General features: G+C 39.3%; 1 long non-coding RNA gene across 1 annotated transcript; it reads right to left on the bottom strand.

Moving 5' to 3' along the window:
* Positions 1-36,513: 36,513 nt before the first annotated feature.
* On the bottom strand, positions 36,514-62,315 carry LOC139031286 (uncharacterized). Its single transcript, XR_011483769.1, has 4 exons — positions 62,178-62,315; positions 45,518-45,628; positions 43,756-43,824; positions 36,514-36,890 (listed from the first exon to the last, which is right to left on the bottom strand). It is a non-coding gene; the product is annotated as an uncharacterized lncRNA (long non-coding RNA).
* Positions 62,316-72,089: the final 9,774 nt, after the last annotated feature.

Raw genomic sequence — 72,089 nt, 5'->3', positions numbered from 1 at the left:
ACCCTTTTATCCACTAACTCTTGAAGGGGATCAGAAGGGAATCTATGAAGTGTGATTTACCTCCTTGAACTTGGAAGACTCAGGGAAAAGTGATGTAGAGACTGAGGTTCCTTATCCCTCAACTATGGAAACAGGCAAACAAGATTCTCCCACCAGTCAGGCTGCAGTGGCTGGTATGTGCTATGCGCTTAGCCAGGTGCACTTGAGAAGTTCAAACACAACCGTGATGATTAACACACACACACTACTGTACATAAAAGAGGTAATCAACAAGGACCTACTGAGCAGCACAGGGAACTATGCTCAATATCCTGTAATAAACTAAATAGGAAAAGAATCTGAAAAAGAATGGATACACAGGTATATATAACTAAATCAAGTTGCTGTACACTTAAACTAAGACAGCATTGTAAATCAACCCTGCACGCCTGCGTGCTGAGTCACTGCAGTCATATTCGAGTCCACGCAGCCATAAGGACTGCAGCCTGGCAGGCTCTTCCGTCCATTGGGTCTCCAGGCAAGAACACTGGAGTGGGTTGCCCGTGCCCTCCTCCAGGGGATCTTCATGACACAGGGATTGAACTCTTGTCTCTTACACCTCACCTGCATTGGCAGGAGGGTCCTTTACCACCAGCATCACCTGGGAGGCCCCCAAATCAATGCTAGCATGTCCAAATTCCTTCTGCTGGACTTCCTGGTTCTCAGAAGTCCCCAGAGCAGGTGGAAGTGACCATTTGATGGGGTGTATCCTGCAGTCCTTTCCTCTTCCTCATGTCAAACTTCACGTGCACACTCTTCTTGCGCTCTTCCCCACATTCATGTGTTTACCCATATATGCATTTAGGCAACATTTGTTTCTTTCTTTTTAAAACTCTTATTGGAGCACAGTAGGTTTGCAATGTTGTGTTAGCTTCAGGTGTACCACAAAGTGATTCTATTACATGTGCATATGTGTTAATTCTTTTCAGATTCTTTGCGCAAATAGGGTATCTCATATCAGTTTCGCAGGTAGAATATTGAGTAGAGCTCCCTGTTGGCTACGTATCTTGTACGTAATAGTATGTGTATGTTCATCTCAAGCTCCTCTTCCTTCCTCCCATTCCCTGGTAACCATAAGTTTTTCTACATCTGTAACTCTACTTCTGTGTTGTAAAGAGATTCATTTGTACCCTTTTTTAAGATTTCATGTATAAGTGGTTTCATATGATATTTGTCTTTCTCTGACTTACCTTGATAATTTCTATGTCTATGACAATCTCTAGGTCCATGATAATCTCCAGGTTCATTCATGTTGCTGCAAATGGCATCATTTTGTTCTTTTATATGACTGAGTAATATTCCATTGTATATATGTACCACATTTTCTTTATTCCTCTGTCAACAGACATTTAGGTTGCTTCCAAGTCTTTACAAACTACTTTTTAAGCACCTACCAGACACTGAGTATGATAGTAAACAATATAGAAATGAAATCTGCCTTCACAGAGGGAAAAGATGTCAAGTAGAGAGAAAGGACTCAGAAACGTTAAAAATAAATGCATGTATTTTCTATTTTCCATATTTCTTTTTTGCAATTAACCTTTTGGAAACACCTAAGCCTCCCCATAGTGAGGGAACTTTCCCTGAGAAGAAGATGAGGTCACCATTCTGTTCTCTGTCACACTCACACCTTCCTGAAATAGTCTTTCTCGACTCCAGCCTTAACAAGATCGGAAATAATCTTACGTTGTACGTGGGCTCTTTCTGAACCCCGCAGTCCACTTTTGGCAAGTTGTGCTCATAGCCGAGAAGCAGTTGTTGGATTGCTTGTTAGCTCCAGCAATTAAATAACCATTGCTTAAAAAAGAGTATATGGATCAGTTGGAAGCAGTAGGTGCTACATGCTGGATATAAAGTTGCCTGAACTTGCTGTGTCTGTGTTGATAAGGTAGCAGATGGTCTAATAGACTCCACCCTTGAGCAGCTAAATTGGTAGGTCTTGGTTTAATAATCTTGTGTTCTAATGATTTAGGCAACTGATGAAAAGCAGTGCAATTACTCACTTGTAATGATGCCCAGTTGGCCTGGATGGAAGGGCACTCACTCCTCATGGTGGGATGTAATTAACTCCTGGTCCCCAGAAGCAGGACTCTTTGTAGAGAGACCACCTTGATCAGACACATTTTACCTTTGTGTTAAAACTTAACAGCATTTTCCAAGTAAAAATGGCTCTTTGTTATTTATTTAAATCACAAGAGAACATTTTCTAACCAAATGTGGTTGTAATGTCTCTGTGTTTCCAAACCATGGCCATGAACATAATTTCACTGGATTCTAAAATATGTTGCTGGGGAAAGGTTATGAAATGGTTCCTGTGTTATGAACCATTTGTCATTGGAAGCATTGTCTGAGCCACAGAAAAACTCTGGAGGGCAATTAGAACCCAGGTATCTGAAATTTCCACCCTGATGTGCTCTCCAGTCTCTTCTACCAAATAGTTTCTCCCTGTCTCTGCACAACTTCTCATCTGTTCTTCAAGTGTGCTGTGTGACCTGTGGACTTAACTTATATCTTCCCCTATTTTTCACTGCTTAAACTTCTGCTATGGATAAATTGTGGTTTGTATACAGTCAAAATATAGGCAGTCATTAATTACACTTTAATATCCCCCATGGTTCGGTGTGACTTACACACGGTACTAACAAACATTTGTTAAATGAAATTGTTTCTTAAAATACTGATGTGTAAGATCAACACACAAAAATCAATTGCATTTTTACTAACCACAAACATGTAGAATGCAAAATTTAAAACAGTATCATTTGTAACTACTTCAAAGGAAATTAAACACTTAGATACAAACTTGATAAAACATGTTTAGAATCTGTATGAAGGAAACTACAAAATTCTGACAAAAGAAATTTGTGAGAAACCTAAAATAGCTGGAGAACACACCCTGTTCATGAATTGAAAGACCCAACATACTAAAGATGTCAGTTCCCCAAACTGACATACAGATTTAACATAATTCCTATGAGAATTCCAACAAGACTTTTCTATAGATATAGACAAACTTGCCCTAAAATTTACATGGAAACATGCACATAATTTAGCTAGACAGTAGCTAAAACATTTTGACATAGAAAAATAAACTGGTAGGAATCCATCTATATCCAATGTTAAGACTTACTGTGTAGCTATAGTAATCAAGACTCTTGGTCTTGGCAGTAGAATATATAGGTAGACCAAGAGAAGACAGTAAACAACCCATCAATAGAACAGAATTCATGCAAATATGCCAAACTGGACTTTTTATAGGTGCAAGAGCATTTTAATGGATGAAGTTTATTTAGCCTTTTCAACAAGTGGAGCAAACAAACAAAAGAACTAACTTTACCTAAGCCTTACATGTTATAAAAAGTTATCTCAAAATTCATAATGGACTTAAAAGTGAATCAGGAAAACTTTTAGATATAAACAGGAGATAATCTTTCGGATCTAGGAGCAGGTAAAATCATTATCCAAAAAGGAAAATTTGTAAGTTTGACCTAATCAAAGTTAAAAGTGAACCCTGTTAAAAGAATGAAAATAAAAGCTACAATTTGAGAGACTACATTTGCAAACCACATCTCTGACAAAGGCTAGCATCTCAAATATATGAACTGCTCTCAATTTAAAACAGTAAAGCAAACAATCCAATTAGAACCTGGGAAAAAGACATGAGGGGACATTTCACCAAAGATATACAGATGGCAAATAAGCACATGAAAAGATGTTCAACATTATTAGTCATGAGGGAAATGCAAATTAAAACCACAATGAAGTATCACTACACACCTATCAGAATGATTAAAATAAAAAATAATGAAAATGCCAAAATGCTGGCAGGATGTGGAGAAACCAGATGATTCATACGTTGCTGATGAGGGTATGAAATTGTTCAGCCACTCTGGAAAACAATTTAGTGGTTTCTTTAAAAAAAATCAAATTATCATACAACTCTGCTATTGTCCACCTGGCCATTTATCCAGAGAAATGAAGACTTGTGTTCACATATAAATCTGTACAAGAGTATATATAGCAGTTTTGTTCATAGTAACTGTAAACTGGAAACAACTCAGATGTCCTTCAACTGATAAATGGTTAAACAAACCATGAAACATATGTATCATGGAATAGTACTCAGCAGTAAATAGGGATGAAGTATTAATTCAGCCAGTGGTCTGGATGTAATCCAGAGAATTGTGTTGAAAAGCCAGTCACAAGAAGCTATTACAAATGTTTCCATTTGACAACATTTTGAAATAACCAAATCACAGAAATGGAGAACTGTTGATCTGTTGTCAGGGGTTAAGGAGGGAATGGACGCAGGCAGGAGGAAAGGGGATGTGATGGCAGAAGGGTACCACGAAGCATCTCTGAGGTGAGGCGGCTGTTCCTGTCTGTACTGTGTTTTTTTAAGTGTAAGAACATTTTCAACTATAGCCTCCTTTAACTCAACTGGAAAATATTCAAAGAAAAGAAATACGTGATTTCAAAATGTGGTATCTTTGTCAGTATTCTGGTAAGAAATATCCATTACCTAGAAGTTGGCTATTAGTCAAATTAATTAGCCTTTTTGTCCTTCAGTTTTCTCACCTGTAACTTAGAGTCATGAATTAAAGATAGTTGTAAAGACTCTTTATATTTTAAAGTTATCTACATCACCATCTGATAGTTTGCAGTAATTTATTCAGAAGATTTGGCAGCAGATTTTGAAATTTACAGCCAAACTTGATTAAAAAAATTTTTTTATTTGAGTATAGCTGCTTTCAAATGCTGTGTTAGTTCCTATTCTACTGCAAAGTGAATCAGCTGTGCACATACATATATCCCCTCTTTTGGGGATTCCCTTTCTAGTCGGGTAACCACAGAGCATTGAGCAGAATTCCCTGTGCTATACAGTAGGTTCTCGTTAGTTATCCATTTTATACGTATTATCAATAGTGTAGATATGTCAATCCCAATCTCCAAATTTTCCCTCCTCTCCCCGCCTTGGTATTCATGTTTGTTCTCTACATCTGAATTTCTCAGAACCGAATTCCTAACCATCTGAGGCATCACTGGGGACAAGCTGACTGCTGTCTGCCTGGGACCTCTTTCCAGTTGGATGGATCACAGCATGCATCGCATGGTGTGGGTCTAGACGGTCAGACAGATGTAGGCTCATGTTTCCTGCCAAGCATTGACATGTACTTAAGCAGATGTTAGGGATGAGTTTTTTCGCTGTTGTTGTTTTGTTTGATTTTAGCTCTTGGCTTCCAGTTCCTGTGATGCATTTATTTCTTTGGCGATATGCTGCATGATTTTTCAAACTGGGAAAAACCCTTCTGGCAACAGCTATTTTTTTAAGCGTAAGAACATTTTCAACTCTAGCCTCCTTTAACCCAGCCGAAAAATATTCAAAGAAAAGAAACATGTGGTTTCAAGTGGAAGAAAAATGGAATCAAGGACCCCCTTGCAGATTCAATGGTGATTTCATTCTGTCTTCACCCTACACAGTAAGAAAATAAACACTGGGATATCTGTAAAGCTTTAGCACTTCAGGACAGTTCTGAGGAACCAAAAGGCACTGGGGGAGCATTGGAAGAGGGGATTTATTTTTTTGATTGCTAAGGAAATTTTGCAGACTTAGTTTCATTTGCTTCTTGAAAATTCCACATCGGACACTTGGGTTTGCCTAACATGGCAGCTGGCCTACAGGGTCTGAGATTGTGTACTTTCTGTGTTTACTTATCAAGTAATGGCATTTTAGTGATGGTGCTAATCTGAACTGACACCCAGGTGAAAAATTTCTGGGACTTCCCTAGTGTCCAGTGGTTAAGACTTCATCTTCCAATGCAGAGGTTGCGGGTTCAATTCCTGGTCAGGGGCTAAGATTCCACATGCCTCACAGCCAAAACACCAAAACAGAAAACAGAAGCAGTATCATAACAAGCTCAATAAAGACATTTAAAATGATCCACATCAAAAAAGTCTTTCAAAAAAAGTCTCTTAAGCACTGGGGAAATATTGAATTGTGTGTTTTGGGGTGAGAAGGAGGTTCTGGGAGAGTTAGTGGGGGAAAAGTTGCAAACAATATTATAATACTGTCAAAGGTGAGCATTCCTGAGGATCTATCTGGAAAACGCTCTCTGAAGACAGACAGGAGATAGTTGCACTCATCCTCAGTAACAAATCCTGTGTATCCACCTCATTTCTTGGGTCTCTAGTTAACATGCCTGGTACACAGAGTCTGACACAAATGCTTCATGGTGAGCATTTAACGTGCTTATTATACGACAGCAAGAGATGAGTGGGTGAATGAATAAATGAGAATGAATGAGAGATTCTACTTCCTACTCCCAGGCCAATTACTAGAATGAAAAATCTACAGTCAGTGTGTGGTGGATGGATTCTGATTCTAGAATAGGAAAGACATAGATCTGAAGCCTTGCTGTATTACTTACTAGGAGTGTATATTCTGCAAGTTTGTTAACTTCTCTATATCTAATGATGAGAAGAATAAGAGCACAAATTTCATAATGCTGCAGTAAGGACTTACATATTCTTATAAATTTCATAATGCCTGGAATGTAATAAGCTATAATATAGATTGGCTACTCTCATCTTCACCATTATTTATAGAGCAAATTGAAGTAGTCAATAAACTTCCCACAGAGAAGACTCAGGCCAAATTACTTCACCGATGAATTCTAACATGTAAAGATGAAATAACATCATTTATACACAAATTATTCCAGAAATTACAAGAGGAAAAAACGCTTCCATTATTCTGACTCCAAATCAAAGATGCTCTAAGATAAGAAAATTATAGTCTATAGTTAGACTGTCCTGAATGCACCTGACCTCAGCAGTTAAGCAGGGTTGGGCTTGGTTAGTAGTATTTCGATGGGTGAAAAGAAAATCACAGACCAATATCCCACGTGAGCATAGAAGGAAATTATCTTTAACAAAAGATAGCAAATTAAATTCGACATTATATAAAAAGGATAATTCAAGATAGTTGTTCCTGGGGCATGTTATTTTAAAATCTAAAAATCAATGGAACCATAATAACAGATAAAAAATCCATATGATTATTCCACAGGTGCAGAAAAAGTTTTTGATAAAATCAAACATACATTCATAGTAAAAACTTAAGCAATCTAGAAATAGAAGGGAAAGGATACAAAATAAACCAAAAGAAAATAGAAGGAAATAATTAACTTAAAAGCTAAGATTAATAAAGAAAACAAAAATTAAGAAAAATTGATAAATGAGATTAAAATAAGCTTATTCAAATACCTGAGTATAATGGATAAATACTTTATATGCTAAAGTAAGATCATAAATGAGGAAAATAAACAAAAAATACTGCATTAGGAATGAAATAGGAAAGAATTACTACAATTATGAAATAGGTTCCAATAATGTTAAGTAACATTTTGCATCCCTTTCGTAAAAAATTTGAAAATCAAGTTTGAGTTAAGGACTATACAACCAAAATAAAATGGGAAAAGTGCTCAAGAAAAAGAAAAGTCAAGTAGACTGAAATCCAAAGAGGAAAATGAAACTTTGTCAAAGATCTACCATTTGAAAGGGTGCCAGGCTCAGAGTATATCTAATAGGTAATTTCCATGTTATTGAGACCATAAGGTGAACAAATTTCTTACATCAAAACTAGAAGTGATAGCACTAAAAGAAAGCTGCTACTGAGTTATTAATTACTCACATACATACTAAAAATTCTAAACAAAACATCAGTAAATCCAATGCTAAAAAATTAAAAGAATAACACAATTTTCAAAACTGAATCAGCACTTCAAAAAAATCTGTGATACATTTAGTTTCTTAATGTATGTAATGAAAAATGTTATTGTAGAAAGTGATACCCAAAAGGGCAATAAAAATATTAGAATATCTAAGAAACTCTAAAATTGTATTGAAAGACATGAAATAGTATCTGAATAAAGAGATATGCCATACTGCCAAGTGGAAACACTAAATATATAAATTTAAGATGATTCAATATAAATCCCAATCATTTCATATGTGTGTTTGATTTTTCACTTGACAAATTAATTTTAGAGTCCTTTTGAGAGAATAAATGAGTGAAAATAGCCAAGATAGTTTGGAAAGTGAGAAATAATGAGAAGATTAACACTGTCAGGTGAACCAGTTATAGGAGCAAAACCTCAAGACATTCAAGAATGAGTAGAAAGTTAATATATACTAAAGATAATATTTTAAATTCTAGGGAGAAAATGGATTGAAGTAAATTGTGTTAAAGCAATCAGGAATCCATATATAAGGAAAATAGGTGCTACCTTATATACAAAAATTAATTTCATCTTGATTAGAGATATAAAGGTAAGACCAAAATTTGAAATGTAAGAGAAAATATTTGGGCATTATTTTTCTAAGTTTTGGGTTGGGAAAGCTTTAAAATTCAAAATTCCAAAGCCAAAACCTAATAAATATAGCTGTGTAAGTATCAAATGCTTTATTAAAGCAAAGAATACATAAATAAAAATAAAAGTGGCAGACTAGGATAAAACATTTGCAAAACATTGGAAATAAAGGATTAACAATCAAAATATAAAATGGGTTTATATAAATGAATACGAAAAAGTCAATCTAATAGAAAACTGTGTGATCCAATAGGCAATTCACACAAAAATAAACACAAAGGAAAAAGAGGGTAAACCTGGACAATAACTATGGAAATGCAACTTTGAAAACAGTAAGAAGAAATTTTGTTTATCAGCAAAAATTTAAAAGGTTAAGAGCTAATATAGGCAAAAGTTCTAGGAAAGAAGCATTCCCAGTTATTAAAAGACTTACAAGTATAACATTTTGAGGAAAAAGTTGGCAGCAACAAATCTAACTTAAGGAACCTCTCCTAAAGTAATAGTGTCACAAGTACATAAAGATAAATGTACAAACATATGCACTGTAGCAGCAGGTTACAGTGGAAACTGTTCAAATGCCATCAATAACAGAATGTCTACACAAATTATGCTACAATAACATGATGGAAAATGCCCATACAAAAGAATGAGATAGATCCATATTTGCAGACATGGAAACAGGGCCAGGATGTGATTTTTAAAAGTTTCAGGACCGTATGTCTGGCATTGACACAGGCTGGGACCTGGGATCTGGATCATTTTGCTGCAGTGCTTGCATCTGGACAAACATCTCCTCTCAGCAACAAAATACAAAGAAACTAGAAGGAACTAAACCAGGTGGCTCAGATGGTAAAGAATCTGCCTGCAATGCAGGAGACCCAGGTTCAATCCCCGGGCTGGGAAGATCCTCCGGAGAAGGGCATGACAAACCACTCCAGTATTCTTGCCTGGAGAATCCCATGGACAGAGGAGCCTGGAGGGCTATGGTCCATGGGGGTCACAAAAAAGTCAGATATGACTTACCAACTAACTAAACAACAACAAACGACAAATGCACAACAAGATATGAAAAGACCAAAAAGACCAACTGCCACTTTTGAGAAGCTGGGGGCAAAAGCAGGGTACTGCACTCAATACCACCAAATGGATGAGCAGACCGCCTGAGTCACCCCTTCAGCCCAACCCTTGGACACACCCCTACCCTCACCCCATCAAAGGAACAATCTCACCCCACCTCAGTGAGGAAGCAAGGGAACCTGTTTACTGATCTCACTGCCCCCTGCTGCAGCAGGAGCCCCCAGCAGAGCCTTGCCTGAATTTCTTGTCTGGCCTCTTATCAAGTTCTATTGATTAAGGAGGCCAAGAACCTGGGTCCATAACAGTGTGAGTCCACTGTTGCATAAAAGTTACAATAGATGGTGTTGTGGTGATCTTTATGCGCATCTGGTTATCTTTATGCTCATCTCGTTATCTTTAACTCTTCATTCTGGCTTCTCAAACTTTTCCTCCACTCTTCAACTTCTTCTCCAAATCTTCTTTAAGCTCTTGTAATCCTGAGCAAGTAGAAACTCAATCCACCCTTATCTGCAACTACTTAGAACCAGCAAGAAATTCCTAGGATTCTCACTTTCAAGAAGGGAACACCTGGGTACTTTAAAAATATATAAAAATATACAAAATTGCGTGTGTGTGTGTGTGTGTGTGTGTGTGTGTGTGTAGTTTAACTGATATTGCAGTTAGAGAAAAAAATTAAAAACATTTCTCAAGTTGAATAGGAATTCTAAATCTGGTTGTTGGTATATAGAAGATACATGATTCAACCCTTATTCATGTATTCATTGAACATTCAGTCAACAGATCCTCACTGAGTGCTTACTGTATGCCTTGAACTAGTCTAACTGCCGGGAATACAGCAGCAAGGTGAAGTACCTACCTTGATTTTGTTGTTCAGCCGCCCAGTCACGTCCAGCTCTTTGCAATCCCATGGACTGCAGCACGCCAGCCTTCCTTGTCCTTCACTACTTCCTGGAGTTGACTCAAAGTAATGTCCACTGAGTCTGTGATGCCATCCAACCATCTCATCCTCTGGCAGTCCAGTGGTTAAGACTCCATGCTTCCAAGGCAGGGTCAATGGGTTTGATCCCTCGTGGGGGAATTAGACATGGAATAGTGGACTGGTTCAAAATTGGGAAAGGAGTACATCAAGGCTGTATATTGTCACTCTGCTTATTCAACTTATATGCAGAGTACATAATGCAAAATGCAGAGCTGGAAGAAGCACAAGTTGGAATCAAGATTGAACAGAGAAATATCAGCAACCTTAGATATGCAGATGACACAACCATTATGGCAGAAAGCGAAGAGGAACCCCTTGATGAAGGTGAAAGAGGAGAGTGAAAAAACTGGCTTAAAACTCAACATTCAGAAAACTAGATCATGACATCTGGCCCCATCACTTCATGGCAAATAGATGGGGAAACAGTGGAAACAGTGAGAGACTTTATTTTTGGGGGCTCCCAAATCACTGCAAATGGTGACTGTAGCCATGAAATTAAAAGACTTGCTCCTTGGAAGAAAAGCTATGACAAACCTGGACAGTGTACTAAAAAGCAGAGACATCACTTTGCGAACAAAGTTCGTATCATCAAAGCTATAGTTTTTCCAGTAGTCATGTATGGATGTGAGATTTGGACCATAAAGAAGGCTGACTGCCAAAGAAGTGATGCTTTTGAAATGTGGTGCTGGGGAATACTCTTGAGAGTCCCTTGGATGGCAAGGAGATCAAACCAGTCCATCCTAAAGGTAATCACTGCTGAATATTTTTTGGAAGGACTGATACTGAAGCTGAAGCTCTGGACTGCCCCTATTTATTGAGCATAGTTCATGTGCCAGGCACTTTCCAGGCACTAGGAATAGAATAATGAACAAAATGGACACAGATCATACCCTCATGGACCTCACATGAAGAGAGTAAATATGCAAATAAATCAGGAAACTGGTAGTCATAAAGTCTCCACTTTAAGTAACATTTCAGTGGAGATTTGAAGGAAACCTCAGGGCAAGCTCTTGTTGATGTATCTGAGGGTTGTGTACATTAGACAAAGAGAATAGGCAGTGCAAAGGCCCTGAGGCAGGAGGGTGTTTGACATGCTTGGAGGACCCATGTGGCTGGAACAGAAAGGCTTGAGATGGGACAGCCATGTAGGGAGAGCCCTGAGAGTGGGGACCCTCTGTTCAGTTCAGTTCAGTCGCTCAGTCGCATCCAACTCTTTGCGACCCCATGGACTGCAGCTTGCCAGGCTTCCTTGTCCATCACCAACTCCTGGATTTACTCAAACTCATGTCCACTGAATCGGTGATGCCATCCAACCATCTCATCCTCTGTCATACCCTTCTCCTCCTGCCTTCAATCTTTCCCAGCATCAGGGTCTTTTCAAATGAGCCAGCTCTTCATATCAGGTGGCCAAAGTATTGGAGTTTCAGTTTCAGCATCAGTCCTTCCAATGAATACTTAGGACTGATTTCCTTTAGGATGGACTGGTTGGATCTCCTTGCAGTCCAAGGGACTCTCAAGAGTCTTCTCCAACACCATATTTCAAAAGCATCAATTCTTCAGTGCTCAGCTTTCTTTATGGTCCAACTCTCACATCCATACATGACTACTGGAAAAACCATAGCTCTGACTAGACTGACCTTTGTTGGCAAAGTAATGTCTCTGCTTTTAATATGCTGTCTAGGTTGGTCATAACTCTTCTTCCAAGGAGCAAGCGTCTTTTAATTTCATGGCTGCAGTCACCATCTGCAGTGATTTTGGAGACCAAAAAAATAGTCTGTCACTGTTTCCACTGTTTCCCCATCTATTTTCCATGAAGTGATGGGACTGGATGCCATGATCTTAATTTTCTGAATGTTGAGTTTTAAGTCAAATTTTTTACTCTCGTCTTTCACTTTCATCAGGAGGCTGTCTAGGGGACCCTAGGACATGACATTTCCACTGAGTCAGATGGGACAGCACTGGTGAGATTTAAGAACAGTGTCATGAGCCAACATGATTTACAGCCATCACTCTGTCCTTGATATAGTCTAGACTATGGGAAGACCCAGGGGTTCTGGGGCCAGTTAGGAAGCTGTTGCAATGACCCAGGTAAAAGATGATGGTGGCTCATGAATCACATGCTGTATCTATTTTGAAGAAGACAGGCTGATGTAATTTGCCAATGGTTGTGCTGATAGGAGGGTCAATGGTAAAGAATCCAGCTGCCAATGCAGGAGATTCGGGAGATGAGAGTTTGATCCCTGGGTTGGAAAGATCCTGGAGAAGGAAATGGCAACCTGCTCCAGCATTCTTGCCCGGGAAATCCCATGGACGGAGGAGCCTGGGGGGGCTACGGGGGTCACAAAAAATTGAACATGACTGAGGGAGAGTACACCCACACACACGTGCTGATGGCTGAGTATGACAAAAATGATTAAAAGGGCTACTGGAATGGAAAGCCTGTAGGTTCTGCCTTTCACAATGCTTGGCACACCTTAAATGTTCGACAAATAATTGCCAAATGCATATATTTTAACCGTTTAAGAGGGCTACTCTCAGAATTTTTCTCACTCTACCAGACATCCACCATAAATGATGAAACAAATTTAGGGAAAAACCCAAATTCTAGTAGCATACAACAAGACCGTGTTTCCTGTGACTTTTTGTCAGTGACACTACTTCTGGAAACTTAAGGAAGAAAATATACTGCAAGGACATTTGTTTGTGACATTATTAATAGAACTTTCAAGAAGAAACCAAGTACAAAAATCTCCCATCCAACCATGATGGAATTTACCTGCTGTGTAAGTGGCTGTTCAGACCAAGTCATTTTCACACTTTTGTGTGGGAATCACACGAGGGCATATTAGGTGAGAAAAAACAATTGCGGTGGTAGCTGTGTGTAGGAGATGGAAAAAGGAAGAGAAGAAAGAATTTTTAAAAAGATTTCTCCAAACTAGCAAGCAGTAAAAATCATGAAGGAAAGACTGTCATCATGGACTCAAGTTCAAGATGCTCAAGGCCATCTGCCAGATGAAGAGCTGTAATGTGGAGATAAGTAACTCTTTCTAGCCATTTTTTTCTCAAAAAATAACCCTGGACTTTCATTCTTTGAGTGTCTCTGGACTTATGGGTTGGTACAACATAAAATTAAAATGTTAGAAATGAGTTCAGTGATATTGGGTTGGCTAAAATATTCATTTGGTTTCTCCAATAAGATGTTAAGGGAAAACCCAAATGAATTTTTTGCCAACCCAATACTTTAGGGTCTAGTCCAGTTGTTAAATGATTTTGTGTTCAATGAAAGCCCTCAGAAAACAAGAAGATGGCTCTAAACCCCAGTTCTCCTGACACCAAGGATGGGGTCTTTCATTCATTCCCATCTCCCTAACCACGAATGCTTATTTCTCTACCACCACCGCCCACCCTTGGAGATTAAATTGATGATCTCACTAATGTGAGACTACTCATCTCACCCAGCTTGAAACTCTTTCTCCATAGGCCCTTGAATCTGAAACTCCATTAGACGCAAGTGAGATTCTCAGACAAATGTTAGGTAGGCAAATTCAGTGGCACTTCAGAGAAGGCAATGGCACCCCACTCCAGTACTGTTGCCTGGAGAATCCCAGGGACGGGGGAGCCTGGTGGGCTGCCGTCTATAGGGTCGCACAGAGTCGGACACGACTGAGGCAACTTAACAGCAGCATCAGTGACACTTGGGCCTTGGAAAGCTAGAGTAGGTTCAAGCACTGAGGTTTCAAGCGTCCCATCCAAGCCAGCGGGCAACCTTCCCTTTCAAAGGCAGAAGGAGCAGAAGCGCAGCACAGAACAGTCTGCGATGAGCTAGCACTCTCAACTCATCTCTTTCCTGTGGCTCCAGCAGGGAGAAGATTTCATTAACGAAAGCCAAGCCACGTCAGACCCTGCCGAAGTTATTGTCTTCTCGGAGGGCCCACGTGCTCCAGCCCCCTCTTGGTTCCCATCAATATTGTCCTTCCAAGTCCAAGATGATTTTCTGGCTCTTGATGCCTTTATTCTTTCTATTAACTTACTTCTCTTAAGGAAAAATTTAGAGAAAAAGAAATCACCAACATAAGGAAAAGTTAAAAGCAAGAATGACCAACAACCAGCGCTAAGGAAAGATAAAAGATTGCAGAGTGGTGATTTTTTTAATGTTACAATGATTAGTTTTAAAATCTAGCTTCTTCTCTGAAGTTTGGAGAAAAGCTACCAACAACACCATTTCATGGGGAGATAGACTGAGCTGGATCTTGCTCAGGCCTCATTGAATCTTTAGTCATTAGATGATGTGTGTTACTTTTAGACCTGCTGAGCTTTATTTTAGACAGTGAGGTCTGATAGGATGATCTCCTTGTGTTGACTGCAAAGAGCATCCATGTCTAGGAGGCTGGAAAGAAAGAGGTGATTATGCTCCAGTCACAGAATTTCTCTTTGCAGCCAGCATACATGAGAAATGCAAAAACTAGAGAAAAGCCTGGCACTTTAGCCATTTTCCTTGGGAATAGCACTGGTTTCCTCAAATGCTCTTCCTTGCACTCTGCCCATCTCCTCTGTTTTCTGACTTTCTACCATCTAGACCAGCTTTCTCTGTTTGCAGTCTGGGCTGAAATACCCTTTTTCTTGCCTGGAGGGACAGGACTAGAACTGATATTTCTGATATTTCAAAGCTCAGGTGAGCCTGAGCCTAATGGGATCCTATGTTGCATCTCTTTAAAAAATAATTTTTAAAACCACCATGCAGGAGGAGAAGGGTTGTAATAGAAAAGTTGGTGGCAGTAGAGTCAACTAGTCAAGGCTTTGGTTTTTCCAGTGGTCACGTACGGATGTGAGAGGTGGACCATAAAGAGAGCTGAGCCCCAAAGAATTGATGCTTTTGAACTGTGCTGTTGGAGAAGACTCTTGAGAGTTCCTTGGACTGCAAGGAGATCCAACCAGTCCATCCTAACAGTCCTGAATATTCATTGGAAGGACTGGTGCTGAAGCTGAAACTCCAACACTTTGGCCACCTGATGTGAAGAACTGACTCACTGGAAAAGACCCTGATGCTGGGAAAGATTGGGGGCAGGAGGAGAAGGGGATGACAGAGGACGAGATGGTTGGATGGCATCACTGACTCAGTGGACATGAGTTTGAGTAAGCTCCAGGAGTTGGTGATGGACAGGGAGGCCTGGCGTGCTGCAGTCCATGGGGTTGCAAAGAGTTGGACATGACCGAGCGGCTGAATTGAACTGAATGTGATCAATAGAAATACACACAGCTCGTGGCAGGCAGTCATGGAAGAAGCCAACCTCCATTATCTGAGGATCCCCAATTTTTTGAGAAAATTGAATAGGTGCTGTGGGGTGTGATGGCAGAGATGTCAACAGAATGAATATAGAGAACAGGCATCCCTTTTCTCCCAAGCTTTTTTTTCTGCAAATAAAAGGAAAGCTAGAGATGTTGCCCTGGGCACTGGACTGCGGATTTTAGCCACCCCATTACTTCCCTGAAGAGAACTGGGGGGATTTGTAAAGAGTTGGGGGATTTTGTAAAGAGAACTGGGGGATCTGAAAAGAGTTGTGCCAAAGTGTACAGTCACTCTGCCCAGAGGAGTATTTTTGCTAAAGGGAGTGTTGGAAAGGGAGGTGGGGGAAGAACCCTATACATTGTTTTGCTCAAATGCAGAATTGAAAAACATCTAGCTGTAAAACTCGATTTCTTTAGTTTCTGTACTTTGCTAAGCTAGTAAGTTATAAAGAACCACAGATGAAAAAAAAAATTTGTTTTTCTTTAAGGAATTCACAGTTTTGTGTTTATACATTCTCGTTCATGTTCTTTTCCATTATGGTTTATCACAGGATATTAAATATAGTTCCTGCATCTCACCATTCTTGAGTAAACCATGATGACTGGATTTTCTGTCAGAAAGAAAAAGACAAATATCATATGATATTGCTTATATGTGGAATCTTAAAAAAACGATATGAATAAACTTATTTACAAAACCAAAATAGACTCACAGACTTGGTAAACAAATTGATGGTTATCAAAGGGGAAGGTGGAAGGATAGATTGGGAGTTTAGAATTGACTTTTAATTACACACAACTATATTTAAAGTAGATAATTAACAAGGACCGACTGTATAGCGCAGGGAACTCTGCTCGGTGCTCTGTAATAATCTAAATGGGAAAATAATTTGAAAAAGCATAGATACATGTATGTGTATAATTGAACCACTCTCTGCTGTACATCTGAAACTAACACAACATTGTAAATCAACTATAGTCCAATATAAAATAAAAAATTTAAAAAATAAGTATATTCACACATACATCCTTTTTAAAAAAAAATGTAGGGTATGTTTTTGCACAAATGTGAGTAAATTTGTAGAATACATTTGAAAAGTGAAAATGTGCTGTGCTGTGCCATCATGTCTGACTCTTTGCCACCCTATGGACTGTAGCCTGCAAGGCTCCTCTGTCCATGTGGATTCTCTAGGCAAGAATACTGGAGTGGGTTGCCATGCCCTCCTCCAGGGGATCTTCCCAGCCCAGGAATTGAACCAGTGTCTCCTGCATTGCAGGCATATTCTTTACCAGCTGAGCTACCATGGAAGCCCAGAAGTGAGAATACTGGGCTCTAAATTATAGGCCTTTACAGTTTTAATAGATAGGACCAGATCCTCACTTTCAGAGTTGTTTTAATGAGCATTCTAATCACTGATCCATGGGAGATTTGCATACTATGTCCTATCATGTGTCACAGAATCTTCAGAGCTTTGCCAAATGCATTGGTAAAGCATGCTGTCTTGTCCTTTCAATTTGTATTTCATTAAGCTAACAGCATTCTTCCCCAACTGGCTATTGATTTGTATTTCTTTAAATTAATAATAAAGCTCTAAATTTTTCTTTTTTTCTTGATGAGTCTGGCTAAAGGTTTATCAATTTTGTTTGTCTTGTCAAACAACCAAATTTTAGTCTAAGCGATCTTTCATTGTCTTTGTCTCTATTTCATTTATTTCTGCTCTGATCTTTATGATTTCTTTCCTTCTACTAACTTTTAGTTTTGCTTGTCCTTCTTTCTCTAGCTGCTTTAGGTTCTAAATTTCCTTTTAACGACTCTCTGCTCTACTTTCTTTTCTTATTCTTTTGAGTAGCGCAAATTCTACTCAAGGTGTTGTCCTCAAACCAGCAGCTTTGACATTACCTGGGAGCTTGTTAGAAGGGCAGAATCCCAAGCCCTACCCCAGGCCTGTCTGAACCAGAATCTGCATTTTACAAGACCTTCAGCTAATCTGTAGGCACACTACATTTTGAGAAGCACCATTACAGATGGTCTCCCCTGGCCATAATCTAGAACTGTACCCAACTTGTGCCTGTCATTAACAATACTGTATTGTGTATGTCCATGTTAAAGACTTTCAAAGCATTCACCTTGTTCATGTGACTCAATTCTGTGGTGCTTGGCTGTGAAATGGTTACTGTCATCACCATGGTTTGGCTTATCTCAGCCTCCTCCCTTCCTCCCCACCCCTACCCCTAGGGCCTAGACAGTCTATTTATAACTTGTACCCCTGTCACCTCTCCACATGTCACTCCTTTATTAATGGGGTCTATGCAGCTGATGATCTAAGGAAAGTGTGTGTAACCAGGCCATGTAAATACACAAAACTACCACCAATTGGTTAATGCATTCTCTATTCATCACATGCACTTAATCAGGGTTTAAACATCCTGGGCTCAGAAAGTTGACTTATAGATATGAATCTAGAGCTCAACAAAGAAAGAGCAATATCCTAATTCTGTAAAACAGACTGATATCATGGCCTCTGTGCATGCAGCTTGGTAAAGAATCTCCTTAAAAAACAGATTTACAGCAATAAGAAGGATCCTTTTGTATTAGTTTGCTAGGGTTGCTGGAACATGCACTGGGGAGCTGAAACAATACACATGTATTTTCTCATCGTTCAGGAGCTAAGAAGTACAAGTTCAAGGTGTCAGTAGAATTGATTTCTTCTGAGGCTTCTCTTCTTAGTATAGAGATGGCCATCTTTTGTTGTTATTTCATATTTAAAACACTTTTCTAGTTGTGGTAAAAACACTTAACATATGATCTACCCTCTTAATTTCTAAGTACACAATACAGTATTGTTAATGACAGGCACAAGTTTGTGTACAGACCTCTAGAACTTCTTCACTTTCCAAAACTGAAATGATGCACTCACTGAATAGCTACTCACCAATTCCTTTTCCACATTCCTCTTGGCAATCACATTTCTTCTTGGCTTCTAAGGTCTGACTATTTTAGATACCTCATGTTAAGTGGAATCATACAGTATTTGTCCTTCCGTGATTGGCTTATTTCACTTAGTTGAATGTCCTCCAGATTCAGCTGTGTGGTCAAATTTAGCAAGATTTCCTTTTAAAGGCTGCATAATATTCCATTACATATTTATCCCACAGCTTCTTTGTTCATTCATCCTTTGGCGGACATTTAGGTTATTTCCATATTTTGACTAATGTGAATAATGCTGCAATGATCATGGGACTGAAAATATCTCTTCTAGAAACTGATTTCAATTCTTTTATACACACACCCAGGAGTGGAATTGCTAGATAATTTGGTAATTTCATTTTAAAATGTTTTAAGGAACGTCTGTAGTTTTCCATAGCATCTGCACCATTTTACATTCCTACCAACAGTGTATAAGAACTTCAATTTTTCCACATTCTCACCAATACTTGTTTTCTTTTGACTTTTTGATAATAACCGTCCTCATAGGTGTGAGGTGACATCATGTTATGGTTTTGATTTATATTCCCCTGAAGACTAGTGTCGTGTTGAGCGTCTTTTTATATATTATACTATACAGATACTTAATGCTTAATGCTATTCTTCATGTTTGTTGGCTATTTTAAATCTTTTTGGAAAATGTTTTTTCAAGTGTTTTTGCCTATTTTTAATCAGTTTATTTGCTTTATTGCTATTGAGTTGTAAGAATTTATCTTTTGGATATTAACCCTTTATCATATAAACTGCTTTCAAATATTTTCTCCCATTATGTAAGTTGACTTTTCACTCAGTTGATTGCTTCCTTTGCTGTGTAAAACCTTTTTAACTTGATGTAGTTCAACTTGTGTATTCCTGCCTTTGTTGTTTATGATTTTGAGGTCATATCCAAGAAATCACTGCCAAGATGAATGTCATGAAGCTTTCCCCCTAATTTTTCTTCTAGGATTTTTATAGTTTCAGGCCTTATGTTTAAGTCTTTAAAGAGTTGATTTTTGTGTCTTATGTAAGATGAGAGTCAAATTTCATTATTTTGCATGTGAATTAGATGGTCATTTTCTCCCTGTGTTTTCACAGGAGTCTTCCCTCTGAACCAATCTGTCTTCAATATCCTCTTCTTATAAGGATACAAGTCATATTAAATTAGAGCCCATTATAATAACTTCATTTTAATTTAATTACCTCTTTAAAAACTGTGTCTCCAAAACCAGTCACATTAGGTTGGGACACAACTCAACACCTTCCAAATAAAATGTCTTGATTTCAAGACTAAGGATGTAATGACTGGCTTCCTTCTGTGATTTTAGTGAATATAAGTGCTATTAAAGTATTCTAGAGCAAACATACAATGGAAAGCAAGACATTATATGATTTTGGGTAAAAAGTTTACCTCAGTTCTTCATGTTCCATTTTTTCTGTGTATAATCCAGGAAACAAATGTATTCCCTATTCTCTCTGAACTTTTCCAAGAGAACACAAAATTTCAGTCTTTACCAATGATTTTTGTTAATATCAAAATCTTGTGTTTATTCTCTTCTCTGTGGTCTTCATTGCAGTGTAGCCATTTCCTACTTGTGTTCAGTGATCACAAGTTCGCAGCAGCCCCAGGGTCTGGGTGAGTGAGCAAGTGCTCTGCCACCATTTTGCTGATAAGGAAATCAAGAAGGCTAAGGAAACTTATATTTCCAAAGTCACGGGTAATAAATTGTTGCTTTAAAAACAATCAACTTAATTGTTACATCAAAAAGAATGAAATACCTAGGAATAGACCTACCAAAGGAGGGAGAAGACCTATACTCTGAAAACTATAAGATGCTGATGAAAGAAATTAAAGACAACACAAACAGATGAAAAGATTAGATTAAAAGAATGCTTGGATGAGATTAGAAGAATGCTTGGATTAGAAGAATCAACATTGTTAAAATGGCCATACTATCCAAGGGAATCTACAAATTCATTGCAATCCCTATTGAATTACCAATGGCATTTTTCACAGACCGAGAAAAAAAAAATTTTTAATTTGTATGGAAATACAAAAAACTCTGAATAGCAAAAATAATCTTGAGAAAGCAGAACAGAGCTGGAGGATTCAGGCTCCCTGACTTCAGACTATACTACAAAGCTATAGTATTCAAAACAGTATGGTACTGGCACAAAAACAAACACACAGGTCAGTGGAACAACATAGAAAGTCCAGAGATAAACTCACACATGTATGGTCAATTAATCTTTGACAAAGAAGACCTGAATACACAGTGAAGAAAAGACATCTCCTCAATAAGTGGTGCTGGAGAAACTATACAGCTACATGTAAAATAATGAAGTTAGAATATTCTCTTAACACCATACACACACACACACAAATTCAAAATGGATTAAAGACTTACGTGTAAAACTAGACACTATAAAATCTCAGGGGAAAACAGGCAGAACACTCTTTAATATGAATTACAGCAATATTTTTTTTTAATCTGTCTCCTAGAGCAACAGAAATACAACAAAATAAACAAATGGGACCTAATTAAACCTTAAAGCTTTTGTAAAGGAAAGGAAACCATAAACAAAATGAAAAGACCTTGCAGACTGGGAGAAAATATTTGCAAATAATGGTACCACAAGGGATTAATTTTCAAAATATACAAATAGTTCATACAGTTTAATATTTTTAAAAAATGCAATCAAAAAATGGGCAGAAGACCTAGATAGACATTTGTCCAAATAAGACATACAGCTGGCCAACAGGCATGTGAAAAGATGCTCAATATCACTAATTATTATTGTTTTCAGCCACAAAGTCATATCCAACTCTTTTGCGACCCCATGAACTATAGTCTGCCAGGGTCCTCTGCCATGAGGTTTTGTAGGCAAGAGTACTAGAGTGGGTTGCCATTTCCTTCACTAGGGGATCTTCCTGACCCAGGGATCAAACCCATGTCTCCTTCATTGGCAGATAGATTCTTTACCACCTAGCCACCAGGGAAGCCCCATCACTAATTATTAGAGAAATGTAAACCAAAACTACAGTGAGGTACCTACCACCTAATACCAGTCAGAAAGGTCATCATCAAAAAGTCTACAAAGAGTTTGTACTGGGGAGGGTGTGTATGTAGAGAAAGGAACATTTCTACACTCTGGATGGGAATATAAATTGGCTTAGCCACTATGAAGAACAACATGGAGGTTCCTTAAAAAAATAAAAATAGAATTACTATGCAGTGCAGTAAACCCATTCCTGGGCATATATCTGGAAAAAACTAATTCAATAGCCAAGACATGGAAGCAAACTAAATGTCCATTGACAGAGGAATGAATGAAGATGTGGTATATATGTGTATGTATGTATGTATGTATATGAGTAGTGGGATATACTCAGCCATGAGAAAGAATGAAACGATGCCATTTTCAGCAACATGGGTGGACCTAAAGATGATCATACTAGATGAAGTAGGTCAGAAAAAGACAACATCATCTGATATCACTTATATGTGGAATCTTAAAAAAAAGAGATACAAATGAACTAATTTACAAAACAAACACAGAATCACAAACATAGAAAACAAACTATGGTTACCAACGGGGAGAGAGAAGAAGGTAGAGGGCAGATAAATTAGGAGTCTGGGATTCACAGATATACACTACAATATATGAAATAGGTAGACAACAAGGTCCCATAAAATAGGTAAAAAACAAGAGAATTACATGCAATACCTTGTTAACAAACTATAATGGAAAAGAATCTGAAAATGTACATATATATATATAAATATAAAATGTAGATATGTATATGTGCATCTATATATATGGTGAAGGTGATAGTTACTCAGTCGTGTCTGACTCTTTGCGACCTCATGGGCTACGGCCGACCAGTCTTCTCTGCCCATGGAATTCTCCACGACAGAACACTGGAGTGGGTAGCCATTCCCTTCTCCAGGAGATCTTCCCTTCAATAACAATGTTCTTAAATGGAATCGATTTTTTTCTGGCCTATTCTCTAGCGGTATTTTAACTACACTCTTAACATATCACAATTTTGAGCAACAGTTTTTGATGTTCTGAGACTAAATAGCTGGAAGCACTAAGAATCTTCGCACTTTTCTCTAGAACTGGCTTCCATTTCCCTAAGGGCAACTAGAGTGGGGCATCTTATTAATAGCATGGCTTCCATGAGAGTAGAAATATTGGCATCACTTATGTATCTTTAGTACCTTTCCAGGCACTGTGTTTATAGACTGATGGTGACTCCCTCCCACAAATGAGTCATGTTCTGTGATTTAGATAGGTTTCCTCAGCTGATAATCATGAACTGATTATCATTATGGCTTTTTCCTGGGCTGGTTTCAATGCTGAATTTGGTTTAAAGAGTGTGCTCACACATCCGTTATCTTATAATATCCTTTGATGACTTCATATTTATTGGGTTGTTGGGCTTTCACGTATTAAGTCTCTTAGGTAGTACTGGTATTTACCCTGGTGTATTAAATGGATTGTAAATATTTTTATGGAATATTTGCCACATGAAAGTAAGTTTTTGTTTTACTTTTCATAGTAAAAATCTGTTGAATTTTATCTTGTTTCTGAATTTAATGACTTTCTTGCCAAGATTATATAATAATTATTTACATTTTGGCCTAATAGTTTACAGTTTTTAAGAACACATTTCATTTTTAAATTTACCTGGAATTTTTTGTATTTGTGAAGGAAGAAAGGATATAACTTAATTTTTTTCTTTGAGTGTCTAATCAATTATCTCAGCAATAATTTTTATTAAATTATTAAAATTCTTATTTTCTGCATTTATATCATATATTTAATTCCCATTTTACACGAGCTAGTGCTGATTTCTCTATTCATCCTTATTAATTCTTTGGTCTATTTTTATACCACTATCACACTATTTAATTGCTGCACATTTCTATCATGTTTTGATGTCTATTGGGAAATTTCTGTATTTTCAATTATCTCGATACTTCTAGCACAGGTACTCTTCTGGTTTTAAAAATACCTTTGGGCTTTTATTTTAAAAACTATTAACCTATTAGACCAAAAGATAAGCTGTTATTATGTTATTCTGAATTGACTAAGAAACTGGATTTTGGTACAAAAAACACATGAAACACTAACTTCCATATGGCAAATTCATCTCCACCAGGATTCAAAGGCAGTTGACAATGTCAGAAAAATACTTGCAGTATCTAATGAGCAACTTTCCATGTCAGCCATAAGGCACTGGGCCTTATGAATAACACAAGGAATGTTTCCTGCCCTCATGGCATTTACATGTGGCAGAGTATGACTGACTATAAACAATAAATATAGTGAGTAATTATGTGGTCATTAGTGGGCAGGTATGCTATGGAAAAAAGATGAAAACTAGGGGAATTGCCATTATTTCATGGCAAATAGATGGGGAAACAATGGAAACAGTGAGAGACTATTTTTTTGGGCTCCAAAAGCACTGCAGATGGTGAATGCAACCATGAAATTAAAAGATGCTTGCTCCTTGGAAGAAGAGTTATGACCAACCTAGATAGCATATTAAAAAGCAGAGACATTACTTTACCAACAAAGGTCGGTCTAGTCAAAGCTATGATTTTTCCAGTAGTCATGTATGGATTGAGACTGGGACTGTAAAGAGAGCTGAGTGCCGAAAAATTGATGCTTTTGAACTGTGGTGTTGGAGAAGACTCTTGAGAGTCCCTTGGACTGCAAGGAGATCCATCCAGTCCATTCTAAAGGAAATCAGTCCTGGGTGTTCATTGGAAGGACTGATGCTGAAGCTGAAATTCCAATATTTTGGCTACCTTATGCGAAGAATCAACTCATTTGAAAAGGCCTTGATGCTGGGGATGATTGAAGGCAAGAGAAGGGCATGACAGAGGATGAGATGGTTGAACGGCGTCACCAATGTGAAGGACATGAGTTTGAGTAAACTCCAGGAGTTGGTGATGGACAGGGAAGCCTGGCGTGCTGCAGTCCATGGGGTCACAAAGAGTCGGACATGACTGAGTGACTGAACTGAACTAAGGGGAATTGGGTAAGGGAGTCTGAGTTCTGGATTGGGGTGGCAGGTGGAAGCTTTGAACAGTGAGTGTGATCAGGAAAAGCCTCATTGAGAAAGGAGCAGTTAAACAAAACTTGAAGAAGGTAGAGGATTTAGCTATGTGGATACCAAGGATTATCTCTTGGGATTGGTGGCTAACATACAAAACTCATTCAGCAAAATGATAGATTATTGATTCTTCCTACCCAGGAACCAAGTATGTCTTTCTGTTTATGTAGGTCTTCCTCTAATCTCTTCAGAAAGATTTGCATCTTTATGGATTTTGGATATTTAAAGATCTTCCACAATTTCCATTAGGTATGCTGCTGCTGCTGCTAAGTCTCTTCAGTCGTGTCCGACTCTGTGGGACCGCATAGACGGCAGCCCACCAGGCGCCCCCGTCCCTCAGATTCTCCAGGCAAGAACACTGGAGTGGGTTGCCATTTCCTTCTCCAATGCATGAAAGTGAAAAGTGAAAGTGAAGCCGCTCAGTCGTGTCCAACTCCTAGTGACCCCATGGACTGCAGCCTACCAGGTCCCTCCATCCATGGGATTTCTCAGGCAAGAGTACTGGAGTGGGTTGCCGTTGCCTTTTTCGTCCATCAGGTATATTCCTAGGTAATTTATGATTTTTTTACTTTTGCTATTTCTGAAAAGTGAACTTTCCCATTATATTTTATAATTTTGTTTCTGATATATAGAAAAAGTATTGATTTTTGTTTATACATCTTATATCCATCTATCTAATTCAACTCTTTTATTAGTTGCAGGGTTTTTTTAATGTGGAACATTTTAAAAATCTTTTATTTGTTGCAATATTGACTCTGGGTTTTTTCTTTTTGCTTCTGTTTTTTTGTGTTTTGCTCTTTTGACCATGAGGCATGTGGGATCTCAGCTCCCCAGTCAGGGAACAAACCTGTAGCCCCTACATTGGGCTTAACCACTGGACTTCCAGGAAATCCCAGTTGTAGGTTTTTAATTTGTTAACAAGGTATAAATTTTCAATATGAAAACAAATTGGGTTGTTTTAGACAACCATATTAACTAAGAAATAAAAATAGTTCTATTGTTACATTTTATCTGTACTTTTTATTTATCTATCTCAAAGATTGACTAGAATTTAGAAAATAACATTGAATACCACATGTAGTAATAAGTATCTTAATTATCCATGACTTAATCCTGATATAATTGGAGATATTTCAAACTATTTCACCATTAAGTACTATATTTGTTCAAGGTTTCTAATAGTTCACCTTTTCTTTCTTCTAATAGTTCACTTTTATAAATTTAATGAAATTTAAGAATCAGAACCAGATGTTAAAGTAATGAGTTTTTAAAAGTCATCTATTGCAATAATTATGCTATTTTGTGACTTTAAATATATATGTATTAATATGTATATATTAGTTTAATGAATGAATGAGTGAATTTTAATTTTTTGAACAATTAGTTAAATGTTTTTAGTTAATCATTAGGATTCTTATTTTTAACATAATACTAAATTCAATTGATTCATGCTTTATCTGCATGTTCACATTACATTTCTTAGTGAGATTGGTGTATAATTTTCTGTTTTGTACAATAATAAGAATTCTCTGTCTTGGACCTTAAAAGCAATGGCCTTGAAAATTGTCTGAACTTTGTATATCTTTTCTTTTCTTTTTTTTTTAATGTATATCTTTTCTTGTTACTTGTTCAATTTGCTCAGTGGTTACAGATCTAGTCAAGTGTCTAGCCCTTGATTTTGCTAAAAGATAATCTAGAGTTCATCTAGATTTTGATATATTTTGATATCAAGATGCATAAGTCATCCTCTTAAAATTTCTGTTATCATTGCCTGTTTCAGACAGATGACCTCTTTTTTACCTCTAGTCTCGTATATTTATTTGTTTTCTCATCTTTTGGCTTGCCCAAAGTTTTACTATTGCATTGGGTTTTTGTAAGAAATGATTCAGTCTTATTGTCTGCTTTTATTATTTTGTTTTATTTTTACTATTTTTAATGTTTTTTTATTTTACTTTTACTTTATTTCAGTTTTGTCTTTATTGATATTTCCCTTCCACTTTCTTTAGATATCTAGGTCTTCTTAACTTTTGAAGTTAACTGCCTATACATACATTTCATTTTTAAAACTAATGCAAAGTGTTAGTAAAATAAAAGATTATAAAATCAATTACCAAGTTCCCTGCCCCACTGACTCCCACATTCCAGTTCTATTTCTTACAGTAAACCACTGTCAAATCTTTTACTATTGTATTTTGTCCTTACTCACTATCCTATCATTGGAGAAGGAAATGGCAACCCACTCCAGTGTTCTTGCCTGGAGGATCCCAGGGATGGGGGAGCCTGATGGGCTGCCATCTACGGGGTCGCTCAGAGTCGGACACAACTGAAGTGACTTAGCAACAGCACTATCCTATCAGACAGACTACTTCCATTGCTATTTATTGGTCTCTCAGTTTTAAATATTAAATATTATCTATTAACTTCTGTTATACTTGGTCTGTTACAGGAACTCCATATAATTTAACTTGTCTTATAACTTGGTTTAACATTGCACTCAGTGTTTACAATATTTTCATGATGTAAATGAACTTTTCTGGTGGCTCAGACAGTAACGCGTCTGCCTACAAAGCTGGAGACCTGGGTTCAATCTCTGGGTTGGGAAGATCTCCTGCAGAAGGAAATGGCAATGCACTCCAATTTTCTTGCCTGGAAAATCCCATGGACGGAGGAACGTGGTAGGCTACAGTCCATGGAGTCGCAAAGAGTCGGACACGACTGAGAGACTTCATTTTCAATTTCATGATGTAAATAGAGTTTGCTATTTAGTCACACAGTATTTTCTTTCCTGCTCACTTCTGGTTTTTTCTGGAGTTGATATTTGTCTCACTTTTTCTTTTGTTTAGTAGTCCATGTATTTAAGACTATGATTTTCCAAATGTCCCAAGAAAAACCCATCCGTTTTCTCCAAGCACTAAACCAGAACAAACAATCTTCACTCCGTTCCTGTCCTGGTGGCTTCCTTACCCCAGCTCTCCAGGCCAACTGTAGAGCGATTGCTGAGGGCTTCCTTTCCTTCTTTTCTTACATAAAATTCCGTATTTTCTGATCTCATGCTTTCGCTTTTTGTTTTATTCTCATTTTACTGAAGCACATCTTCCAAACATTTCTCGGAAAACAATGAACAGGAGGGCCTTATAGGTCTGAAATATCTCAATATTAGGCTCATGTTTAATTAATTGTTTGACAAGCCATGGAACTCTAGTTTTAAAATCATCATCTCTTAATTTTGAAGGCATTGTTCCATTATCTCCTAGCTTTTAGTACTGAGGTTAAGAAGCCCAATGGTTCTCATTCCATTTCCTTGTTTTCAACCTTTTTGTGCATCATTTTTTCACAACAGTATTTTTGGCTTTTATACTCATGGATGTTGGTATGTCTTTTTCATTCCTTGTGATGGGCCGTTTCAATCTGTAGATTGCTTTCTGCAGTTGTCCCTTGTTTTTTCAAGGTTTTCTTGCAATTTTTCTTGACTATTTCCTCCCCTCTATTCCGCCTCTATTCTCTCTATAACTAACTGCTAATAGTGGGATGCCACATGCTTGGATTGATCCTCCAATGTTCTCATATCTTCTTTCTCTTTGTCCATGAATTTGTTTAGTCATTCTTTGATTTATTTAAGTTTTAATTGAAGTGAATTCAGAAGAAAATCATTTTGTTTTTCAGAATTATTATTATGCCACTCATTCCACATTCCCTAAGACCATTGTGGCAGTTCCTTCAAGCTGAAATAGCTTGACCAATGCTTTTTTTAAAGATAGATTTTCTTTATTAATAACTCTAACTTTATTTCTTTAGATACAGGGATTTTGAACTCAAACACTTAGGATAAAACAAGTTAAGTTTGCCTTATCCTGCGATTCATTACCAGTAAGACCCTGCAAGTGAAACAACTTGGAAAAGAGGCGGGAGGGGAAGGGAAATGAGGGAGGGAAGATAAAGAAAAGCAATTAAATTGATCAACTAGAACTTTTTTCCTTTTAAAAAAATTTTAATGAACAACATGAGATGAATAAATCAGCTTGACCTTGGAAGAGCTCTGAAGTAAAGCCAGTTGCTCTAAAACCTGGCCCAGGTAATGGATGAGATGAAAAATGGGTGTATGTGTTTACTGGAAAGTCGCATGGTCATGCTTCCTGCCCCTGCTTAAAGCGATCCCCCTCTTCCCACACACACTAAAGTCTCCGGGGCACCTCCGCCTGCTTCCACCCTCGAACTTGCTCCCTACTACCTCTAGCTCCACAGCTACTTTCTTTCATGTATTCTGTGAACAACTGTCCATTTAATACTTAATAAATTCCAGGCTACTCTTGGTGCTGCAGATATAGCTATCAATAGTGCCTGTTCCTCTGCCTGGGTCACCGTGGAGGCCTAAAACTGGGTTGGGTCTTTATTTTAAAGAATTGGCTCACATGATTATGGAGGTTGACAAGTCCCAAGTCCGCAGCTGGCAGCTGGGGACCCAGGAGAGCCCACCGTGGTCCAGTCTGAAGGATGCAGGGTGAAGATGCAGGAAGAGCTGATATTTCATTTTGAGGCCTTCAACTGATATGATGAAACTCACTCACATTAGAGAAAATGATCTCCTTTATTCAGACGGCCAATTGAAATGTTGATCTCATCCAAAAACACCCTCACAGAAACACTCAGTATAACGTTTGACCAAATATCTGGGCATTTCAAGGCCCAGGGATGCTGACACATAAAATTAATCATTACGAGTTCCTTTTTGGGGTGACAGAAATGTTCTAAGATTAAATAGTGGTGGTGGTCCCCAGCTCTGTGAATATACTAAAACCACTGAGTTGTACATTTTAAAAGGGTGAATTGAATGATACCTAATTGTCTCAATAAAGCTGTTTCAAATTTAACAAAAACAAAACATACTCAAAACTCAGAAACAAAAGCAAACACAAGAGCAGTCATAATCCAAATAGTGATACTAGTGTCGTGAGATGTTCATCTAGAAATCCATCCAGTACTTGGCTTCTCAAAGTGTGGTTTATAGGTCAGCAGCCTAGATATCATCAAGGAGTTTGTTGGAAAAGTAGAATCTCAAGCCTTGCCCCAGAACTGCTGAGCCAGAATCTGCGTTTTAACAAAATCTTCAGGGACTTTGTATGAGAGTGAGAAGGTTAGTGAGAAGTTTTTCTGATTTGGTGGTCTTAATTTTGCTTATTAGGTTCTTTTATTTTGGCTGTGCTGGGCCTTATTTGCAGCCCTTGGGCTTCTCTCTGTTGCAGAGCAAGAGCTCAGAGCACAGAAGCTTCAGTCGTTGTGGCGTGTGGGCTGAGGTGCCCGGTGGCATGTGGGATCTTAGTTCCCTGACCCGGGATCAAACCTGCATCCCCCGCATTGCACGGTGGATTCTTAACCACTGAACCACCAGGGGAGCCCCTTATTGGTTTATTTTGAACAATGGAATCATTTCTTAATCAACATCTCAGACCAAAGCTTGATCTAAGAAACAGCGAGAAGAGGGCATCTCTGATTGAAGAGACTCATGGACCCCGGAGCCCACCCGGCTGTCCCCACCTTAGACAACTCACAGACCCTCCTCCCCCAGGAATCCAACACCAGTGGGTCAGCTCACTCTCTCTCTTTCAAGCAAAGTTTATAATAATAGCAGTAGGCAGAGTCACAGGAGACTCAGTCCTCTCTTGGGAAAAGAAGTCCTAACACAGACTACCTCCTCTGCCCCCGGAGCCCACCGCCTCGCCCAGCCTTGCTGTCCCTCCCAGCCGTGGCGTGACCCTGGGGTCCACGCTGCCGGCGTGGACTCGCCTGCCCTGGTGCACATTGCAAGGAGCAGACATTCCCCGGCACCTGTGCGTCTGTGGGTGCCTCCAGCTAAACCCCGCAGTTGAACCGTTGGAAATGTGCTGACCTTCCCCGAGGAGCTGATGCCCTCCCCTCACAGTGTTCACCGGGCAATCAGACACCATCCCGGTGACATTTCTTCACAGCTGCTGGCCATGGCCTTTAGTTCCCCTGGTATTTAACCAGGGTGACGCAGCCCCTGGCTATCGCATGTTTGTTGGTGTGAGCGGAGCTGGGCTTGTCTCTGCTCCCCCTCGCCCAGGATTTCACACCAACTTGCAGTCTGAGGGCACCCCAGCCACCACAGCACAAAACCTCTCCTTCCTCTTCTGCTCAGGCTTTGCATTTTTATGCTCCCTTTTGAGCGGCTCTCTCAACAGAGAATTGCAGGATGGAGCTGGAACACATCATTTTAATGATCAGTAAAATCAGACATAGACGACCATCCAAGTCAGGATGCTACCTGAACTCAGTCTTTCTGATGCCAGATGCCTTTGTCCTGGACAAATACTGTCCCAAATCCTTAACCTCATCACAGGTCAAAGTCCAGCAACAAAGCACCCGAATCACAGGAAATCCTCTAGCATCTTTGTTTTGTTTTTTTCCTTCTGGTGTTGCTGAGATGTAATGGACACACAGCATTGCGTAAGTTTAAGGTATGCAGCACAATAATTTGACAGTGTACATCACAAAATGATCCTCACAATAAGTTCAGTGAATGTCTACCATCTACTACAGATACGGAACAATAGGAGAAGGAAACATTGTTTTCCTCGTGATGAGAACTCTGCTCTTTGCTCACTTTTCTTTCCCACTCACAAACTGGCTTTCTCTGTCTCAATCTGGAAGTTCTGTACAGACTGCCTCCAGCCTGGGCCCTGGTGAGCGGCTCCCGCAACAACACAGAACTGGTCCTTGAAGGTTTCTTTGACATCTGCTACCACCAGGGAGGATGCGCCACTGCAGCCGTGACCCAAGGATCTGGAAGCCACCACCCTCTCAACACAAATGTTTCCTGACAACCACGGAGGTGGGGGATAGACACAGATGTTGCTTCAGAAGACTCACAGCTAAAAACATAGCAAAACAAGTAGTCAGATGCACTTCTGCCTGCAAATTCTCCCGGGAATGCATTAATGAGTGAATCTAATTTGAATATGCCGCCCTGGCTGCCAAGGTGCCTGGGGTCATTGTTTACCCTTTGACCTCTGAAGCACAGGAAGGCATGTGATCAGAAAGGGGGTGAGAGTCTAAGGGTCCCTCGACCACTTCTAACACACATAGTCAGAGCACCTTCAGAGAGGTTTCAATGTTACACAATCAAACTGGTCATTCTTCTCCTTTTTAATTTTTTCTCTTGCTTCAAAGCTTACAAAGTCATCCTGCTCCAGAGAGATATAATAAGTATTACATTCTGATTTCTTCTTATCTTCTTAATGATACAGTGAGTCCCCTACATACGAACTCAGTTCCATTCTGAGAGCACGTTCATAAGTCCGATTTATTCATAAGTCCAACAAAGTTAGCCCAGGTACCCAACAATCGGCTACATAGTTCAGTTCAGTTCAGTCACTCAGTCGTGTCCAACTTTTTGTGACCCCATGAACCACAGCACGGCAGGCCTCCCTGTCCATCACCAACTCACGGAGACTCATGTCCATTGAGTCGGTAATGCCATCCAACCATCTTATCCCCTGTTGCCCCCTTCTCCTCCTGCCTTCAATCTTGCCCAGCATCAGGATCTTTTTCAATGAGTCAGTTCTTTGCATCAGTTGGCTAAAGTATTGGCGTTTCAGCTTCAGCATCAGTCCTTCCAATGAACACCCAGGACTGGTCTCCTTTAGGATGGACTGGTCAACTAACACAATCAGCTACATAGTACCATACTGTAATAGGTTTATAATATTTTTCACATGAATAATGCCCAGAAAACAAGCACAAAAGATTAGCATTTTTAATCTTACAGTATACCTTGAAAAGCACAATAGTACTACTTCATCATTGCTGCTTTTACTCTTGCTTCAGGACATCCTGGGCTTAAAATTAAGATACTATACTCTGGGCTTCTCCAGGTGGCCCATTGGTGAGAAATCCACCTGTCAATGCAGGAGATGCAGGAGACATGGGTTTGATCCCTGGATCAGGAAGAGCTCCTGGAGAAGGAAATGGCAACCCAGTTCCAGTATTCTTGCCTGGGAAATTCCATGGACAGAGGAGCCTGGTGGGATACAGTCCATAGGGTTGCAAAGAATCAAACATGATTGGGCATGCATGCATGCACTAATGCATGTACTCTATGCAGTACTGTACAGTAAAGTACGAAAAATCACAACTACTTATAGAGGATACACAAACATGACAATGTACGCCAACTTATGTGATTGGACATGCAAATGCATGTTGGTATCTTTGAAAGTTTGTAACTTGAAGGTTTGTATGTAGCAAACTTACTGTACTCTCATCTGAAATGAAGATGGGTGTAGAAACACAAAGATAAAAATAATTATTGGGGAATAGTAGATTTTTTCATTGTTGCTCAAAACTAATCAATGGCTATTTGTAAAATTTAAAAAATGATCTTAAAAAGTAGCAATATACAGATTGTTCAAATCTACTTTGGATTTCTGGTTATTGTAACTGGCTGTGGGCAAATCATGTCATAAACTAGGCACCAGTTACCACTGATGTGCAGTTTTTAAATACATGGGTAGAAGTTATCCTCAACTGTGCGCTCTCACAAAAGTAAAACTTTGGTCTGTTCTCACAGGACAGCTGATGGGACAGAAGTCCACAGGATCAGAAAAAACAAGGCAAGTCAGAACTCATAATCATGAAGTGATAGTCTCTCTCTCATGTGAAGCTTAATTCAGAAATGATTCCTTCAATAAGGACCTACTGTACAGCACAGGGAAATCTATTCAATGTTCTGTGATAAACTGAATGGGAAAACAATCTCAAAAAGAGTGAATACGTAGATATGTGTAACTGAATCTCTTTGCTGTACCCTGAAATTAGCACAACATTATAATAAATCAACACTCAGTCGTGTCCATCTCTTTGAGACCCTAGGGACTGTAGCCTGCCAAGTTCCTCTGTCCATGGGGCTCTCCAAGCAAGAATACTGGAGTGGGTTGCCATGCCCTCTTCCAGGGGATCTTCCCCACCCAGGGATTGAACCCGTATCTTTTATGTCTCCTACATTGGCAGGTGGGTCCTTTAACACTAGCACCATCTATCCAATATAAAATAAAAAGTAAACTAAAAATTAAAACAAATAATAATTCTTCTTATGAGATTTTAACTTGAGGCTTTCCAAAATCTTTAATTCTTTTAAAAAAAAGTCAGACTCCCCCAAACTCTCAGAATGTACTTCTGTTGTCCAGTATTTTAAAGAGCCTCATCACCCCACAGAGATTTCTTTTCACCACAACATTCTGCCCGTGCTCCGCCTCCCTGTGAGAGCTAGGGGCTGGATGCCAATGTAGGGAAGGTTTTCCAGAGCAGCATCTGTGTCCCCACAAGTCCTAGGGCTGCAGCCAGCACAGTGGTCCTGAGTGCCCCCAGCATCACAGTGGTTTGGTTTAGTCAATTGAGGCCTCGCTCCAGCTGTTACATCCTTAGGAAACCTACCTTCTCTACTGCGCCTTTGGCTAAGATTCCGTTGAACCACTTTTCCCATCTTTTTTGTGGACAATCATGTGAGCTTACCCCTTTTCATGGGGTCTGTTGAAGAAAGGAAGTTATGAAGGCTGGTTTTCCCAATCTTTACTAAACATGAAAATAACTTTCAGAAATTAAAAAAATTATATAGATAGACCCAGAGACTCAGATTCAGTGGTCTGGGGTGACATGCAGGCATCTCCCAGGAATTCTATTCTGCAGCCAGGGCTGATCACTGGGGGAAAAGAAATGGGGGCCTAGCACCAGTGACTGTTTTGCTCTTGTTTGCTTGAGATTTGTCTCGTAGCCTAGGAACCTCTCAGTCACAGGTAAACCAGGACAGCAGGTCACTCTAGGCTGAGAAATTTCTTCTCTCCGATTTCTTCCAAGAAAGCCTGTCCCATGAATGCACCAGTCTGCAGCGATGCAGAGGATACCCACTGGCTTACAGACCCCAATGCCAGGCTGCAGCCCTTCTGCTGCCCCACCACTCACACCAACGGTGGCCTGGGGCTCACCTGGCTCTTCAGGGAGAGGGTTTCCTTATCTTCTGCTCCCTCACTTCCACATCACGGGGATCAAGCAACCGCACACAGGACAGAAGGGGAAACTGAGGCTGGAGGAGGACGCTGACTGACGATGCTGGCTCCCTGATTTGGGGAGAGTCTCAGCAGCCCCCCAGGACAGAAAGACATGCCCATGCCCCCACCTCCTCCCCTGGGACCACTCACTCTTCATGAACCCACATCTGCAGCTCAGACACTGTTTTTGGAAGTTATTTCCCAGCCTCCCTCTCAAACTCTTCCATCTCAAAATGTAGCTAGGTATCCCACAAAATTGGGCTTTCCAGGTGTTGCTAGCAGTAAAGAACCTGCCTGCCAATGCAGGAGACAGAAGAGATGAGAAACGGGTTGGATTTCCTGGAGGAGAGAATGGCAACCCACTCCAGTATTCTTGCCTGGACAATTCAATGGACAGAGGAGTCTGGTGGGCTTCAGTCCATGGGGTTGCAAAGAGTCAGATATGACTGAAGTGACTTAGCACGCACGCACCCAAAATGTTATGGTGACCTTAAAACTGTATTCTGTTCACTTCTGTAGTAACTTCCTATCGTCGGCCATCTGGGAAACAGAAATGTGGTACCCACAGACGCTCTGTGATGCAGGAGGAATATGGGGGCCCACATCTTCCAGAGATGCTGGAAGAGTCCAGGGGCTGCTTGTCTTACATCCAGAGTTACTGGCCTTTTGACTGCACACTCTCACAATAAAATCTCTGAGTAAACTTACTTCTTCAAAACTTAGTTTCAAAAATAAATAAATAAGGACAACTAGCACCTTGTTTAAGTGATGTTCTCATCAGGGTTTGACTGAGCAACTTGGTAGAACCAACTCGCCCGTCTGGAGTTGAAGGGACAGAAAGGAACAGATTTTTAAAATAATTATTCATAAGATGTCAACTCTCATAACACTGTTTCTTGATTATCTCCTGACCTGAGGGGCTCTTGCTCTGCTCTCAGAATAATGTGTGACATGCTGACATCCGGCTGGTCAATGGTAATGAGATATTTAGTGGGTAAAAGAAGGCTGGATGAGTAAGTCCAGTCTCAACCCCCCTTTGTCTGCAATCCACTGGGACAATTCACATAGCATTTCAAGGGGTACTTGGTAACATGAACTGAGAGTTTAATCCTAAACATTTATGGTCTAGGTGGGGGTAGGGGGGCAAAGAATAAAAATGATCCAAGAAAAATGTAGACTTTCTTGAGGGAATTTTTAAGCATCAAAGGGATGTGCAGAATAGAAAAAATGGCTGTCAGGAAAATTTCAAATCCCGCTCCATCAGTGTTCTGGCTGTGTGACCCTGGACAAGTCATATAAACTCTCTGAGTCTCTTCCCATCTTGAAAATGAGGTAAAACACCTCTGGGGACAGTGGTGATGATGAAATACAATAATACACATAAAGTATCTTGAGCATAAAAACATTATCCAAGTGATACTAAATTGCAAGATTTAGATGTAAATCATTATTTTACTTATGTTAAATTTTAATGTTTCCATTTGAACTGGACTTCCAAACGTGTTTTTTTGAATATTGCATCTGATTGGCATGTGTACTGCTTTGAAGAACATCATGTGAGTAGAAATTCTGATTTAGAGAAAGGTTCTGTGATTCTCAAGGGGCAATGACATTATGCTTTCTAAAAAATTCATAGTGGCTTTTATTTGAATTAATTTTCATTTCAGTTTCTTGGAGGGTAAATATAATGTGTGTATGTCCCTAATTTTTTATGAAATTGATTTCCAGTGATGCATTAGTTTCAGGTGTACAACAAAGTAAATCAGTTTTATACACACTTGTATACATGCTTGTTCAGGTTCTTTTTCCACATCATGTTTGGTTCATAGTTGCCTTCCAGGTTGGTTTCAGAGCTGCAGGTCTTCCTTGAGTTTCTGCCACATATGAGCAAAGTGGCTTGAGAAGGCGAACTGTGTGAGACAAGGCGCTTGTCTCATCTATAATTATGGCACTCTGACCCTTCCCCATCACAGGGTTCCTGCAAGAACTAAGAGAAGGTGTATATGAAGGTGTGACGTCCTGTATAGGCATGAGAAAGGCCATGATCCTGAAGAGTCCAGTGAACTGACAGGTATTCATTCACACCTTAGGGATCTAGGTATATGTTGATTACATGCACTTTGGAGCCCCAGAGGAATGTCCTAAAGACACCAGCTTGGAGCCAAGACAGCCTCCTGGAGGCAACCTACCCCCTCCACACTTCATAGAGAGGGGGTTGCTCTGTCTCTGCTCTTGACTGGGCCATGCCTCAGGAGCTGCCAGTGCCCCCTCCCTAAGCCTTGACACTACCCGCAAGGTCCCGGAGTAAGTCCACCCAGAGAAGAGTGCCTGCTGCCTGATGAGTGTGCATCACAGGGTTGTTATCCTTGCCCACAACACAGGGGCCTGCTTCAGACCCAAGTTCAGGATGTCCGAGGTCAGGGACCCCCCGAGGAGGTGACGCTGAACTCCCTACTGTCTCTGTCTCAGCTTTCAAAGAGCAGTGAAGAAAACGACTCTTAGGAAAGATATTCAAAGGGCCATGCTACTAATTTGGCTGTCTAAATCATGACCCTTGGTCTTTTAATGCACGAGTATTCTTTATCAGCCAAAAATTGTCTGATTCTTTTTTTAAAATAGGGATGTAACTGACATACCACATTACTTTAGTTTCAGGTTTACAACCCAATGGTCTGATATTTGTGTACGTTGTGAAATGGTCACCACTATGAGCCTAGTGGTCAGTGACTGATGTCAGAGCTGACAGGACTTTTAAAACTGACTCACACTAACCAAACTTAAGAGACTGATGTATAACCAGAACGCGGACATGTGATTTCACAACAGGGGAGGCATCCATTCAGCAAAGAAAATTTGTGTCCACCACCCAGCACACTGCCTCCCCTGTGAAACTACACACTGTGAAAGTATTTGGGGGTCAAAATACTCATCAGAGCTTGGCTGGTGAACATTGAGTTTGACACATAGATTCAGCTGCTTCTCCTTTCCATTCACTTTTCCTAGAACATTCTTAAGGCATTCTTCAGGACAATCTATGTGCTTGTCTTTGTCCCTCTCTTCTGGGTTTCTACCAAATATCCATCCAATGTGAAGTGCCCCTAGCTCCTTGGTTGACTTCACACAGAAGCAGATCCCTTGAAAACAAATTAGTTCAAACCATTTATTTGGAGAGGAGCTGGGAAGTGAGTCAAGAAAGGGAAGGAAGGCATGGCAGGGTGTGTTGAGGAGGTTGTCACTGCGGGCACCTGGGTCTCAGTCCCACTGGGGACTAATGAGGAATGATGGAGAGCACTCCTGGGAACAGCTACACTGGAGGAGCGAGGAGGCTGGGAGCTTCACTCCCGACTCCATCACCATCACCAACTCCATTTCCGCTGGCCAAGGGATGCTCCCAGAGACGTCATTTCCCCAGAGCCACCCTGAGCCGAGTGTACACAGAGGATTCACTAGCATAGAGTGAAGCGGTCAGATGAACAGGCATGGTGAGTTGGGGTTGGGGGTGGGAGATGTGCAAGGCACTGCAGCATGTTAGCATCCCACTGGGCATGATTTGTGTCAAGTCATTTTACTGATGGTTGACTCATAATTTACATATGATTATTCAGGGATTAGATGGAAGCGACCAAGGCAGGCTTTCCTCAATTCATGGATATCACCCTGAAAACTTGTGTGGCTTTTTTCTTAAGACAAGTGCAAACACTTTTAAACTTTATTTCCTGCCTACCTACCAGAGTTCCTGGGTGGCTGAGGTGATGAAATAAGATAAAGGATGTAGAAGAGAAACATGGTTAATGACAATGTATCATTTTCCACAGCTGCCAGTAATGAATGGCCACAAATATGGCAGCCAAAGCAGTACACACATTTGTCATCTCACAGTTTCCAATGACCAGAAGTCCAGGGACAGCTTATAAAGCACAGGATTGCACACGGCTGTGATCAAGGTATCAGCCAGACTACAATTGTATCTAGGGAAGATGTCTGCTTCCAAGTGAGTTCAGGGTATTGGCAGAATTCGTTTCCTTGTAGATACGTGATGGAAGGGTACCCTGAGTCTTTGCAGGACACCAGGTCCTAGAGGCCTCTCAAATTTTTTTGCCATATGGACTTCCTCAATATGGCAGTTTACTTAATCAAGTCAGCCAGGAGAATCTGCTAGGAAGGAATCTTGTATGTGCGTGCGTGTGTCTGCTTATCCACTCAGTTGTGTCTGATTCTTTGTGACCCCATCGACTGTAGCCCGCCAGGCTCCTTTGCCTATGGAATTTTCCAAGCAAGAACACTGCCATTGGTTGCCATTTCCTTCTCCAGGGGATCTTCCTGATCCAGGGATCAAACTGACATCTCTTGCAGCTCCTGTATTGGCAGGCAGATTCTTTACCATTGTGCCACCTGGGAAGCCTCAGGAAGGAATCTTACATAATATAAAATCATCACAGAAATGGCAGTCTATCATTGTTGCCTTATCAAGTAACCTATTCACGGGAGTGACACCCATCCCTTTGGACACACTCTGCTGGGAGGAGGCAAGTCCCAGGTCCGACACGTACTCACAGGAAGCAGATGGCACAAAGGAGTGGACTCAGGAGGTGAGGGATCACTGAGGGGTCACCTGAGATTCGTCTGCCAGATACGTAGTGCATACTCAGTATGAATGTGTTTCCCTAGTTTAGACCCTTCCATGCCCGCATGTATTATTACTGTCACAGTACATTTATGCCAGAATAAGGCCTCATGATGGACATGGACTCTCCGGGATTGAGAACGCAGTGCAGACATGACAGCTCCGTGGTGACGAGGAGCACTGTCAGATCCCATTACCTGCCTGCACACAGTTATCACACATTTAATGTGGTGAAATGTTATGGCCACATCACAGTCAGGCTGAGCTGATGGTTTTAATTTGGGTCTAACGCTAGGGCTATGCTGATGCTTTTCACCACTGGCTAGACCCGGGGAGTCATATTTCCATGAGTTTCTGCAATCAAGAGGAAGTCTTTGTTCCCTCTTCATCTTGAAATTTTCAAGCAAGTGAAAGCTAGTATTTACCAGGTGGAAAAAACTGTCATTAGACATTAGTCCCTTGCATTTTAAATGAGATGAGATTCTGAGTGAGTTATGCAAATAGAGGGGTTGACACACTCAGGCTTTGGGAACTCGAAGTGGCAATTGAAATCTGGCTTCCTAAGGAACTGGTGAAAATAAAAGAGCTCATACAAGTCTGCAGCAGCCAAGATGTCACCTGAGTATAAGCTGCAAAAATGCTTTATGGTCATGCAACTACCATTGACCCTTGAACAACACGGGTTTGGACTGCATGGGTTCATTTATGTGTAGGCTTTTTCATTTCCCATCACAACCCCAACCCTGCTGGTTAGAGCTCCCAAAAAAAATGACTTGGCAGTCAACCTTCCCTGCAGCAAGGAACATTCATGACTTAACTTGGAGGATCATAGTCTTGGAGTGACCTCTGTTGATTTTGGAGAGATTGAGCCCATTTTATTGACTGGTGATGGTACGACAAGTGTATATGGATTAAGAAATCCATAAACAAAGTATTGCAATCTTTAAAATATCATTTTCTATGAATTCAAAACCTGAGAAGTCTGGGGTTGTGATGTTGGAAAGAACAAACATTGTGAAGAAGACAAATTCTAGAAGTTCCAATTGATGCAATTCTGTGTCCACATATAGATACCTTGAGGATGCCACTTGTGGAAAGGGTCCAGTTGATTCTAAAATCCCCTTTTGGAGATTTGATCCAAAAGGCACTGGGAACATTCCCCAGTGCTTGTGCGAATGACCATGAAGGCTGTGAGTAGCTTGGAACTGATTGGCTGTGATCAGCTCAGTTTCATTATTGGTGACAAACTCCCAGAATATCCATTTATATATATATATATAAACTGAGTCATTTTGCTGTATAGAAGAAATTAACACAACATTATAAATCAACTATACATCAATAGATTTTTTAAAAAACATCAAACCTTAAAAAGAATTATTATGAGGAATTATTGAAAAGGTAACCCATTAATCAGATGCAAAACTGAGGAAGATTGTGTCACAGTTCCCAAATTTTAAACATCTAGAGATTCACACATCACATGTGGAGATAATTCTGTCATTATTTTTTCTAATAATTTTCTTCTACTTGATTTAGGCTTAAATAATGTATTCATCATTTTAACGCAGATAGATACTATTAAGGGCTTCCCATGTGATGCTAGTTGTAAATAATCCACCTGCCCATGCAGATGGAGGAGACCTGAGTTCGATCCCTCAGTGGGAAAAAAATCCCCTGGAGTAGGACATGGCAACGCACTCCAGTATTTCTTGCCTTGAGAATTCCATAAGCAGAGGAGCCTAGCTGGCTACAGCCCATGGGGCTGCAAAGAGTCAGACACGACTAAGCAACTAAGCACACACTTGCGATATTATTAAAATTATGTTTTTTCAGGACATCGTATAATAAAAAGTACAGGTAAACATGTAAAAGTATGTGATTTGGGGTCAGATGAACCAGAGTCGACTTCTATGTCAGTCATGTATCAGCTGGTAGCATGAGCAAGTTATTTAAACTTTCTGAGCTTCAGTTTCCTTATCCGTAAATTTGGGCTAAGAATTTCATAGAATTATGGTGTGGATTAAATGAAATCATCCAGGCGAGATGCTAAGTACAGATTTGGCACACATTAAACATGAAACAAATGCTCTATTTTCTATGTTTGTCATTATTTCAAGTAAGTCCTGGCTAGTTTATAACTAGAAAATGTAGATTAGGAAAGAAATCCTTCTTTAAGTGCTGTCCAATAGGATTATAACACAAGCCACACATGTAAGTTTAAATGCCCAAGTAGCCCCAGTAAAGTAAAAAGGTAGAGGCGAAATTAATAATACATTTTATTTAATCCAATATATCTGAAATATTATGATTTCAATATGCAGTCAGTATAAAAATTATTAATGAGGAAGTTTTTATTCCTTTTTATACTCAGTCTTTGAAATCCCATGTTCACACTGACAACATTTCAAGTGTTTGACAGCCCCACATGTCTACTGTCTTGGACAAAACACGGTTGGATACTTTTGTTTGAAATGGATTGTAGAAAAGGCTTCTTCTGTCGTGAGGGTGGAGTGGGTTGATGAGGAGGTTGCGGGAGTGCTATGAACCAGTGCCTCTTGAATATAAGAATAACCGACTCATGTCAATGTATGACAAAAACCACTACAATATTGTCAAGTAATTAGCCTCCAACTAATAAAAATAAATGGAAAAAAAAAAGAATAACCTGTGGAACAGGTTAAAATGCAAATTCTTGGATCCCAATTCCAAAGATTCTGACTCATTAGGTCCAGGTTAGGGACCAAGAGTTTGCCTTTCCAGTAAGCTCCCAGTTGAGGCTGATGTTGGTCCATGGACCACAGGTTTTTTAGTCTGTCATTTTCCTTATTAAGATAAATTGCTATGGTAACAGTGAAACTCTGTTTACCTGAAAGTCTTAAGAGAATGAATCATTTTGAACAGAATTTCATCACAGCTAATTTCTAAATACATGGTCAGTTTTCCTCTACAATTTAAATTTTGCTCTAAAAACTGTATTCTATACTTTCTCAGCTTCTTAATTATGGCAAATTGAAAATAATTTTATTTTTGGTTTTTATTCAGGTCATTATAAGCATTATTTATTATGCTGTGCCATCAAGGAAGTTGCTGATTATTTCTCCTTTTGTGGGAAAAACAGTTCTTTGAGATCTTGTGTATGCATTCTGTCATTTTTTAAAACATCTTATCTTCTATTGGAGTATAGCTGATTAACAGCATTGTGATAGTTTTAGGCTGGACCACATTTTTGGGTACATTGGTGCAAAGTCTCCCTCTTTGAGTTTTACCAGGACCTCGCTGTCTTCATTAGTTTTCCAAAAGACTACATGCGCCTGCTTTGGCCACAGTAATAGAAATGCAGGACTTTTCCATGGCACACATATCAGGTCCTATCTATACCAGCCCCATATACATATGGGATTAAAAGCTCGCATGCTGTTGACTCTACTCTGCTAGTTATCGAGCTGCTACAACCCAAGCCTGGTCATATCTGGAGAGCCTCATCTCCTCCACCAGCTGAGGACCAGCTTGCCCTTGCTTCCCCACACCCGGTGATCTGGCCGAGGTCCCCCTGGGGCCAGTGCCTCTTCAGCCGTTACCTCTTCCTTCCAACCATCATAGGCTCTGCCATTAGTATTATCTTGAGTGTGCATTTAAGATAGTTTGGCACAATGGACTGGCTGAATTTACATGATAATTTTGTCTTAAAATCAGTTCAGTCTATCTAACATAAGGATATACTAATATATATTCAGTCTTTCTCCATAGTATATATTAATGATCATTCCTTTTGCTTGAATACAATGATGCTAATATTTAGGCAGCATATCATCTGCTCAAATACATGACTTCATGCCAGTATTCACATGTCAGGTAATCTTTATTGCTTATTATATTGCCACTACAAAAAGATGTTGAATAGTTATGATGGAAACTATGGTTTAGTCAATGTTTATATTAAACTTAAGTGATGTGTCCACCATCTTGTCTCATCTGAGCACTATTTCAACAATCTGGCCTCATGGCCCTCTGAGAGGGTGTGTACTGAAAGCTCAGCAGTCTATTCTGTAAAAGCTGTTTATCATTTAGTTGGGGAAAACTATGCAAATGAAGGAGATATAGCTCAGTAACGTTTAAGTTCACCTAAAACACCATGAAGCTCCAGGCACCCAGTGACCAGAACCAAGAGAGGCAGGAAATGGGCTGAAGAGGTGGACCAAGTTTGAGTGATGTTTCTGTCACTTACCAGTCTGTGTAGTAGCAGGCCAGTTACACAACCTAGTTACTTCCTAGTTACTTCTTCAAACTTAGTTTCCTGTAAAACAAAAATAACAGAACCCCTAGTTAATGGGGGTGACTGTGAAGATTAAATAATGTCAGATGTGATTGTTCCAGAAGGAAAAAAAGTATTCCTCACTTGATAATCTGAAAGCATGTCATGAAGGAGACAATACTTGAGTTGGATCTTGAAAACTGGTAAAATTTGTTTGGTCTTTTTTTTCCCAATATTTTTTATTACAATGTGTTAATTTCTGTTGTACACCAAAGTGATTCAGTTATACATATATATATCTAAGTTTTCTTTTTCATATTCTTCTCCATTATGATATTGAGAATATTGAATATTCTCACAGGATATTGAATATGGTGCCATGTGCTATACAGTAGGACCTTGTTCTTTATTCATGTTTGTCTTTTTTTTTTAGTATTTTTAAACATGAATGAATCCATTGTATAAAATATTAAAGTTAATTAGAAAAAAATCACTAATGATTCCATCATTCAAAGATAGTCCCTGTTACTATTTTGGTGTGTTTTCCTATCTATCACTTGGTCTTTTTTATAATTTTATGTAAAACAGCAACGTCTTTAATATGACTTTTCCTATCTCAGGGTTGGCCAATGTCCCCACATTCTAAGGCAGGGTACAAGAGCATCTATGCAGGATTTTCATTTGGGGTACTCTTTTGTCAGCATTAGCTCACCACCCATCTTCATAAAAAAGAAGAAAAACTAAAGAAGTCATTGAGAAGTAAGGAGGTTTGCAGAAAAAATGCTTTTAGGTCAGTGGCTCTCGGGTGGAGGCGATTTTACCCCCAAGGGGCCTTTGGCAGTGGTTGGAGACATCACTGGTCGCCACAACTGAGAGCTGAGGCTACTAACATCTAGTGAGCAGAAGCCAGGGATGCTGCTAATCGTTCCATAATACATGCGGCAGCCCCACAATAAGGACTCACCCAGGCCCAAATGTCGATCGTGCTGAAATGAAGAAGCCCTGCCTTACAGAGTGCCATCCTGAGCAGTGCATTCTTCCACCCCACGACTCGCAAGGAGCACTTCCCTCTCGCCTTGATCTAAGCAAAGAGACCCAAGAAAAATACTTGGATGCCTTGGGCCTCTTGAGCTTGCTGGACACAGGAGTAGTATCTGATTCTCTCCTGGAAAAATAAAAGATGAGGAGCCGAGGGAAGTAATCAGCGCCAGCAGGTGGGGTGGGGGAGCCTGAGTTAAGAAGTACCTGCACATCAAAACAACAACAGAAAACTGTACTGTGTACTTGAAGTTTAAGAAAGTATGTCTTTAGTGTTCTCACCAAACACACAACAGAAGGGGTAACTGTGTGAGATTATAGATATGTTGGTTGACTTGATTGTGGTCATTTTTTCACAGTGTATGTGTATATTAAATTGTCACATTTTACACCTTAAATATGGGGCTTCTTGGGTATCACAATGGTAAAGAACCCACCTGCCAACGCACGCCATGCAGGGGACATGGGTTCAGTCATCAGGTTGGGAAGATCCCCTGGAGAAGCAAATGGCAACCTACTCCAGTATTTTTGCCTGGGAAATCTCACTGACAGAGCAGCCTGTCAGGCTATAGTCCATGGGGTCACAAAAAGCCAGACACAATGGAGAGACTGAGCATGCATGCACACACACCTTAAATATATGTGATTTTTATTTGACAATTATATCTCAATAATGGAGAATGAAATGGCAACTCACTCCAGTATTCTTGCCTGGAAAATCCCATGGATGGAGAAGCCTGGCAAGCTACAGTCCATGGGGTCACAAAGAGTCAGACAGGACTGAGTCACTTCACACATCTCAATAAAGCTGGAAAAAATTTCAGACATAGAGTTGGGTATTTTTTGTTTGGAAATTCAAATACTGAAATACTTATGAAGGTAGATTTAATTTCTAAATATGTAAAACGTGAAGCAAGTACATGTTTATAAATTATATCTACATGACACCATAGCAGCTGAACACAAAATGAAATATTCAATTCATTCTGTAGATGTTATGCTTTCCCTCCATCAAATGTCTGTTTTTTCTCTTATATGACTGATATTTTGACAATTTATGAATTAAAAATGCTGAGAGATTACCGACTTGATGCTTTTCCTTAATTATTGAGATAGACAAATAAATCATAATATTCTTAAAAAAAAAAAAAAGTACCTGCCCTTCAAGAGTTCACTGTGACCAAGATCCCTGTTTCTCTGATTGGCTGGCCACATGGACCATGGCTATGATCATCTCCAAAGGGATCATTTCCAAGAAGATGTTGAAAATAGCGACAGACAGCCTGGCGTGAGGGCTGAGGAGACAGTCATGGGCACAGAACCATCCTGATGAGTGGAGAGGGCAGAGCGGAGCTGTGCAGAGAGAAGGGTCAGAAGATGACGCTGTGGGGAGGGCACAGCACACGCTCTGGGGATCCGGGTTACCGGCCGTCACAGCCAGAGACAGGACGGCGCTCATCTTTTCTGATCTCTGCTTTCCTCCCTGCCTTCCTGCAGCCCAGCAGGACAGGGAGTCGGGAGCCCAGTGGGTGCAAAGGAAGATGAAGGAGCAAAAGAGGGGGGTGAACTGAGAGACTGGGATGGACTATATACACTATTGATTCTGTGTATAAAGCGGGTAACTGATGAGACCTACTGCACAGCGCAGGGAACTCTGCGGGGACCTGAGAGGGAAGGGAGGCCAGGAAAGAGGGGGTTTGATGTATCTGTTTACCTGACTCACTTGGCTGGGCAGCAGAGAGTGACGCAACAATGAAGCAAACACACCCGATTTAAAAAAAAAAGCAATAAAATATAGATGTTTGCTTTGGAGCAGCAGCAATAAAAACAGATGCCATTTTTCGGGAAAGAATCTGAGTGAGAAAGGATAATAAAATGGAAATAGTTCATTTCAAGATGTCTTTACAACTTCCGATGACCAGCATTTTAAAATTCACTCAGCCATTAAAAAGGACAACAAACACTGTTTTTAAAGTTAGAAAACAGAGAAAAACTAAGCAGGTGTTTTCTTACTGCATCCAAATGTATATACACATAATGTAATTACAGCTAAGTAAATGTGAGTTTAATGAAACATAAGCAAAAATCTAAATTGTACAATATGTTTTCTCGACCATTTCATAACATTCTTTGTTCACTCACCAAGATTTCCAAAATTGTACTACAGCCTTTGCATTTTCATAAAGAACAAAAATTTGCTTTTAAATGTGCATAATTAGCTTTTCTGACTATGAATTGATGCTGCTTCCACAAAAGTAAACTCCTAAAAGTAAAGAAAAAAAGAAAAAGAAACAAAGTGGCACAATTGTAAAGAAACCAACCAAGTCCTTTCTTAGGAGAGAAGTTTACCTTAAATAAGAGACTGAAGGTTGGATGTTAGTTTAGACTAGACTTTTTAGTATCTTCAAATGGCTGGAAAAGCTAAAAAATTTGCCCACAAGTTCATCCTGGCAACAGAAGGTATGAGTATTTAGAATTTATCTGAAATGTTGCATGAAAAAAATAAAGGTATGTTATATTTGCAACCTACCAAGTCCAGTTTATGCAACAAATTGGTTACATGCGTTATATAATTTATATGGTATAAATATGTGTGTGTGTGTAGAGAATATATGCATGTATAATTATATCATATATATAACAAATAGGTATACACACATATGTGTATGTATATATATTATATATTTGGATCACACTGTATCAATAGTTTTACATCATGATTTATTCACTCAACATTTTACTATAAGATTATTTTCATGTCACTGAAATAATGTCATATATGTATATCAACAATTCATGTGAGCAATCCTTAATTTTGTTGTTGGAAATTTCAATAATGAATTACCAGTTTACTACTGGAAATAGCACCATAATGAACATCCTTATGATCTCTGCCTATATTATGATTTCCTGAACTTGGGTTGTGAATTTGGAGTTCCCTGTCTGTCCAGTGGTTGAGATTCCATGCTTCCACTGCAGGGGGCATGGGTTCAATCTCTGGTTGGGAAAGTTCCACATATGTGTAGAAAAGAAAAAGATTATTAATTTTTTTAGTACTATTGATATTTTTGTCCAATTGCTTTTGAGAAAGCTTTATAATTTTCTAAAATTACTGTAACAGACATAACATAAATCTTACCATCTTAACCATCTTTAAGTGTACAATTAGAAAAACTAAGATTATGGCATCTGGCCCCATCACTTCATGGCAAATAGATGAGAAACAATGGAAACAGACAGACTTTATTTTTGGGGGCTCCAAAATCACTGCAGATGGTGACTGCAGTCATGAAATTAAAAGATGCTTGCTTCTTGGAATAAAGGTTATGACCAACCTAGGCAGCATATTAAGAAGCAGAGACATTACTTTGCCCACAAATGTCCTTCTAGTCAAAATTTGGTTTTTCAAGTAGTCATGTATGGATGTGAGAGATGGACTATAAAGCTGAGCACTGAAGAATTGATGTTTTTGAATTGTGATGTTGGAGAAGACTCTTGAGAGTCCCTTGGACAGCAAGGAGATCCAACCAGTTCATCCTAAAGGAAATCAGTCCTGAATATTCACTGGAAGGACTGATGCTGAAGCTGAAACTCCAATCCTTTGGCCACCTAATGTGAACTGACTCATTTGAAAAGACCCTGATGCTGGGAAAGATTGAAGGCAGAGGAGAAGAGGACGACAGAGGATGAGGTGGTTGGATGGTGTCACTGACTCGATGGACATGGGTTTGAGTAAGCTATGGGAGTTGGTGATGGACAGGAAAGCCTGGCATGCTGCAGTCCATGAGGTCGCAAAGAGTCGGACATGACTGAGCAACTGAACTGAACTGAACTATTTGCATTAAGCATATTCATATTGTTGTGCAAGAAATTTTCAGAATTTTTTCATCTTTCAAAACTGAAACTATGCCCATTAAACAACAGCTCTCCATTTCCTTCTTCCCCCAGCTGCTGGTAACCACCATTCTACTGCTTCTATGAATTTGACTATTTAAGATAACACATATAAGTGGAATCATACAGTATTTGTCTTTTTATAACTGATTTATAATGTCCCCAAACTTCATTCATGTCATAGCAGGTGATAAGATTTCCTCCTTTTTAAATTCTGAATAATATCCCATTTTATGTATATGCTACACTTAGTTTATCCATTCATTTATCAATTGACATTTAGATTACTTCCACTTGTTGGCTATTATAAATAACACTGCTATGAATAATGAGTATACAAATATCTCTTCAGAACCTTTTTTCAATTCTTTTGGATAAAGGACTTGAGTAGACATTTCTCTAAAGATTATATTAAAATGGCCAACAAACACAGGAAAAAACATGTTCCACATCACTAATCATAAGAGAAATGCGAATCATAACCACAATGAGATGTTACCTTAAGCTCATGAGGGTGACTACTAATAAAAAAAAGAACCCAAAAAACAGAAAATGAAAAGTGTTGACAAGAATGCAGAGACACTGTAAACCTTGGGTACTATTGGTGGCATTGTAAAACGGTGCAACCACTATAAAACATAGTATAAATTGAAAGAGTTAGTCGCTCAGTCGTGTCTGACTCTTTGCCCACCAGGCTCCTCTCTCCATGGAATTCTCCAGGCAAGAATACTGGAGTGGATTGCCATCCTCTTCTCCAGGGGATCTTCTCGACCCAGGGTCTCCTGCATTGCAGGCGGTTTCTTTACTGACTGAGTCATCAGTACCTCTTCAAAAAGTTAAACATAGAACTACCATGTGATACATGTTTATCAATTTATATGCACACCAGCAACACGGATCTTTACACATTAGATGCACAGCATCAGTTCTATCCCATTCTATTGTTCAATACAAGTCAGACTATCCCAATTCTAAAGAAAAAGAAATACATGCCACCTCTTGATGAGAGGTTGACATGCATGTTACAGCAATGGAGGAATTCTAGGTGGCTATCTTTACAGACCATTTGCAATAGATAATTTGATGGATGGATGGTGATAATCTTATGCTTTATTGTGCATTTCATTGATTACTTGCGGGGTTTTTCTCATGTTTCCCAGTCATTTTGTAGTTCTGTGAATCATCTGTTCATGCCTTTAAAGTGTCTTTGACAGTCTTTAAGTTTCATTTATGAAGTCTTTATATATTAGATTTGTTGATTGTAAGAAAATATGACATTAACTCATTTTCTATATTTATTGCAAAACTCTCAATCTATCCTATAGCATTAAATATTTGTATGCAAAAAACATTCTAAAATTTTTAATTCTTAGAGCAAAGTCTGTTGAGTTTTCTTGTAACATGTTCAGTGATGATACATAATATACGTCATCATAGTGAACAGTCATCATCTTTGGCAACTCAACATTTAACACTTTTCCTTATTTGAGAACATTTCCAGTTGTTGGGTTTGGAATGTGACAAGACACATGCCTGGTGGTATATAAATATATAAAAATTATATATATATATATATACACACACACATAGTTCACTAAGGGAACAGAAAAAAAATTGAAGCATCTCTATTCATTGATTGTTTTCCTTAAAAAATACAGAAATGACACTTTACTAATACCTAGTAGAGACACGAGCCCTGGGGACTGTGCCTGGGTCACACCAGCTACAGGAGGCGCCCTGGGAGAAGGCAGCAGCGATGCTCTTCCATCTTCCTTCCTTCTCAGAGGGTTTTGGTGCGTTACCATTTATTTACAGGTGCCTAAAAGGGGGATTTATAGGTGATAGTACCCAGCTTTATTTAAACTATCCTTCAGATATGGACATGTGTCTAGACGCTTTCCTGCAAATAAGTGTGGAATGGACACACTATCATCAACGGAAAGTGAACAGAAGAACAGCAGAACGGACACCCCACTTCCTAGTATCTGCCTTCAAAACTCATCAGATATGCCCAGAGATTAGTCATCAGAGTTAAAATGAATGAGAAGGCTATCTGACGCGTACACATAGACTGACACCTCGTGTACACATTTCATCTCAATAGCTAATAGCAGCAGGAAGTCACAGTAATTGGCAAGACGATCTACATAAAGGTAAAAACAAACATCCATCATTTTTTTTTACACATTAAAATTCACATGATGTTTATCCTGTACTTCTTTTTTTCCCCTAAATGTAATGATAGATGTTTGTACTGAAATTTTTTACTGAAAAATCTTTCTGAGGAGAAAATTTTCAGCTGTGACAGCATTAAAAGTTGGTATTAAAATAAACTTAAATAAAAATAAATAATAAAAATAAAATAAAATAAATATAAAAAAATAAATAAAATTAACTTATAAAATAAAAAAATTAAAAATAAAATAAAAGAAACAGTTCTTTGGATACACTCTCAAAATAGTGAAGGCAATGTTGTGGTAAAGCATTTGAAATAGTGCTGCTCTTTACAAACTATTATTTATAACCATTTTAGGGCATAAGTAAAATACATTACAACTACTACTGCTAATATAAAATAAATATGATAAAAAATCAATAATTTCCATTTTCATCTTTATATCACTTAAAATGTATATTTTGTGTGACTTTTATATATATTTACACATAACCACATATAAAGAAATAAATATGCACAATCGTGATACTGCTGTCCCAGAAAATAGGCAAATTATAAACAGCATTCTTAGAATACACAATGGGGAAAAACAACCTCTTCAATAAATGGTGTTGGGAACATAGGATAGCTACATTCAAGAGAATGAAACTAGACCATTCCTTACATCATATACAAAATAAAGTGAAAATGAAATAAAGACTTAAGTATAAGACCTGAAACCATAGAACTGAAAACATAGCAAACTCTTTGACATCAGTCTTAGTAGTATTTTTTTAATCTGTCTTCTCAGGGAAGAGCTACAAAAGCCAAAATAAACAAATGGAGCTACAGTAAACTATGAAGCTTTGGTTCTGTGCATAAAACCATCAATAAAATGAAAAAGACAACTCACTAAATGGGAGAAGATATTCGTAAATGACATATCCTCTAAGGGGTTAAAATCCAAGCCATAGAAATTCAACATCAAAAAAACAAACAATCCAGTTAAAAATGGGCAGAGGACCTGAATAAACATTTTTCCAAAGGAGACATACACATGGCCAATAGACACACAAGAAGATCTGAACCTCACTGATCATCAGGGAAATAAAAAACAAATCACAATGAGATATCATCTCACCCTGTCGGAAAGACTACCATCAAAAAGGCAAGGAATACCAAGTGCTGGTGGGGATGTGGAGAAAAAGGACCCTTGTGCGCTGTTGGCAGGAATTTAAATTGGAGCAGCCGCTACAGAAAACAGTACAGAGTTTCCTCAAATAAGTAAAATGTAGAACTACCATGCGATCCCCCAGTTCTGCCTCTGGGTAATTACCCAAAGAAAACAAAAACACTGTTTCAAAAAGATTTTTGAACACTGATGTTCATCGTAGTGTTATTTACAATACTCATGATACAGAAGCAACCTAAGTGTCCACTGATACTAATAGATGAATGGATTAAAAAAATTGTGTTATACACAATGGAATATAGTCAGCCATAAAAAAAAGAATGAAATCTTGCCATTTGTAAAAACATTGATGGATCTAGAGAGTATTATACATAGTGAAATAAGTCAGACAGAAAAAGACAAATAATGTGTGTGCTTGCTTTCATGTGAAGGTAAAAAAAAATGAAACAGGACAGAAATAGACTCAGAGATACAAAGAACAAACTAGTGACCACCAGAGGGGACAGGGTTGGGGGACTGGGCAAAATAGGTGAATGGAACTAAGAGGTTCAAACTTCCAGTAATACAATAAACAAACCATGGCATATACTATATAGCATATATATTACATATAAATATAATAATATTATATTATATATATAGCATATAATATATAGGACAATATAGTCAATAATATTGTAATAACTGCCTGGTGACAGACGGTGACTAGGTTTATTGTGGTGATCATTTCATTTAGTATTTAAATTTCAAAAGACTGTGTTATACACCTGAAATGGATATAATACTGTAATTCAACTATACCTAAATAAAAAAATAAGAAGGCCCTCGAACTTTCAAAAAAATAGTGCTCTTTCATTAAATAAGGTTTTTTTACTAATATATTCCTTAAAAATGTATTATTTATTTCTACAAACCACAAAATTACCAAATATGTTGTGTCAGTTATAAAAATAAGATTATCCAACATAAAATAATAGAAAGTGAAATTTTTAAACAAAATAATTACAAATAACACAGTCAATTTATTTTTTAAACAGTTGTTTTACAGAAATGAAACATTTATGATGATTTCAATGCTTACTAGCTTCAGTATGTCATTTTCCACAGAAATCACCTCTAGTTTTCTCGAGATACTACTGATCAACTTAAATAGTATTAAGTACATTTAAAATTGATACTCTGTATTCTCCACTAGCAAGTCTCACAGTGCTACTTTTTCTACAGACTTTGCTCACTTCATGTCTCTGTGTCATGTTTTAGTAATTCTTGCAATATTTCAAGCTGCCACAAAATTGACAACCCACATCAAGTATTCTTGCCTGGGAAATCCCATGGACAGAAGAGTCTGGTGGGCTCCAGTCCATGGGGCCGCAAGAGTCAGACACGACAGAATGACTAAACCACCGCCAGCAGCAAAAAGATTATGACTCCCCGAAGGCTCAGATGATAGTGTTTTATTAGCAGTAAAGCATTCTTCAAATCTTCCTGGGTTGGGAAGATCCCTTGGAGAGGAAAATGGCAACCCACTCCAGTAGTCTTGCCTGGGAAATTCCATGGACAGAGGAGTCGGGAGGGATACAGTCCATGGGGTCTCAAAGAGTTGGACATGGCTTAGCTACTGAATCACCACCACCACCACATTTGTTTAGGCAATGCTATAACACACAGCAGGCCCGAGGATCATGTAAACATAGCTTTTAGACCCACTGGGGAACAAAAGAATATCTGTGACTTGCTCTACTGAGATATTAGCTTTATGGTGGTGGCCTGGAAACGAACCCACAGTACCTCCAAAGTGCCTGTATTGGGAAATGTGTTCAATAAATTTTTGTGGAAAACAATTCAATAGTGGAGTTGCAATATCTCAGGGGAAATCAATCAAGATTTTAGAAAAGAGCTTAAAATTTCTAGTTTCTCGAATATTCACGACTCACCAATATCACATCCTCTGTTACAGTCATCAGTGGGTGGCAATTATAGCTTTTTACGTTGTAGTATTTCATAGTCCTCATGCTTCCTCAAATATGTTATTTAGAATATCAGACAGACAAGGTACTTGCTTAGCAACACGAAACTTTCTTTAAAGCTTTCCTTAATGATGACATCATTGCATTTAATAAAAAAAAACAAAATTTGTGACTTGGAAATTTTGGTTTTTTATCACAGATGGGTTGATTGGGAGATTCCCAGTCAAAATCGGTCCTCTTACTTTTAGTTTTTATCTAAAACAGAGAGGTTCAGACCTGTGTCAGCAAGTTGCTATTTTTTTAGCACAATAGTAGATTCTTCAGAAAAATCACATTTCTTTTTAAAAGGAATCTCCTACTCTCTTTGAAGTTTTGAGAATAGTATATCTTTTGAATTTGGTTTCTGCAACATTTTGCTTATAACTTTCACATATTAAATATATGGTAAATTAGTACAAACCAAATGTTATAAATGTTATAAAGTATAAATGTTGATACTTTTTCAAGTTTGCTTTGGTTTATATTCTAGAATTCTTAGATTAATATCTTTATTAATACCATCAAAATAGTCTAAAAGAGCTTTAACCTGCTTCAATTTGTGTTTTTATTAACATGATGTTACCAATTTTATTTTCCATTAAAAATTCAACAGTGGCCAAGTACTTATATTTGGCAAATGTGTTTTCAATAGTCTTCAACTTCTATTGAGTCTACAAAATAGTTGTACAGTTTGTGCAAGATAAAAGCTGCTCAGTGTTGCGAGATTTTTTGCTGTCTCATTTCCTCCCAGTTTAAAAATGCACAGAAAGCAGAATGCAGGATATTCTATCATTTTCAAACATCGTCAGTTGCAATTTGGTATGATTTCCATGAACATCTGGACATTTTAGATGTCCAGATTATATCTTTGTAAGTAGTCCATTAAACATATATAAAAATCATTCTTGAGTTGGTGTTACCTATAGGACAAAATCATCAAAAATAGTCTCATTTAGAGATATAAGACTTGCATTTTGAAATTCACACATCAAGCAGCTATGTCATCTGTTGTACGTGACTTAGACTGTATGTATAGGAGCCAGATTGCACTGATTGGTGAAAGCCAATTGTTAAACATGCAGGAATCTTGTGAGCCAGTTATTAAACCACTGGAAACTTGAAATAAGCTTTATTAGGGTTGTTTAATTTACCATTCAGTGTTACCATTGAAATTGGCATTTTTATTTCTTTTTTAAGAGAGTCAGTTTATCAGTACACCACTAGTTGTATCTAAAGTAGTTGAATAATAATTAGCAGAGCTCACTTCATGAAATTAAATAATTTGTTAATTTCATCATCTATAATCTTAATTTTTGGTTTTATATTTCATCCCCTCAGTAATGTACAGTGTTGTTATTTATCTTTGATGTTTATATTATGGATAAGTATGAGTCATGACATTGTCAAATTCTTCTATGATTTCTACCAAATGAAGAAAAATCCCAGTTGTGCAATTTTTTCTCTGAATGCTAATTGTTTTGCTAACCACATAGATATTTATAGCATATATTTATTAGTAGCATGTTAATATTTTCTTGTTTTAAACTATTTATTTTCTGTCACATCAATAATTATATCTTCTTTTAAAGAATTTTAAATTTTAAACATTCAGTAACATGTTTGTGGTGCATTTCACTCTATTCCTGTCTTAAAACAATTGGGTGATAAAATCTGCTACCATTTCCTTCACTCAATTGTTTTTTTCTCCATCCTTAGTTTACAAAATTTAAAAAAAATTTTTTTTAGAAAGAAGGGCTTTCAAGCTTAAAAAAAAAGTAGAATTTTTTTTCCCACTGTTTGTCAGTATTCTTGTGTAAGAAGTTTCCAGAAACTTCCTACCTGTGCTTTCTTCTGCAAGATAAACATTTGTTACTCGAGATGGATCATCTCTTCAAGAGGGGGTTCTGCTGTTTAATATTCAAAGACACATAACTAAATCAACAGAAAGTACCTTTCCTTTAATGGGTTCCCCATGTTGTTTTTTTTTTCTCTCATTTTTTAAAAGGAATCCATCCATTCTTATTAATGTGAAGATAAAGGGTGGGTTCACTATCTCCCCCTCTGAGATAGTGTTAAGTGTCTGTACTAGATCCTCGGGAGACTGACCAGGCATTGAACAATCCAAGTAATTTTCTTTCATTTTACTGTTTAGTAGATTCCCATTTTCTATTTTTTCTGACTGTGATACGTTATTTTCTTAGCTTTCGAATACTGGGCAGAAATAATGTGATCATTTAATTAGTTTACCATCAAATGTGTATTGTTTCAAAATTATACTTATTTAAATGAGCCGTTAAACTTTAACAACGATCAAAACTGCATGATAAAACGTTCACAACAACCAATAAATAATAGGTGTGATATAATTCAATGATTATTTGGTCGTGGAAAATAAATATTAGGTCCTTATTATATAGTCATTCATGTCAGTTTAAAGTGTTGTTAGACTTAAATTGAAATATCATAATATCATTTTCATAAAATAAGTTACAGTACTGTGAACTGCAAAACGAGACATCAGATTTAGCTCACTTTTACTGTAGGGAATTTCTCTTTTTCATCTGAAGATATTTTCTGATGCAGTGCAGGCATGTGTGCTAAATTACTTCAGTCGTGGTAAACTCTTTGCACCCCCATGGACTGTAGCCCGCCTGGCTCCTCGGTCCATGGGATTTCCCCAGCAAGAACACTGAAGTGGGTTGCCATTTCCCCCCTCCAGAGGATCTTCCTGACCCAGGGAGCGAGCCTGTGTCTCCTGGGACTCCTGCATTGCAGGTGGACTCCACCGCTGAGCCACCGCGGAAGCAGGGAGGTGAAAAGGCCCTTCCACTGTTAGGAGCATTGTTTATCGCTAAACAAGTCTGTTCGTGGAACCCCTTCCTTCTCCAGGAGTCAAAGCAAGATGATACCTGTCTCCTCTGTCAGTGAGCAGGCATGTCACTTGGTCAGGGAACGGACATAACGAATACACGAATAGCCTGTCTTTGCAACCTAAAACATTATAGTGAAACTGTAAAAAAAATCTCAAAATAGTGGAAGTCTCCCCTGCGAGCGGTCGCGCCCACGCACAGGACACAGCCCGTGCTTCTGTGGACAGCAGCGTGCGCTTCTGTGGACACGCGCCTGGGAAGGTTCAGAGTCCGCCTCATCACCGCAGCCTGAGCCCCGCATAAGCAGTCCGTTTTTACTGCTTTTGCTGTTTCTAGCACTAAACACAAAACTTAAACTAGTTAATTTGATCAGTCCATTCCTTTTGTGATTTCCTCCACTGGTTTTGCTTTCTATTTTTGCTTCTAGAGTCTCCCCCCGCCGAGATCATGGCACTAATTGTAATTTCTGTTATTTTGTTATATTAAGAAAACTTTTCAATTCTGTTCAGTTTCTTGTAATACATAATATATAGTGAGATTCTAATGTCCTCTCACAGTTTGCTGTATGGGGTACTCACCCTTTATTTGACAAGGTAAATTTTATCATCATAATTTTTCACAAACTAACATCAGCTTCTATAACACCTCTTTCATTTGTACCCTTTTTTGGACCATTAACCTGCTATGCTATCTGGCGTAGCTTTATAATACACTTTATTATTTGGCAAGATGACGCTTCACTCATTAAGCTTTGGATCTCTTTCTTCACAAGATATTTTTGCCTGTTTACTTTTTCAGATACACAACATGGGACTTTAAAGAGTGGAGATAAAGAGAGAAAAGATATTTCAAAGAGGGAAACAGAGAAAAGGCAAAAGAACTTGCACTGGACAGATACACTTCAGGTCCAGTGGAGTGTTGAGTTTAAAAAAGGTGGGTCATCTTTTCTCCTCATCTCAACTATCTCAAAGCTAAGTTTGCTGATAGAAGATCGTGTAGGTAAGAGACTTAGAGAAGAGAAGAAAAACATAAATATTCCAGGAGAATGATTACAGCTGCCTTGCCACAGAACTTGCTGCTTTTGAATTTGCTCTTTACAACATGTCATATAAATAGAAAGTCTCTGAAAACATTCTGAGAAAGTAAAATTTTATTTTTATAATGGTTTCTCCTAAACCTGCTATTTGTTTCACACTGCCCTCCACAAAAACCTTACCTCCTACCAACTTTTGTGAAGTTGTCATATATTCTTTTAGTAAACCTGAGTCAAGATTCAAGGAAGCCCTGGTTTTAAAATGTAGAGGTTTTGGCTTGGTTTCATTTTGAGGTTTTGGGGGTTATAGAAACTCATAGCAAAATGAAGTCTCTATAAATCCTCAAACCTCCATTTTATAAGAAGTATTTTTGTGATACCCTCTGTTCTATGCCATGAAATTTATAAATAATTAACCTACCTACACATAAAGATTTTTAAAAATTAATGTCTACATTTAATATAAAGAATAAATAGAAGGAAAGACATTCATAATCTCAATATGTAAATGCTTGGTCACAGTCACACGACAAGGTGTCAAGAAGTTGTAGATACTTGTAAATCTATGTAGCAATCACCATGAATACTAAGGCTGTCAGTGAGGTGCAAGGTGTTGGCAACTCAAAAGCCTGAGTTGAGAGACTGTCAGTAACATGATTTTCCAAAATGGTAAACCACTGTTGATAAATTCAGTCTAAAACAAAAAACAGTCTTCTCTTGATTTTTATGCATCTACATCCTTGGAAAAAGTCAGTGTATATAGAAAACAAGTTGAAGTCTAGACTCAATTCATCACACACATCCACTGTCTAATGCATTCCAGAAGTACTATAATGTAAACGCTTGACATTCCTAAAGGTCAGACTCGAGGACACTCAAATGGGACATTCCCAGTATCATAATGAGAGAGAGACTGGATCCACCATTATAATCTCAGACATGTTAGACAGATAGGCGTGAGCATAGATAGACAGAAAAGAGGGAGATGGGTGGGTGATTACGCCCAAGACAAGCTCTCAAACCAAGATTCCAGACAATGCACAGAAAACAACCACCAAGAAGTTCAGCCAACAGAACCAACAACCAGGAAATAGAGTCAGCCTCTCTAAAAAAAAAATTTTTTTAAATATGGAAGAGTCTGTAAATAATTTCACCCATCATCCTCAATTAGCTCTGTTAGCTACATAAATAAAATATTTTCACATTAAAAAGTCTGCTATTTTTCAGATGGATAATTATGATTACATGTATAACCTGAGCTAGGTTTTTTCTTTATGTGGACCACTTTGAAAGTCTTTATTGAATTTGTTACAATATTGTTTCTGTTTTATATTTTGGTTTTTTTCTCCGCAAGGGATGTGGGATCTTAGTTCAAACCCACACCCCCTGTACTGGAAGGCGGTCTTAACCACTGGACCATCAGGGAAGTCCCTGAGTTAGTTTTTACTGCATTTTTTTCTTGAGGAAGTGTCACATGCCACAACAGGAAGAAAAAGCCTATTTCAAACTGAATTTTAAATACTTTTAGCGAACAAATGAAATGTCCTAGGGGTTCAGAATCAGAGACCTCAGCATCATTCAGTCCAATGCCAAACACACCAGAATCTCAGATCTCTCCACACAACCCACAACACCTTCATAACCCTCTCCTAGTGGAATCACTACTTGTGAGGCCAGTCTAACTGTAAAGGTCTTTGTTACTACAGGAATTCAGAACACGTCTGGAAGCAAAGTGAGGTTGCAGGCCCGGCAGCAAACCTGAATTTGTCACCTACAGGTTGTGTGAATTCAGGCAGGTACGATGCCACATCTCCACACCTCCATTTCTATACCTGGTAAATGCAGATGCTAATAATAGTACCTGCTTCCCTGGTGGCTCAGTGCTAAACAATCCGCCTGCCAATTCGAGAGACACAAGTTCGATCCCTGGGACTGGAAGATCCTATGGTGGGCTGCAGTCCCTGGGGTTGAAAAGAGTCAGACGCAACCGAGCAACTACACATCAAAAACAACAACAGTAACACCTACTGAATTGTTTGCTGCAAGACTGAAGAGTTACCTTATGTAAGGTGACTGAGACCGTTCCTGGAAGATAGAATGTGCTACAGAAAGCCCCCCTTGGTCTGCATTTCACTCTGAACACTAGAGTTGCAGCTAAGATCCCAGGTCCTGTTTGCCTTCTCACCTTGTGTGACTGTGATTCTCTTTTCATCCTCATCAGGCTCCACTGGGCAATACTCTTGAAAACTGGGTTCCTAGATGGAATCCTTAGTTTAGGTGTGCTTGGGCCTGTGTGACACAGAATGCATCCAGGCAGCAAATTAAAATTAAGCCTATGCTACTTCTAATAATAATCTGTCCAAAACGTATTTGTACAGGGAACTTGGATCTCAGACAAAAACGAAGGGGTCAAGAACTTTTCTTTGTTTTTCTGGAACTGAGTACAATTTATAGTGTGAGTCTCTGGGGGGCAGAGACTTAATGAGTCAGTTCACTTCCGCTTCCCCCACTTCCCCCAGGGTTGCGTCAGAATTCTGGGGGGCTGTAGGCTCACAGAACTCATTGTGTCCGAGAACCAGGGTGGATGGGTTTCCCAGGCGCTGCAGTGGTATAGAATCCGCCTGCCGATGCAGGAGACACAGGAGACAAGGGTTCGATCCCTGGGTCAGGAAGATCACCTGGAGAAGGGCGTGGCAACTCCAGTATTCTTGCCTGGGAAATCCCATGGACAGAGGAGCCTGGTGGGCTGCAGTCCACGGGGTCACAAAAGAATTGGACACGACTTAGCAACTAAACAATAACAAGGACAGTCAGGGGGTACTGGGAGAGAGCACCCGGTTGTCCGTGGGCATCTACACTCCTGCCCACTCATGTGTCCTGGTTTTCCTGTGAGACGTCAGTCACTGGCCGTTGGCAGACCAATACTATAATACCAATACCAATACTATACCCTCCTACCCTACCATGTCCTTCCCATCATTAAGGCCTCTTTAGGACCCCAGTGTCCCTCTGAGTCACACGTGTATGGGGAAAATTCTACTATATGGTGCAACTCTGATCTTGGGAAACTGCTGTGCTTTTAGGTACTAGACCCATCTGTTGTGCAGGGCACGTTCACCCCAGGAATCCCCGAGGCCGTGCCACACAGCACTGAAGCTCCCCATTAGCTGGTGGCGGGCACTGGCTCTGCGCCTCCCCACCTCCACCCCGGGCAGCACCCCGGGACAGAAGCCCATGTCTTCTCTGCAGTCCTACCTGAAAACATAACTCCGTTTTCTCTACCCTCGGCCCACCCCATTGCCGCAGGAGACTCCCAGGTCTCGTCATGTCCCCTCTGAATCTCCCCAAGATTCAGAATAAGGAATCTTTGTTCATCTCTTTGCAGTAGATACTGACTCATTCATTGTGTTTTCTTCCAGATGAGATGAGGCCCTTGAAAAGCCAGAACTTATGAACTTTATCAGATTTCTTAAAGTCTGCTTTCTGCTATGGCATCCCTTTTCCAAAAAGAAGGCAAATGCCCAGCTCCCCAGCTGGAGATAGACACAAGGAGAGAGGTAAGAGTGACAGGAAACATGAGGAAAAAATACTGGTTAGAATTAGAAAACTTCTCACATTATTCCCTTCTGGATGTCATTCAACCAGACTGAATCAATTCTGTGACCAAGTAAGAAATATTTTTTCAGCACCTACCATACAGACCAGATATTGGGCTGGTGCTAAGTCATCAAAGATAAATAAGACCTGGACCTTGCTCCCAAGAAACTTATTCTCTTATACCTCAAGCAGGTCTCATTCTCTTCATTTCCTCTTCTGCTTTACTTAAGATCATATAATTTTTCAGTTGTATAAGCTTGTCTATCTCCCTGCGTAAGTTTTCTTATTTTCTAGTTTTATGCACCTCCTGCTCATTCTTCACATTGACTACCACATAAATCTAATCACATCATTCTTTTACTTAAAAATCTGCAGAGGGCTCCATCATCTTTAGGATGAAATGCCAGGCATGATCTTAGTGCTTAAAAATATTTCTTTCAGTTCTGAAAACAGTTCTATCCGGTAGTTATTATGATCTCAAGTTTACAAACAAAGACATTGAAGCTTGAGAAGCTGAAACCATCCTGATCAAGTTCACAGAGCTGGGAGAACCAGCATCGCGAATCAGGGTACTTATCTCTACACCCACAGCTTTTAATGTTAGACTTACTGCTCTGGTCTCCAAAATCAGTCTTCCTCTTCCATGCAGGGGTGGTTTATAGGAGGACTTACTGCCACTATTATTCCATGACTCCATGAGTGTAAAAAGTAACTACTGCTTGTTACTTATTGATAGTTACAAGCATGGTCACGTGCTATTGTTTATCTTCAAAATGAAAAAGGAAGCAGGAGGCGGGCACTTACCTTGTCAGCCAGATCGGTCCATCAGCCACATGAACCTTGTCGGCCCACGGGTGACACATTGAGCCAGCCAATCACCCTCGAGTCCAATATAGGGTCCACAAAGACTTAAGATAAAACACTCAGAGGTCTTAGTGTCCTCAGATACTTAGTATTCATGCACCTCATCACTGAGAAAGCAGAATGGAAATTCCAACCTCCCAAATCCTCTGTCCACTAAGCTATAGCACAACACACAAATCCACTCATCCAAATGAACCCTTGCGTGAGTCAGCCCAGAGTAACAAGCTGCTTGACACTTTCGAAAGCTTCAAAATATGGCATTTAATCACATCTCTAGGAAGAGTGTGGTACAGCTAAATACAGCTAAATGGCGACTCACGGGCAAACCTCAAAAACACCAACATTGCTTCTGACTGTAAACCTCACTCAAAACTTTTTCCCAAGTGGTTTCAATATTCAGTTGGAAGAGTGACAGTTGAACTTAATGGTTTTCTTTTCTCACTTTTCTTCAGAAACCAATCCATCTCAGCGCTGCGGTGCTTTGAAACCTTTTTAGACCCATGACCCTTTTGGATAAACCTGAAAATCTCATGACACCATCCCCCCATTCCACCTCTAACTCCCACCTTGAGCTTGTGCAGGGAACAAATTCTATTTCCTGCATATGATGTCAGGCAAGAAAAAAAGTTATGGCCTTTAAATTTCAAGTTATATGAGAAAAGATATTTTACTTTCCATATATAAATATATTTTAAAAACTTTTTTCAAATCACATAACATCCTCTCCTAACACTCTACCCTGTCCCTTCCAGTTCCTGCATCAACTAAATGCTTCCATATGTTGATAATACATGGCCTATTTTATGCAATATTGAAGCTCAGTGTAAGGCTCTAAATGCATCTAATTATGAAAATAGTCAGCATATTTGTCCTTCATAAAAGAATTTCTAGTCAAAAGGGGAATCAAATAATAGACCCGAAATTCAGAGTGTTAAGGGCACAAAAGGATTGTTTAGCTTTCCATGTCAGACTTACGAGATCAATTTTTGACTCTGAGACCTGGGGATCTGGGTTATAAATAAGCAACTGAGATCAATTTAATAACCACTTGGATTGGGGACCCAGTTACTCAGTCTTATCCCATTATTTGGCAAGTGAGGAAACTAAAATGCAAAGAGATGATAGGCAGCTTACCCAGTTCACAGACCTCACTTCACTTTCTACTGGGTATAAGAGCAATTTAAAAAAAAATCTTTCAAATCTGTTATATACATTTTTCAGGCATAAAAACCTTGAAGACATGATACTAAGTAATTTAAGACACATTGTTGCCTTTTAGTTGCTAAGTCGTGTCCAACTCTTTGCAACCTGGTGGATTTCTCTGCCCCTGGGATTTCCCAGGCAAGAATACTGGAGTGGGTTGCCATTTCCTTCTCCAGGGGATCTTCTCCAGCCAGAGACCAAAACTACATCTTCTGCATTTCCTGCTTTAGCAGGTGGATTCTTTACTACTGAACCACCAGGGAAGCCCTCAAGTCAGATAGAGAAAGATAAATACTGTATGGTCTATGATGTGAAAAAAAATCTCAGAAACAGAGACCAAATTTGTGGACCCCAGAGGTAGAGGATGAGGAGTGGGTGAACTGGGAGAAGGGGGCCAAAAGTATAAACTTCCAGTTACAAGAAAACTAAGTTCTAAAAATGTACTTGATGACTATGGTTAGGAATACTGTATTATACATTTGAAAGTTAAGAGTAAATTTTAAAAGTTTCATGAGGGAGAGGGATCGGCATTCATGGAAGAATCAGTTCTCCAGCGGATCACCCCAAAGCAATGACAGCCTCGTATCTGTATTAGTTTGTGAGTGTTATCACAACCACATCCCACAGAATGGGTGGCTTAAACAAGAGAAATTTATTTTGCTTTAATTCTGGATGACTGAGATCAAGGCATCAGAAGGTTGGCTTCTTCTCCTTGTCATGTCTTTTCCTTCTGTCTTCACATGATCCTCCTGTGGTCTGGGTATACCAGTCTCCACTTAAAGACACTCAGCCACATACAATTGGGGGCTCCTCATATGCCCTCATTTCACCTTTTTGAAGACTATTTCCAGATGCTGTCACATTCTGAGGTCCTGGGGGTTAGGACTCCAACATAAAAATTTTATAGGAACACAAAAGATTGTTAATGCTTTACTTATAATCATGGTCATCAAGAATCATTAGACATACAGAAAGCTCTCTAAACACACTCACTCACTCGCTTATTCAACACACCCCAAAGAAAGTTAATTTACGTAACAGGGAAAACTTTAAAGATACCAATTAATATCTTCAGAGAAATATGGGAATATCTCAAATTGGCAAAACCAGAACTGACTATTATAAAAGAAGAGCAATCAAAAACAAAGAATTTGAACAATTAAATGATAATAACAAAATATAAATAAACACACAATGAAGAGAAGAGAAAGTCTAGGATGTCCCTCAGAAAACTGAACCCTACCCCCAACAATATATGAGGCTTCTCAAGTGGAGTTAGTGGTAAAGAACCTGCCTGCCAATGCAGGAGATGTAAGAGACTTGGGTTCGATCCCTGGGTTGGGAAGATTCCCTACAATAGGAAATAGCAACCCACTTCACTATTCTTGCCTGGAAAATCACATGGACAGAGAAGCCTGGCGGGCTACATCCATGGGGTCACAAAAAGTTGGACATAACTACAGGGACTTAGTACACATGCACGCAAAATATAAGAAGGTGGACACATGAAGGCAATGAGAGATTAAGAAGCTCAATCTAAGAGGTTGAAAATCTATTAATAAGGATTTCAGAAAGAGATAGCAGATAAAAATGAAGATGACATCAGAGGAATAGGACTAAGTGTTCTGAAATCTCTATGTCCAACCTGTTCCTCTGTCTTGAACACCCCAGGAACAGGGAAGGGAAAAAGGAGTTTCTCCAAAACAGCTGCCTTTTTGGCAAAGCTTAGATAAAGGTAACATTGTAAGAGATTTCAGAACTACAGAGAGTGAGGGCAAGGTCAGGGTAAGACACATGGTGAGGGTGGAGTGGGGGGAATTCTAGTCATGGGGTAGTCCCCAATCTTTTTCACTTCCAAGACCTATTTATGCTTTTTTTCTTCTAGAAGCTTCCCCACCCCCATAAACATCATACTTCCCAGCAGAGAAGACTTGTCTCAGTTTTTAGCCCAGGGGAGGAATTCCCTAACCCCTCCCCCTAAGGGAGGCTGGCACCCTCCCTTGGCTTCCTGAGCTCTCTGCTGCAGTGCTAGGACTGTGTCCTCAAATATCGGTCTTTACCATTTGACTGTGAGTCCCTTGGGGTCAGGGGACATTTCTTTTCCTATTGTTTCTTCTCTGAATGACTTTAGCCTACATATCAAGAATGTTGATTGGCTGAAATAGAGTTGCTGAATGATCCAGCGATCCCACTCCTGGACATATACCCAGATAAAACTATAATTCAAAAAAGATACATGCACCCCAATGTTCATAGCAGCCCTATTCACAATAGCCAAGGCATGCAAACAGTCTAAATGTCCATTGACAGATGAATGGATAAAGAATGAAATGATGCCATTTGCAGTAATGTGGATGCAACCAGAGATTATCAAGCTAAGTGAAGTACATCAGAAAAACAAAGACCAATGCCATATGATATTACTTATATGTAGACTCTAAAATATGGCACAAATGAACCTAGCTATGAAACAGAAACAGATTCACAGACATAGAAAATAAACTTGTGGTTGCCAGGCGGGGGACTGGAGGGAGAGAGATGGAGTATGGGTTGGAATCGGTAGATGCAAACTGTTATATTTAGGATGGATAAACAACAAGGCCCTACTGTATAGCACAGGGAACTGTATTCAATCTCCTGGGATAAACCATAAGGGAAAAAGATATGAAAAAAGGGATATATATATATATATATATATATATATAACTGAGTCATTCTTCTGTACAGCAGAAATTAGTACAATTTTTGTAAATCAATAAAAATTCAATTAAAAATTTAAAAAATTTAAAAAGAATGTTTATTGACTGAATGATCACTTTTCCAAATGCGTAGTCTTCCAAATATATATCCTCAAACCCAGAAGAGCCTAGTCACTGATAGTATTCAGAGGCAGAAAGGCCTTGATTTTTGTTTTTGTTTGTTTGTTTGCTGACCTTACAACAAAGGCCGATGCACTCAAACATCGGCAGCGGCTAAACAGGTCAAGTGCATGAGAAGGAAAGGCTACTCAGAGCACACACTGGTCCTCAGAGACTGACGGCTGGCACTCGCTCCGCTGAGGTGCTGTCCAGGGGCACTGTGAACCCAGCGTTGCTTCGACCGTTATTTCAAAAGAAGCCTGAAATCCAGATGTTGTGTGAAATGGTAGCCAAGTCAAGCAAGTCATCAAGCCCAGGCACATCTGTGGTCTGAAGTTGGTCCAAATCCTGCCCACTTGCAGCCTCAACCAACAGAGTTTGATCCTTGTTTCTACCCAAGTGTCTCTCCATCTAGAGGACTGTCCTGAGCACTGTGACTCCACCAGCCCCGCACACACACATGCACACACACACACACACACACACACACACATGCACACACGCAAACACCACCCACTTTTATATGATCCCCTTAAGTTGCTTAACTTTTCACAGCTATTATCACTATCTGGCATTATTCTGCAAATGACTTTGTGTATTTTTTTTTCTTATGTGTGTCTGCTACTAGAATGTCATTTTCACTAGAGCAGGGTCCCTGTGTTTTGTTGACTTCCCCAGGACGTGAAGCAGTGCCTGGAACACATACGAGACAAAATACCAACTGCTTAAATATTGATTGTTCCTGTCTCCTCTGCTTTTCTGTGGGATGCATGCCCTTTTCAGACACCCAAATACATCAGTAGAGATTCTTGTAAGTTTCCTGTCTCTAGTCCTGAACTGGAATTTCACCATAAGTGCCTCCAGTCTTCCAAAACTATGATGGGGGCTCACGCTATCAGATGAAAATCTAAGCCCTCGCCGAAGACTTAACGCTCACAGCTGAAGGCCTGGAACCAGTTGGAAGAGAAAGAGGCTTCAGGGGTTAAGGAGAACCATTCCACAAGGTGGGCAGTCTGCAGGCAGGCCCTTATGCTAACTGGGGAAGAGGAGGCAAAAAGGACCAAGTTCATAGGAGGCAGTTCTTCACTTTCCTCCAACAAGTTCGAGCCTGGGAGAGCCCGTCTCCAAAGAGCCTGGGATGAAGATGGATGAGAGGAAGGAGGAGGCAACCTGGGAGCCAGGATAGCTGTCCCATGACCCTCGGGGCATATGCTCTGGGAGGGGATCTGTGAGGTCATGTGAACACAGAGCCACCTATCTTAACCCCCCCCCCACCCCCTTCTCATCTTCCTTACAGTTTCCTATGTTTTACCACATATATTTACTTCCTTCTTGTCATTCATTATTCGTTTTTTTCTATAAGTGAATCTAGTTGCAAAATTATTCCATTTACTTCAAAATAAAATTTCATGTGACAAACACTCATGACAAAGCATGATCACTATACCCTTTGTCCTTGGAAGAAAAGCTGTGACAAACATAGAATATTAAAAAGCAGAGACATCACTTTTCTGACAAAATTCTGTATAGTAAAAACTGCTTTTTCCAATGGCTATGTATGGGTGTGAGAGCTGGACTATAAAGAGGGCTGAGCACTAAAGAATGATGCTTTGGAATTGTGGTGCTAGAGGAGACTCTTGAGAGTCCCTTGGACAGCAAAGAGATCAAACCAGTCAATCCTGAAGGAAATCAACTCTTAATATTCATTGGAAGAACTGATGCTGAAACTGAAGTTCCAACACTTTGGCCACCTGATTCGAAGAGCCAACTCACTGGAAAAGATCGTGATGCTGGGAAAAACTGAAGGCAAAAAGAGAAGTGGGTGGCAGAGGATGAGATGGTTGGATGGCATCCCTGACTCAATGGACATGAGTTTGAGCAAACTCCAGGAGATAAAGACAGGGAAGCCTGGAGTGCTGCAGTTCATGGGGTCGAAAGAGTCAGACACGACTTAGTGACTGACAACAACATACATAAATACACATGCAATGAAAACAAAATACTATTATTAAGTCCTAGATAGCTGCCAAAGTTCTTTGCATAGACTGTGGGTTTTTTTTTTTTTTTTTTTTTTTTTGCTGTTTGCTCTGTTTTTTTTTTTTCAATTAATTTTATTGGGGGGGGGCGTGGTTGCTTTAGAATGTTGTGTTATTTTCTACTGTACAGCAAAGTGGAGAATATGCAGATGTATATCCCTTCATTTTGGATTTCTGATATTGATGGGCCTAGAGACAGTCATACAAAATGAAGTAGCCTGGAGCCTATTTTATTTGTGCTCATCTAAAGCTCGGATTGTTGTTGTGTCCAACTCTTTTGCCTCCCCATGGTCTGTAGCCTGCTGGGCTCCTCTGTCCATGGGATTTCCCAGGCAAGAATCTGGAGAAGGTTGCCATTTCTTTCTCCAGGGGATCTTTCTGACCCAGGGATCAACCCGTGTCTCCTGCAAACCTATGCTTTACCACTGAGCCACCTGGGAATTATTCTTGACCTAACTGGAAGGAAGGCAGGAGAACTTACAAAGGAATAAGTCTACATGATACTGATAGTCAGCATTGTACCCTGATTCGTGGCCCCAGGTGCACACAGGAAAGCACAACTCCCAGGCTTGGGAGTCACCTGGGACCAGCAACCCCTGCAGGGAACGATGGAACTTTCTATCATCAGGCCAGCTTGGGTTTGGAACCTTTACCTGGAGGGTCTTAGTAGCGGCTGGTGGTGGGCTGGAAACAGCAGAGCCTTCGGAGTGAACGGGAAGTCCAGGGGACTTTCATGTTGCGCCTACTGCACTCTTGCCTGCAGCTCCTCCTGCTGGTCCAGTGACTGCGTGTCTTCTAGCTCCGTGACTTCAAGGTTCCAAGTGGGGAAGGGCAAATGCAAAAGAAGAAAGGTCTCTTAAGATAGAGGTCCCAGGACTGGAAGGAAAGCACGTGAACCACATTCTACTTGTCAAAGTCCCGAGAGAGCTCCATTCAACGGGGATGGAAAACAGGTCTTAGTTCTTGAAGGCAGTAGCAGCAGCATCACTTGGCAAAGGGATGGAGACTTACTGGGGACTCCTGTCTTAGTGACCTATCTTCTGTGCAGCCCCCTTTGTGGGCCCCCAAAGCTCTCATATTTCTCTAAACACACTCTGCCTTTTAAAAAATTCTTGGTGCCACTGTTTTCTACAGCAAACTAGGTTGGAAGCTGCTAAAAGGAGCCCCATGCTGATGCAATTGAATTTAACCTAAGCACTCAGACTCCCCAGTTTGTTATCAATAAAAGAGTGAACGTGGGTGTTTTCTCTGATAGTTAGGCTCTTTTTTTTTTTTCAGATTTGTTCTTCCCTGTTAACAAGAACACTTTGTTCTTCTTCTTTTTTTTTTTTTTTTTTATTAGTTGGAGGCTAATTACTTTACAATATTGTAGTGGGTTTTGTCATACATTGACATGAATCAGCCATGGATTTACATGTGTTCCCCATCCTGATCCCCCCTCCCACCTCCCTCTCCATTACAGTATACTAACACATATATATGGAATTTAGAAAGATGGTAACGATAACCCTATATGCAAAACAGAAAAAGAGACACAGATGTATAGAACAGACTTTTGGACTCTGTGGGAGAAGGCGAGGGTGGGATGTTTCAAGAGAACAGCATCGAAACATGTATATTATCTAGGGTGAAACAGATCACCAGCCCAGGCTGGATGCATGAGACAAGTGCTCGGACCTGGTGCACTGGGAAAAACCAGAGGGATCGGGCGGAGAGTTAGGCTCTTTTTAAATTTAAGTTTTATTTTATATTATACTTGTTTTACAGTGTTGTCTTAGTTTTAGGTATAGAGCTAAGTGATTTAGTTACACATATATCCATTCTTTTTCAGATTCTTTCCCCATATAGTTTCTTATAGAGAGTTGAGTGGAGTTCCCTGTCTAGTAGGTGCTTGTGGGTTATCCATTTTATATATATATATTATCATGTGTATGTTAATCCCAAACTCCTAATTTAGTCCTCTGTCTGCATTTTCCCTTTGATAACCATGTTTGTTTTCTATGTCTGTGAGTCTGTTTCTGTTTTGTAAATAAGTTCATTTTTTAAAGATTCCATATATAAGTGATATGATGATTTTGTCTTTCTCTGACTTACTTCACTTAGGGTGATAATGTCTAGGTGCAGCCATGTCGCTGCAGATAGCATTATTTCATTCTTTTTATAGCTGAGTAATATTACATTGCATGCATGTACCACATCTTCTTTTTCCATTCATCCATTGATGGACATTGAGATTGCTTTCACGCCTTGGCTATTGTGAATAATGCTGCTATGAACACTGCATGTATCCTTTTGAAATATGGTTTTCTCTGGGTATATGCCTAGGAATCAGATTGCTGGGTCATTGGCAGCTCTATTTTGAAAGTGTTTTTTTAAAGTACTGTTTTCTTTTGTCACAGCGCCGAGAACCAAGTCCCCATTAGCTTGAAGCAGTACAATGTAGTGCAGTGTAACACTGTTAGAAATGCTGATTACCAGGTTCTACCCAGACCTACTGATTCCGAGTCTCTTGGTTGGGTCCCACCATTTGGGTTTAACAATCTTCTCCAGGGGCTCTACTGCGCCCTGGAATTTGAAAACCACTGATGTGGTGTCAAACTTGCAACCAGATTCAACATTCCTACTCTACTGCTTTACAGGCTGCCTAGCTCTGGGTGAAGTAATCTCTCTGTGCCTGAGTCTTCTTATCCAGAAAATGGTCATAAGAGGGAAACGTGTCTCACCAAGCTATTGAAAGGGTGAGACGAGGTAATGATAGAAATCTCCGAGAACCACACCCGGCACCTTCTCTGCACGGCGTCAGGTTCTGTCACTGCTCATGCTGCTGGATGATGGCGTTTAGAGCAGCAAACTGGGTGTGATACAGCTAAGGGCATTTGTGACAGAAGAGAATATCAACCGAGGACAGAGGGTGGGGAAAGGCACTGACAACCAGGATGCTTTACCGGGAACTCTGCTCTCAATATTCTGTAATAATCTATATGGGAAAAAATCTGAAAAAAGAATATATATATATAGATAGATAGATATAGACATAGATATAGATAGATATAGACATAGATATAGATATAGATATCTATATATAGATATATAGATACAGATATAAACATCCATATATATATATAACTGAATCACTTAGCTGTACATCTGAAACTATCACAACATTGTAACATCAACTCTACTCCAATATAAAATAAAAATTAAATGAGAAAAAGAAAATCAGGATCCTTTCAATTGTGATTAAGTGGAACATGATCATGTCAGAACCAGGTTAGTGTTCGCTTTGGTTTCCCCAAATACTAGTTTATAATTACATCTGTAATGTTAGAAGAAGGGCAATGGTGAATAAACCCTGGGGTTGATCTAGGAGTGGAAGCTAATAACTCTAAATTTGGGTAAGAATTCTGTCCTGTGAATTCTGTATTATACAACAAGATCAGAGAACTGAAAGGCATCTCTCTCCACCCATCTCCTGCAAGCTTCACTTGCTCTCCTCTCTCAAGTCTGTACTCAAAGTTCAGTTCTGTGTCAGCCTTCCTGGGCAACCTTAAAATTTACACG

This window comes from Odocoileus virginianus, chromosome 26 (assembly GCF_023699985.2).
Source record: "Odocoileus virginianus isolate 20LAN1187 ecotype Illinois chromosome 26, Ovbor_1.2, whole genome shotgun sequence".
Classification (NCBI taxonomy): Eukaryota; Metazoa; Chordata; class Mammalia; order Artiodactyla; family Cervidae; genus Odocoileus; species Odocoileus virginianus.
Note: the sequence above shows the minus strand (reverse complement) of the source record. Positions and strands in the feature narration are given on the sequence as shown.